At 40.8% G+C, this 71,762-nt stretch overlaps 4 protein-coding genes and 1 non-coding gene across 6 annotated transcripts in view; 4 read left to right on the top strand and 1 right to left on the bottom strand.

Moving 5' to 3' along the window:
- The window catches only part of RatNP-3b (defensin RatNP-3 precursor), a 2,167-nt gene extending 2,066 nt beyond the window's left edge, over positions 1 to 101 (top strand). Inside the window, 1 exon segment of the mRNA NM_001079898.3 lies at positions 1 to 101. This exon segment is cut by the window's left edge and continues 213 nt beyond it. The gene's annotated coding sequence lies outside the window, so the exon portion shown is untranslated.
- Positions 102 to 8,870: 8,769 nt separating this feature from the next.
- Defa11 (defensin alpha 11) lies at positions 8,871 to 11,027 on the top strand. The gene is made up of 3 exons (NM_001033078.2): positions 8,871 to 8,928; positions 10,100 to 10,275; positions 10,793 to 11,027. The coding sequence occupies exons 2-3, from the start codon at positions 10,113 to 10,115 to the stop codon at positions 10,942 to 10,944; spliced, it is 315 nt and encodes a 104-aa protein (NP_001028250.1). The 5' UTR covers positions 8,871 to 8,928; positions 10,100 to 10,112; the 3' UTR covers positions 10,945 to 11,027.
- Positions 11,028 to 28,226: 17,199 nt separating this feature from the next.
- Defa10 (defensin alpha 10) lies at positions 28,227 to 30,566 on the top strand. The gene is given in 3 exon segments (NR_172011.2): positions 28,227 to 28,301; positions 29,424 to 29,607; positions 30,110 to 30,566. It is a non-coding gene; the product is annotated as a defensin alpha 10, transcript variant 1, non-coding (transcript).
- Positions 30,567 to 47,198: 16,632 nt separating this feature from the next.
- Positions 47,199 to 49,851, top strand: Np4 (defensin NP-4 precursor). Of its 2 annotated transcripts, none has more exons than XM_006253366.4 (3): positions 47,199 to 47,348; positions 48,894 to 49,075; positions 49,592 to 49,851. In XM_006253366.4, exons 1-3 carry the CDS (start codon positions 47,263 to 47,265, stop codon positions 49,702 to 49,704), a joined length of 381 nt encoding a protein of 126 aa, XP_006253428.1. In that variant the 5' UTR covers positions 47,199 to 47,262; the 3' UTR covers positions 49,705 to 49,851. The 2 variants fall into 2 exon arrangements, with proteins under 2 accessions (XP_006253428.1, NP_775421.1); NM_173299.3 differs by having other exon boundaries at positions 47,270 to 47,344; positions 49,592 to 49,847.
- An 11,802-nt stretch (positions 49,852 to 61,653) lies between these two features.
- On the bottom strand, positions 61,654 to 62,644 carry Defa9 (defensin alpha 9). Its single transcript, NM_001025763.2, has 2 exons — positions 62,465 to 62,644; positions 61,654 to 61,879 (listed from the first exon to the last, which is right to left on the bottom strand). The coding sequence occupies exons 1-2, from the start codon at positions 62,634 to 62,636 to the stop codon at positions 61,740 to 61,742; spliced, it is 312 nt and encodes a 103-aa protein (NP_001020934.1). The 5' UTR covers positions 62,637 to 62,644; the 3' UTR covers positions 61,654 to 61,739.
- Between the last annotated feature and the right edge of the window lie 9,118 nt (positions 62,645 to 71,762).

Below are 71,762 nucleotides of genomic sequence, written 5' to 3'. Positions count from 1 at the left end.
TCCATTTGTCATATGACTTGAAGGAGACTGTTATTTGTAGTATGTTGTGTCCTAGACCTTTCTCTTTCTTTATATCCAAATAAACTTCTTACAGCAAGTTATTTCTGTGTGTGCTTGATTAATATCTCCTAGCAAGACTCTGAGAACCAAGTAACAGAATGATAGAACGAAATTCTTATCTTGGGTCTGTAGGAGTGTCCAGGTTATCATGCATTCTTCTGATGAATAATAAGAAAGGTCAATGCTGTTGTTGTCATCCTAATCTCTCGTCTCATAACTCCACCTCATTCATATCAGAGCCACTCTCAAATTCATTGGCCATATAGGACATAGACATCATGGTTATCTTCATTTTTAAGTTGTCCCAATTACCCAACTTTTCAAGGAAATCAACCTCCTCATTAAAAATGTAAGAATTTGAACCAGCAGGCCAAGGTCCTGTATCTGCCAAAGAAGCCATAACTGGGTGTCAGTTCTACAGATACAACTGTAAGCAGCATTAAGCAGGAAAGACACTAAATAAGAAGTGTGAGGGATTATATGTCCTCAGCGTAGTTAGTGGCACTTTTAGAAGGGGCTCTGTTGCAATAGGTGTGGCCTTGTTGGAGTAGGTGGGTCACTGTTATTTTGGGCATTAAGAATCTTACCCTACCTGCCTGGATGTCAGTGTTCTGTTAGCAGCCTTTGATGAGGCTACAGAACTCTGAGCTCCTCCTCTACCATGCCTGTCTGGATGGTGCCCTGTTCTTGCCTTGATGATAATGGATTGGACATCTGATTCTGTAAACCAGCCCCAATTTAAGTGTAGTCCTTATAAGATTTTCCTAAGTAGTGGTGTCTGTTGACAAAAGTAAAACTCTAACTAAGACAAGAAGCAACACAGGAAATCACACCCAGACCTACTCAACACCTGAAGAATCTGTATATCTGAGGAGGATGGATTTGTAGGCCTTAGTTTAAACACACACACACACACACACACACACACACACACACACACACACACACACACATTCATACCCTCACACCATGTGCTCAGGTCTTCAGCTATACCTTAATGTATCTATGTGTACATTTCTTAAGATACCTTTCTCTATACTTCTCAATAGGTACTAAGTTATTGGAAAATGTGACTAATGTCCTTTCACAAGATATCCTGTGACACACAAAGATACAGCAGAAGAGATCAGGTCCCAGAGAACAGTATCCTCAGTCACTACAGCACATACAGGTACCTGGATCATGAACCACACATCATGATCACAAAGGGAACTGGAGACCATATAACTCCAGTTCTTCACAACCACCCACCAAATATAAAAAGAATATTTGTGGATGTTTCCAAATTTATCCCTAACCCCCTTAAGTCACATGAAGATACTAGTTTATCTCTAGTAAAATAAATGGAGATTCCCAAGCTTTTCAAACTGCAAAAGTGCTTTCAAGGGTTCGTGGTGCCTTTCTTGAACTCACATTTTCATTGATTCCCAGAAGATCTTTTCAGTCATAGATTCCAGCCTATTTTACAGGGTCTCCTTACTTTTCTTGGAATGACTGATTTGGGGCTAATGTGGTAATGTTTAGAGCTCAGTAGACTGGAGCTCAATGCTGGAGCTCATTTTCAAAAATAACACTGAAAAAATACATGTATTCCAGGCCTTCTAACTGTGAGGAAAAAAGTAGGAAGTACTTGCATGAACAATGGAAATAGATGTTTGTCCTTTTGTTGAATTAAGAGTCAAATGAGAGACAAGGAGAAAGAAAATATTTGTGAGCAATGTCAAGGACAGAAATTGTGGAGGTGGTGAGATGGCTGAGCAGGAGGCCAGACCTGAGGCCAGCTGCTGCTCCTACATGGCTTCTGGGCCTCTCTTTAGGGTGTATCTGCAAATTCCCTCCTTTTTGTCTCACAGCCTCTCTTTAGGACATCTCTGTTAATTCCTTCCTTTGGGTTTAACTGCATCCCCTTAAAGTATATGTGCAAATTCTCTCTCTTGCTGTTTGCTGTGAATTCAGTGGAACCTGACTTTTATGTTCACCCTAGAAATAGGTAAAATAATACTTCTTATCATATAACAGCACCAACAACCCAAATGTAATATTTTTGAGTTTTATTTCTTTCAATTTAAATCTGTAAAACTCATTCCTGTGTCTTTTAGTGGCATTAGAAAAATTCCTACCACATCCTGTGTATGTAACAGAGTTATCTTTCTTTCTTTTTTTTTTTTTCAGAGTTGGGAACCGAACCCAGGGCCTTACGCTTGCTAGGCAATCGCTCTACCACTGAGCTAAATCTCCAACCCCCTCAGAGCTATCTTTCTTACCTTCCCCTTCTCAACTGAGGACTTCTGATCTCTAATAGAGGGCGTTCAGGATCTTTAATATTTGACATATGCTATCACATGGGAAGGCCCAAGAATAGGAGAGGAAATTTGGTGGACTGGGTAGGCCAGAGACATCAAAGTGATGTTGAGAAATTGAAGGAGTGCTTTGTAGTTTCTCCTTGTACTAAATCTTGTAAAGGCATCATCATATCTTCAACATGGGCTCCAAAGAAAGGAAGTTAACATCCAATGGCCTCTAAAACCTCAGATCTTGCACAGGATCCATTTGTGCACAAGGGAGGTCTAGGCCTTTTCCTTCCTCACAGGGGCTAGAACTCTGCTGACCCCCCAGGAGTTGTTTTTTAAGATGGGTAACAGCTTGAGAACTTTTTTCCCTATGTCCTCCTGCACTGCATTGTGAACCCTAAGACAGGTGGGGTGATCACTTTGGCACTTGTTTTGCATCACAAGCCAGCATGCAAAACTCAAAAGAACTTCCAGGAATCCTTAATAATCCACTCTATTTCTTAGCAGTGATCTTACATGTGAGTTATTACTTGTGAAACTGGCCAAACAATCTTTTCTTCAGATATTTCTAGAGAATACCTGTTATTTATTTGTGGCCTCACACCAAATCCCAGAGGAGGGAATCAGTAGAAGTAGAGATTAAGAAGTTAGAGATACTGTCTGCCAACAGATGTCTTCCAACCTTTATCTTCTACAAGGTTCTTAAAAAGGAAAACAAATATTCCAATAAATGACAGGAGGTAGCAGTCTAAAACACAGAAGTTAAAGTTGCATGTGGGGTAGTGGTAAAATCCAATAGATTTGGCCACAGCCCTGTTGCCTGACATTTTGTGTCTCTGATTAAGGCAATAACCTCTTCCAAGTTCCATTAAAAACCCACAACATATTGGCCAATAAAAGTGACTACATTATTTGGTTATGGTGAAAACCTCTGGGAGGAGGAGAAAATAAATCTTAGCAATTAGTCAGTATAAGGTAATATAATACGCTGTACAAGTTTTCTACGGGAGAATGCTACCTGGCTTATCACACCTTTCAAATCATCATGGTTTCTACACAGGACCCAAAGTTGCCCCAAATTTGCAATAAATGAAAATTTAGTATCCTTACTTTACATTAGAAGTTGTCAATTTCAATAACATTTAAATGTTTTCTCCAATAGCAAATGACTGTATTTGTTAAACTATTGGGGGGGTGTATCTTCAAGTTTCAAAAACCTCAAAAACATTATGGCATTAATCTCCTTGTTAAAGAGACACCACCAAAAAAAAGCAGTGTTCCAAATTTCAGCCAAAGATGCTATGTATAGCATCTTTAATAAATAGATAAATGAGCAAGGACAGCAGAGAAGACAAGACAACCTTGTGCTCTCGGGCCACTGATGCTGAGTGCTGATGACCACTCCTCTTTTATCTCCAATAAATTGCTTGAACTGTGCTTCCCGTGTGTTTGCATTCTTTTGATGTTCTCCACAAGGTTCAGTCAAGACTCTGGATATATAGTTTCAGTACCTTCAAGGTAACCTTTGCAGATGAACAAATAATTTAGTTTTTACTTGCAAAATACAGATTCCAAATACTAACGATTTAAGGATGACTCCAGGTTGACACACAAATGTAAAGAAAGCTCAGAATTCTCCTGATGCTGCCACATGCCTCTCTTGACTTTTCACTCTTCCTTCCTGTAGACGTCACTCACTCTCAAAGACATTGCCTATATGTTAAGAAAAACAACCACTTTGGGCCTCTGTTTTATACAGTTCTAAAATCTTATTATTATTTTTTAGAGGCCTACTACATCCTTTTCTTTTTTTCTTTTTTTTTTTCCGGAGCTGGGGACCGAACCCAGGGCCTTGTGCTTGCTAGGCAAGCGCTCTACCACTGAACTAAATCCCCAACCCCATCTACTACATCCTTTAAAGGTGTTGAAGTTTCAGTGAACCAGGCATGTATTATGTCTCTGGCTTGTATGTGGTGGGTTATTTTTGCTCTGTGGAGACTTTTAGCAATATTAGAGAAAGTTAGACAGAGATAGAATGGGTAGGATGAAAAGCAGAGCATCCCACACTGTGATGTGCATGTTATGTCAGTGTCTATACTTGTATAGGACAAAATAGAGTTTCTATACAGAAAAGGTCATCATGTACAGAAAGTGGGCGTGCCTATTGACTGCAGTGTGCTCTACAAGGTACATTCAAGTGAATTACCTTATAGCTTTGGAGAGCTTAATGCACCTTGGAAGAGATATCCAAGATGAGTAAAGAAGTCGTTAGACAGTTCCCCTTGCAGCCTGATTCTCCAGTAATGCTACAGGGTGCTAAGTGTCAGACTCTAAATCATCACACACTCCTTCAGGACAAACGATGCACTGATCAAAGGACAGCAGTGCTGGTGACCTTGTAGATTGCAACTTCTAGTAGCACAGATGTAGTGCGTTCCCAGCAGGCATTCATGTGGGCATTCAATAGGGAAGGAACCATTCTAGAAGAATTGAATGTCCCCATCACACTTTGGGGAAGGAAGGATGCTAGAAGCATCTTACTTGGTAGTTAATGGTAACCATGACATATGCCAGCTCTAGTGACTGAGCTAGTAGATTAAGTCTAACTCTAGCCAGTATAATCCTTTTACTCTCAAATATTACAGAATACTCATTATGCAAACATAATAGGCAGATACGAAGTTCCCACAAGAATTTAAATAGGTTACTTGTGACCTGGGGAAAATGAATTTAACAATTAAGTCAAATGTGGGGTCATCCTTCTGAAATGTAATAGTCTAAAGTTCTCCAAGGTCTCTCCACTAGCTGACAGAGCTAAAAGCCTCTCTTGTCTTTGTCTCCAGAGAGATTATTCCACCATCTCTCCCTGTTGCAAATTCCTCACCCTGGATGCAATAAGCTCATGTGTTCTTCCTTACCCCTTGTCAGTTTAGGGTGAAATTTTCTTGTCAAATGCAAGAGTTCACTCTTTTTAAAATGACCTATTGCAGTGATGAAAATACTAAGTGCCTAACGGTAAGTGTTTATGTATGTATGTGCACATTGTGAAATGGTTAACTTGGGGAATTAGCACATCTGTCACCTCAAGATATGCATAATTTTGTTATGGTGAAACATTAAAATTCTACTGTACTAAATGTTTTGAAATACATAATACGTTATTATTTACAACCATGTTTTTGTTCCGTAGTCCACCAGAACTCAATGTTCCTACCTAAATGTAATTCTGTACCCATTGACCAACCTCCTGTCAGCAACCCTGGACCTTGCCAGCCTCTAGTAGCAAGTAATCCATTCTCACCTGCCATTGAATTGCTTCTTATTTTGGATATATGTGAACATGCTTTCCTTCACTTTGTGTATCTGGATATTACACAGTAAGTGTCCTTCAGAGTCATCTCAGTTATGAAAATTCCATCTTTTTATGGTTGAGTACCATTTCACTATGTACACACAGATACACACACACACACACACAGAGAGAGAGAGAGAGAGAGAGAGAGAGAGAGAGAGAGAGACTCACACAGACTGTTTATACATGTGTACCAATTTTCTTTATGTACTCACCTTCTGAGGGATATCTTTTCTTGGCAATAATGTACAGTAAACAAAGCTACAATACTCAACAATACCTCTCAACATAAGTATTTCATTTTGATTTGAAAGTTTGGTTTTCTGAGCTCTTTCTCCAACCAGAAACAGAATAAAAGGGATTAAGAGATCATATTTTTGTCTGTGCTTTACCAACTTTCTTCAGCCACTAAAAGTTCCACTGATCATTTAAGACACTCGAGGCTAGAGGAAAAGACTCTTCAGCCTAATGTGACCTAGATGGTCACCTTCTCAACTTCTTAATTCTTGTCCCCTTAGGTGACAGTGACCTACTCCTCTCTCTCTTAAGCTCTCTAGCCAGTGACCACATGCCTGACACATGTGATTGCCTAGATTCTTCCCCATTTGGGTGTTAATCTAAAACTCCAGGTTTGTAACCTATTCCTCTGCCTTCCTGTCCCCTCAGGGGGATGAACTATTTCTTTGATAGTGTTCCTCAATAAAGCTTTCCTTGAGAGTCAGCTGGGAACTCTGATGCCCACTGTGTACTCAGAACACCTGGAACCAGCTCTTTCATGTCAGATGTTCTGTGTTAGGAATGATCATGTTTCCCACATGTGTCAATTTGGAGTCTTGGATTCACTGTTACAGAACAACCCCACCTCAGTCTTTTCACTCAAATTCTTAAGAACCATAAGAGATTAGGAAAACTGGTTGGTTCAGGAAATAAAACTGTTGCCCTGGCCTTTCTTTCTCTTTCTGATGGTTTTCATATACTGGCAGAGAGAATGAAGAGCAGATCTAGGAAAGCTTTGTCATTTGAAATGCTAGGAAAAAAAGCATTTGCTAGCTTTTCTCATGTTCTAGTAATCACCAAAGCCATAATGCACACCCCACTATCAAAACATCTCAAGCAGTTCAAGACTGTATGCCACTTATCTAGGATGTGTATCTGGATCATTCTTAGATATTAGGTTCTTAGGTGAAAAGATGAAGTCCCCACTTTGTCAATGCATTGACAAAGCAAAGGTTGACATTCAAAGTGATCATCAAGAGTCCAACCTTCTTTCACTGAGTATGTACTTGAACATGCCCTGCTCTCCTACTGCTGTGTAAGATATCATTACAAGAAGAAATGAATTTCAAACAACACACACATGGGTTCTACCTCATATATATATCCTTTGGACATTGGTCAGTGCCGAGGGCTCAGAGATGAGTGGTTCTCTAGGATGTGGAGAGTTAAGTGGAGAAAAGCACTCCAGCATACTTGGCAAGTTGGTATTGGTGTCAGAAGGAAGGTTGATATGGGCTGGGAACTGAGAGTAAATGTTAAGTGTAAAACCACCCATCCAGGCTCAGGACAGCAGGATCATTATCTACCTGTCTAAAGCAGCATGGGTTTTGATGATGGATATTTTTAAACATTATGAACCAAAATATTTTTCTCCTATGAAAGCCGCACATGAATAGTTCTGGTCTACCATTATGAGAGGCCTCTTTTCTTCCCTGTGGTTCCCCCAACAAGACTCAGAGTTCCTCTAAGTATGGGAGATGGGTTGCAGGGTGAACATCTGGCTTAGTTCATTTTGTCTTCTATAACAAAATGTCACACACCAAGTCATATAATAATCATATTATACACAAAGATGGTAGCATTTCCTGTAGTTCTGAGGGCTATGAAGTCTCAGGTAAAAGTGTGAAAAGATTTGCTCTTGGTGATATCCAATTTTCTAGCTTATAAATGACATTTTCAGACAATATTAGCACTTTGTCAAAGGGCTGAGCTTCTTTTGTAAAAGAACTACCCTACCACTGGGAGCTCATCTTTTTTAACCCAATCCCGTACCAGCAGACTCCACTTGTTAATGTCATAACCTTTGAGAGTATAATTTCCATCCATTAATTTTAGCATGACTTAAGGAAGAGTACGCATCAGTAAATAGAAAATGAAATATTAACACTTCACATCTTGGAGAAAAATACAGCATCTTGACATGTGTGAGTTTTTGCTATTGGACTAGAAATTAAAAAGTTTATGCTTAAGAGGAGCTAGGACAAGCCTGCATTTCAATAGCACTGTCAGAGGAATTGAAGCCATGTCAAAGCACTGTTTCCCTCGTAGGAAAGTCAATGCATCTCCAACATGGGATGTCCATTCTGATCATCTGGGTCTAACATTGTCTTTATACATGGCCAGTACTGGTTTAGGCATAATGCCTCTGATCACACATCAGTTGATAAGACTAGCTAGCTCCATTCTCTCTGCCATCTGTCCAGCCATTGGGACATTCAGAAGACATTCTGTTTCAAGGAACAAGAACATGAATGTTTTGCCCATATGGTTCTAGAGAACTGTTTAACCTTATTAGTGGCCAAGGAAGTTTGCATGCTGTTCTTTCAGAGAACGACTTGATATATATACTTCAGTCATATGGGAGAGTCCTTTAGAACCTGCAGGGGAACTAATGTACAATCTCACTATAGTGTACAGTCCTTACTCTGCTTAAAGGCCCAACTAGATCCAACAGTTGTAACTTAGGTCTTGAAGAGGTTCACTGAGAACTACTTTTCAAAGCCTTCCCTTTGTGCTCATTGAATATGTATTCTAGTCATCTCCAGAAAGCAAAAGCCCTCAGTTGCAGGCCACAAATTTTCTGTGTGCTCTCTCATACTTTCTGATACCAGTGATTAAACTTCACCCACAGAGCTATGCAGCACAAGCTACTTGGAGTGAATAGTGATGGACAAATGGGTGTTATCTTCTGTTGGACTAGATAAATAAGAAGTCCTTCTGGGAAGCCCTGCTTTGCCCACAGCTTTTCAAAATTGCTTAACTGGCCTTGCACCACAGGTGTTTCAGGTATCCAATAGAAATTAACCATAAAAAAAGTTAAGACATCACAAGTGACCCTTAAATAGGGGAAGTCTGTCCAAAATGTTTCAGCTGCTCCTCTATCCCAAGGTCTGGAAAAAAAGAGCTCTGTGTCTCTTGCTCTGCTCTCCGTGATTAACCAAAAGGACTGTAAGTAATGAATATAATTTTCAAAGTATGGATATGTCACTGAGGCCTAGCTGCAAGGGACTCTCTAAAGGCAAGGGTGCCATGTCATCAGACCTCTTTAGAATATTCTTCTATCTGGGTCACTGGTATGTGTAAAGGACAGTATTTATGGGTTAAGGAGAAACTCACAAAACTTTTCCCAAAACACAAATGTTGTTCTTGTCATTCCAGTAGGGATGATAATATAATCTTTAAAATTTCTTTCTACTGTAACAAATATCTCATGTTAGTGGTTGGCTTTGGCTATTTAGTTTCACACATTGTCTATATATTTTGGGTATTAGTTTATTTTCAAATGTATGCTTTGCTAACTTTTTCCACTATGCTCTAGTTTGCTATCTCACCATGATGCTTATTTCCTCACCTGTGCAAAGGCTGCAAAAATCTGCAAAGCCCAGTACAATCCCACAATCCCCCTTGCACCTTGTTCTCAGAACCTTTGGTTTCATGTAAGACATCACTTTCCAGACACAGTTTTGAATTTTATTCTTGTAGTTTCATGCTTTTACTTCTTATGTCCAGGTCTTCACTTTATTTGAGATAAATCAATGTGGTCAACAAACATTGACTCTCTACATCATCAGGATTCAGGTGTCACCCAAGTGTCACCTTCAGATATCAGATAAGAATACATCTTCGGAGACTTAGAGGCATTGGTCCTTAGACTTAATACATGAAAATGCTCTTTTTTTCTTCTTTTTAACATTAAAATGTAAGCACTCATTCAAGTATAAGTTCATAATCCAGAAGGTAACAGGAAACCATAGCAGGGTCCTCCTCATCCTCACCAGCTTAAGCCAAAGGGAGCCACCAAACACTGGACCATTTGTCATGAGGGAAGCTATGAGATCAAAAGTATCAAGAAGTCCTTGAGGACAAATCCCTTTCCTTATTAGTGTAGACACTATCTACCTGTAGGGCCTCTCTGATTCTGCTCTTCACATATACTCCCATATGCACAGAAACACACACACACACACACACACACAGACACACAGACACACACACACACACACACACACACACACACAGAGAGAGAGAGAGAGAGAGATACACAGACACATAAACAGGGACACACACACACACACACACACACACACACACCGTTCCTGATGTCTTTTTCATCCCTTAGGAAACCCACAGCCATGGGGACACTCACTCTGCTCACCACCCTTCTCCTGCTGGCCCTCCACACCCAGGCAGAATCTCCCCAAGGATGCACTGAGGATCAGAAGCTGCTGATCATGGAGGACCAGGATATTTCCATATCCTTCACAGGGGATAAAGGCACTGCTCTTCAAGATGCAGGTGAGAGACATCATCACATTAGAAATGTGAAGTAGAGAGAAAGGGTGGGGGTATGCTCTGAATTTGGGTCACCCAGTCAACTTTATTACTTCTTTATTTTCCTCGATGAACAGCAAAAGCCAAATAGATCAATTTCTTTCTGCAAAAATTTGTTTGTTCATATCACAGAGCTTAATAAATAAAGAAACATAGTGACTAGAATTTTCATGTAGATCTAAATGTCTAGACTTGGTCTATTTTACTGTGAATATTGTATTTTAGATATTGGAGATGTGTGTTTATATATTTATGTAATGGCAGGAACATATAAAATTACAAAAAACTTAAGACAGATGGGGATTCGTCTATAGTTTGGTGCTTACCATGTATATTTATTCATATTGATCATGATTGCTCGTCCGGCTGTCACTAGTGACCAAGGCAGAGAGCCCACTTCATCCAGCACATATATTGCCCAAGATTCTTCTGCCCTGCTGATTCAGGCACTAAGTACCTCCTATGATGTCTATTTCCCCAGATGTGAAGTCAGGCGTGATCTGCAATTGCAGGCCCAGGGGCTGTAGTTTTAAAGAACGAGTCTATGGGGAATGCGGTTACAATGGCCACATTTTGCGACTCTGTTGCCAACCACTGAACACTATGAACAAGAAGAGTCCATCTGTCATATGACTTGAGATCTTGACTGTTACTTCGCCTATATTATGTCCTTGACTTTCCTCTTCCTTTATAGCCAAAGAAAGTTCTTACAACAAGTTCTCTGTGTGTGTGCTTAATTATTGTCTCTAAGCAAGACTCTGCAAACCAAGTACCAGAATGATAGAAAGAAATTCTTGGCTTGGGTCCATAGGAGTGTCAAGGTTATCATGCATTTTTCTGATGAATAATAAGAAAGGACAATGCTGTTGTTGGCATCCTAATCTCTGATCTCATAACCACCCCATTTAGATCAGAGCCACTCTCAAATCCATTGGCTATGTGGGAGGTAGACCACAAGGTTATCTTTATTTTTTACATTGTCCCAATTACCTAACTTTCAAAAAAATCAACCTCCTCATTCCAAATGTTAGGATTTGTATAAGCAGACCAAGGTCCTGTATTTGCCAAAGAAGCCCTAACTGTGTGTCAGTTCTACAGACACAACTGTAAGTAGAATTAAGCAGGAAAGACACTAAATAGAAGTGAGAAGGCTTATATCTATTCAGTCTAGTTAGTGGCACTTTTAAAAGGGGCCCTGTTGGAGTAGGTGTGGCATTGTTGGAGTAGGTGTGTCACTGGGGGTATGGGATTTGAGACCCTCACTCTACTTGCCTGGATGTCAGTGTTCTGTTAGCAGCCTTAGATGAAGCTACAGATTTCTGAGCTCCTCCTTTACCATGCCTGCCTGGTTGTTGCCTGTTCCTGCCTTGATGATAACGGTCTGAACCTCTGAACTTATAAGCTAGCCCCAATTTAAATGTTGTCTTATAAGATTTGCCTTGCTGGTGGTGTCTATTGACAACAATAAAATTCTTAACTAAGACAAGAAGCAATGCAGGAAATCACACCCAGAACTACTAAACACCTAAACTATATCTGATGGATATCTGATGAAGATGGATTTGTAGGCCTTATTTTAAACACACACACACACACACACACACACACACACACACACACAGATACATTCATACACTCATATCATGTGCTCAGGTCTTCAGCTATACCTTAAGATATCTAGGTGTAGTTTTCTTAAAATACCTTTCTCTATACTTCTCAATAGGTACTAAGTTATTGGAAAATGTGACTAATGTCCCTTCTATCACAAGATATCTTGTGACACACAGAGATACAGCAGAAGAGATCAAGTCCCAGGGAACAGTATCCTCAGTCACTACAGCACATTCATGTACCTGGATCATGAACCAAACATCATGGATCACAGAGGGAACTGGATACCCTATACCTCCAGTTCTTCACAACTACCCACCAGATTTAAGAGGCATATATGAGGATGTTTCCAAATTTATTCCTCACCCCCTTAAGTCACATAAAGTTACTAGTTTAACTCTAGTAAAATTAAAGGAGATTCTCAAGCTTTCCAAACCGCAAAAGTGCTAACAGGAGGTTTTGGTGGCTTTTGTGAACTCACATTCTCATTGATGCCCAGAAGATCCCTTCATTATAGATTCCAGCCTCTTTTACAGGATCTCTTTTGCTTTTCTTGGAGTGACTACTTTGGAGCTAATGCGGTAATGTTTAGAGCTCAGTAGACTAGAGCTTGATTCCCAACTCTCCTGCACTGAGAATCCTCTAAAACTCTGGGAAAAGAAGAACCTTTAGGGTAGCCATGACACCTGATGGCCAGTGCCAGGATTTCTGTCCCTTTTCTCTATGTAACTTTCCTGGAACACTCTGGACTTCTGGTCAGAGTCTCATGCAGAAAGGCCTTTTAATGTGGAAGAACACGATAGCTTTTGAGAAAAACTCACAAACAGGCCTGGGTTTCAACAGACTGCATTTCAGTGCATGCTCCTAGGTCTTTACCCATCAAATAGGATAGACTGTGGGTATAAAGATGGGGTGAAGAGAGAAAGACAAATCAGAGGAATATGGCCCTCAGGACTGAATATGATCCTGGGATGCAGGAGCCTTCTCCTAGGAGGCAGGAGAGTGTTGGGCCCTACCTGGGGGGTGTTTCCCTTCCCATTCCCTGACCCTTTTAGCCTGCTATAGCAAGAAGTTGTTTACACCCTTGGCAGCTGTTCTTAGCCCCTGATTTGGGGCGGGTACTTTCCATGACACCCTTCCCCCCCACAGAGCCTTCCAGCTTGTTGTTGCTAAGAGACCACACTTATAAAAGAATTTAGGGCAATGTCTCTTTTTATGAATTAAAGCCTGCACCATCGTTCGTTCATATGCAAGAAATGGCAGTCAAACTTTGGAGCATGGGGAATGGACTTGGTGTTTGGAGAGACTGGATTTTGGAGTATAGATGGTTTGTTGGAGGTTGTTTTGCTTTTCAAAGTTAGGGTTGTGCTCTAGTGTTACAAGGGGAACTTAAAGATTGTGGTTAATGATTGCCAATGTCGCATTGGCCACAGTTTACAGTTCAAGCACAGACAGGCTCAGGATTCTAACTCACACATATTTGTAATTAAAAAAAGTCAAAGAGATGGGTTGGGGATTTAGCTCAGTGGTAGAGCGCTTGCCTAGGAAGCGCAAGGCCCTGGGTTCAGTCCCCAGCTCCGAAAAAAAAAAAAAAAAAAAAAAAAACCAAAAAAAAAAAAGTCAAAGAGGTGGAGATTGTTACAGGACTTATGAAAGGTTGATGAGGCTATGGAACTTATAAGAGCATTATAGCCTATTTGCTCACTCCAACTGCTATTTCAAGAAATACATATACAATTATTATAGATTTATAAGATTGTTTTCATGCTCTTTCATTGCATCCTGGCAATTGTGATTTCATTTAGTGAGTTTGCTTATAATTTTGGAGAACCCATGAAGTGATACCATTGGAAAGTTTTGCCTTGAGGAATCACTTTTGGCCCTACATTATGTAAACATTTTTTGTCACTGCTTTAATACAAGAAGCTAAGACTTTGAATTTTCAGTGGAGAAAAGATCAAAGATGTGAAAAGCCATTGTTTACAAGCCTTTGCCTTTATGAATGTTCCTAGGTAAATAAAAACTGATAATGGACCAGCATATACCAGCAAAACATTTCAACAATTTTGTGATTATTTCGATATTCTTCATAAAACCAGTATCCCTTACAATTCTCAAGGTCAAAAATTGTAGAGTGAGCCCATTTGACCATAAAAAAACCAACTTGAAAGAATAAAAGAGGGAGAGTATACAGTCCCTCCTACTAAATTATCAACTACTCTTTATATCTTAAATTTTTTAATTGTGGATAAGGCTGGTCTCTCAGCAGCTGACAGGCACTGGAGGAAGGACAGAGCACATAATGGTTTAGTTAAATGGAAATATCTGGCCTCGGGAGCCTGGAAGCAACCTGACCCCATAATAGTCAGGGTGAGAGGATCAGTTCGCATATTTCCCAAGGATGCTGAGGCCCCAGTTTGGGTCCCTGAGCATTGTGTGCGTCCTGTGGACTACAGTCTACCCTGAGATATACTAAAACTTTGTGAAGAATTCCCTGACCCTGATGCCAGTGGGAATACATAGCACGGCACAGCCTACTGTTATTACAACAAACCACGCAACAGGTAAAATGGCAGCTCACACAAAGGTAGAACAAAAGAGTCTTAACCTAACTTTTCATCTTAAAAGATGGTCTATGTCTTGTTAAGGTTTTTATAAAGCCTCATTAAATAGCTCCCTTTTTCATTCATGTTTACTTTTAGTAATGTTTACATAGCTGATTTAAGTATTTAAGTATTACTGTTACCAATGCTAGTGTTAATAGGATGGAGAGATATTTTGTACCCCTTTAGTCTTGTTAGAAATGATAGTTATCTGCCTCCTAGACCAGCAGTTAGGTGCTGGCCTGAACCTCTAAGTATTGCCTCTTGAAGTATATCTGATATTTTTGAAACCTCCCTACATTTTTGCCCAAATAAGAAGAGTAACATTTTCTGAAATCTGTGCCATGTGTGTTGGCACCCTTTTTCCTTTTTGGTTCAGAATGGCACTAAGGCAGTGTCAAGGGAGGAGATTCTCAATTGTTCTTCCAGGTCCTATCCTACTGACCAGTTGCTGAGAGCAGGAAGATTCTGCATGGATTGTTCAAGTTCCTGGTGTGATCCCCATACCATTTCAGCCACTGCTGCTACAGTGACCAGTGTGGCCATATCTCAATTGGCAGCTGTTGTTGGGACTGTGGGACTATGGTAAATTCTGGAGAAGTCGCCACAGCATTGACTGTGCAGAATAGCGTTAATATTTAGATTCCGTTGGTCATTCTTAATCTCAACCAACAAACTGCTCTCAATTGGACTTTGTCTGGGAAATCCATGTTATATCTTGTTCTACCTTTTATCATTCTATGTGTGTAACCCTGTTAAGGTCCTTAATAGCAACAAGGCTGTTGGGGATTTAAATGCGTATCTTGATTGCTTACTCTTAGCAGCTGCCCTTGGGCTGTTTTAACGTCCCAACAGATGCAGTCTCAGGCTGAAAACAGGTTTGGTTTTCATTGGCCAGGAATAATCCATCAGCCCAAATTGGGCTCAGTTTGTACGACAAGTAGTTAGCCAAAGACAGGCAACTTTCTGGGACCATATTTGCCTAAGACAGAAATTCTGAGGCTGGTAGGGTTTTCAGAGATGGGAAAGAGTTTTGGAACCCCAGATTGATCCTAAGACAGGCGCTACTTAAGAAGAAATAAAAGAGGGGGAATTGCTGGGCCATACCTTGGTGTATTTCCCTTCCCCCTCGCTGAGCCTTTTAACCTGCTATAGCAAGAAGTTGTTTATACCCTTGGCAGCTGCTCTTAGCCCCTGATTTGGGGCAGGAACCTTCCATGGCACCCTTCCTCCCCACCCAGCCTTCCTGCTTGTTGTTGTAAGAAGTTGTTTATGCCCCTGATTGGGCCCGGGACTTTCCACCACACAGACTTTTCCTGTTTTCCTGGTTGGGGATTTTCTCCTGCCTTGTTGTTTTCCACGGCTTTTGCCTCAGGTATATAAGGAGATCTCAGTAAAGCCTTGATGGCACTCTCTGCAAACGGGTGACCTGTGTATGTGTTTTCTTTCAATCCCACAGACCTACGCCCATTATTCACACACTGGTGGCACCTGTGCCTCAGGAGAGATACCTATCTTGTTTGTTAATGGTCACTTAAAGATGGATCACAGAAATATGAGCTCTTTGAACTAGAGTAATATTTTAAGTGTTTGCATATCTGTAAGGGGAAAGGAAGGACGTGGAAATATGGACGAGTCGCACAAAGTTTCCTCATTCTCCCTGAATCATTTGGTGCTTCTCTGATCTGTGATTTCTACGTATACCATATGCCGTAGCCATTTGATGGCTGACTACGGCTACTTCATGAACAATGACAAAGTAAACAATAAGCTTCCTGGATCCGCAGCTGTTTAAGTAGTTATCAACAGTCATGTGGATTGCTCTTAGTGTAATCTCTTGCTTTTATAATGCACCTTGAACATCCATAAATGTTCAGAATACAACTCACACTTCCATTAATATATATCCCTGTAATTTATAGGAATGGCTACAGAGTCTGAAAATGTTTTCACTCTGCTGGAACTCAAGCCAAGGTCTTCGAGAAACACCTTCTAGAGCCTGTGCAGAAGAAGCTTCTGTCTTGAATATTTGTGACACAGTGTTTTCTGGCTCAAAACATGTCTCATTGACCCTTGCCAATCTTGGTGGCATATACCTATAATTCCAGCACTAGACAGAAGCCAGCAACTGGACAGCATTCACAATACCAGCTGGGCGATATACTGACAACCTGTCTTATGGGGAACAGAAATGCACACCACAATGGCTGAGATCACTCCACTGACTTTCTTCTAAGTGTCCTTCAAAGCTTTTTAAACATTAATTAATTAATTTACATCCCAAACATTGCACACACGCCCTCACACTCCTGGTCCTTTCTCACAGAGTCCTTCACCTTCCCCTCTCCTGCGAGAGAGTGGACTACTCTCATGGGTATTCCCCCAACATGGTGCATCAAGTCTTAGCTGAATTGGGAACATCGTCTTCCACTGAGGCCAGACAAGGCTGCCATGAATGTAGGATTATATCATTTTGCAGCAAGGTAGGCATAGGATAAGGCAAAGCCACCATTGAATGAAAAAGAAGGGTAGGCAGAGCAAACGTCTAGGAAGGAGAGAGGAGGAGGAGAAGATAGAGACCAAGATGGAGTCCATGGAGGAGAATGGTTTGGTTTTAGGTGAACTGAAGCGATTTTATCTTATCTTGGTAGGCGGTTTATATCTTTATCAAATGGCAGTGAATTTTCTGTGGGGATGAATTGTGGATTAAGAATTTAACATGTAAATCTAATTGCTAAATTACAAGTTCCTGGGACTTTGATTATATTAGGCTAAAGAGGACAGTGTGTGAAAGAAATGGCTGAGAGGCAGTTGGAGCTTGCTGATCTGGTTATGTTGCTGTGTAGATTGAGAATGCACAAGGGCCAGCAGAACAACGTGTGTGTGTGTGTGTGTGTGTGTGTGTGTGTGCGCGCGCGCGTGTGCGTGTGTGTGTCATACCTGGTAACTACTGTCTTGGGGACCATCTGAGGGGGAGACTAAAAGGGAGACAGTCAAGAGTGGAGGGCATGGTAGAGTAGCAGCCGGAGTGAGTGGATCCGGCTCCTGGGATCTGCTAGAAAATGTTCCTTTTTTATTTTTACCGCAACACAGAGATTGAGCTGCATGTCTGCCACAAATATGACCAGGGTCATAGCTTAGCCAGTGTTCACTCTTGAGTTGGTGGCTCGATCTCTGAGAGTTCCCAAGGGCTAGATTAGTTGACACTCTTGGTCTTCATTTTGGGTTCCCATTCACTTCAAGGCTTTCAATCCTTCCCCCAACACTTCCTTATGGGTTCCTAACTCCATACAATGTTTGCCTGTGAATATCTGAATATGTTTCAGTCACATGCTGGTTATAACTGCTCAGAGGACAGTTATGCTAGGCTCATGTCTGCAAACAAAGAAGAATGTCATTAGTAGTGTTAGGGACTTGTGCTTGCCCATGGGATGGGTTTCAAGTTGGGCTGGTTATTGTTTGGCTATGACTTCAGTCTCCGTTCCTTGTTTGTCCCTGCATTTCTTTTAGACAGGACAAGTTTTGGGTTGAAAGATTTGCTTGGCTATAAGAGGTAACCTCTTCAGATTCCGTGTCCCCACTGTTGGGCATCTTGGCTAAGATTACCTCAATTGACTCCTGGGAGCCTCACCCATCCCAGTTCTTTGGGACTTCCTGGAGATATCCCCCAATCCCCTGCCCTGAACCTCTAGCATTTGCACATTTCATTAATTCTCCTGACCTCTAGGCCTCTATAGTGTCTTTCCCACACCTTTTTCTGCCCCACCCCATCTTTCTCTTCCTCCCCTCTACTACCCACTTCCCTCCATCCCTTGCACTCTAATGACTATTTTGTTTCCCTTTCTAAGTGTGATTCAGGCATCCTAGTTTGGATCTTCCTTTCTTGTTTGGGTCTGTGTGTTTTGGCTAGATTCAAGTCAGTCTCTCTCTATTTCTCTCTCTCTCTCTCTCTCTCTCTCTCTCTCTCTCTCTCTCTCACACACACACACACACACACACACACACACAGAGTCAATAGTTTTTAATGGTTGCTTTGACCAGAAAAACAAATCTACTAAAAATTGTGATTCTTAAGTCTAAAATTCAATAGAGATAAAACTGTAAAATACTAATCTTGTAAGAGTTGCTAACTTGTCATAAACAACTTATATAAATAAGGATATAAACAAATATTATTATTGAGAGACTGCTCTAGCAGGAGTTGAGTCTATTGCTCCCAAGGAAGGAGGTCAGTGATTTAGCCAAGGAGAACAAAGAGAGAGTGAAGGGGAAAGAGGAAGAGAGACAGGCTGCATGCAGAAAGAGAGAGGTGGAGAGAGGAGAGAATGACTTGTCTGGAATAAAAAGGGTAGAGCCTCTGGGGAAATGCAGCCCTACATACTTAGTGTCAACCTGTACCTCAACAAGAATCAATGATTTGCTTCCAATGTCCATGAGATCTGAGAGCAACCAGAGATTAAGACAATACTAGGAATTCCAGGAATGCAAGAGACACCAGACGTTCTCTCACACCTGAACAAACACCAAGAAAGAGCACTGTGGTATTTGATAATTAAAGGGTCCTCCCCTTTTAGCTGGGCCTTAGTTCTAAAACAAACCATGGGAACTCAGGACAGGTGCAGCTTGAAATGGAAGTTCAGTTCATTACAATTTAAATTGAGTCTATGGACTTTCAGCGTTGTCTGAGTTTATAAAACTGGACACTAGGAATTTTTTTAATAAAATTTTGAAAAACTAAAATTCTTATTCTTGAATCTAAGTGTCTTCATAAAGGCAAATAACAAACGTTAGTTGAAAACAAGCTAATTCCTGAACAGATATACCTAGTCAGGACAGTTCCCGTGAAAGGGGTCCTTTATTGAAAGGGGGAAGAAATGAGGAAGAGAAAGATGGGTCACAGTCTTTGTCTTTTATCTGGGATTAATGTAAGTGACCCAGGTAATGACACACCCTTGTCCTTGAGACTGAATGAGGAGTCTTAATGTTTTATTGTTGAAGTAAAGCTGATTATCAGGCATTGTGAGTCATAATTTGCAAATATGACCATCATTTAGTAAATGGACATGGTCTGACCAGGAAATGGTGGCTGGAGTTCTGCTGACTTCCACCCTGGTCTGTGGCACAAAACAAGGACAGGAACAATGGGTTCATCCAAGACTCTGGGATGCAGAGAGTTAGGAGAAGACAAAGTATTGAAACTGAGTCCTGACTTGTGGCTCAGGACTGCGCATGCGGTGGAAGCCCAAAAGCCTATGTCCAGTAGGCCATGACCTCTGACCCTACCAATAAGCAACAAGCTTGCTGGAGTCCAATTTTCTTTATTCCCCACACTGACACTCAGTCTCTCCCACTCACAGGAGATGTGGAGCAAGAAGGAGAAAGAAAAAGCCTTAAGTGACCATGAAGTTGTGCATTAAAATATAAAATAAATTTTAGCCATTAGGGAGGGAATAATCCTGATTTTCAAAAATAACACTGAAAAATATACATGTACTCCAGGCATTTAATTATGAGGAAATAAGTAAGAAATACTTGTAGGGACAATGGAAACAGATGTTTGTCTTTTGTTGAAATAAGAATAGAATGAGAGACAAGGAGAAAGGAAATATTTGTGAGCAATATCAAGGAAAGAAATTGTGAAGGTGGTGAGATGGCTGAGCAGGAGGCCAGACCTGAGGGCCTACTACAGGACAGGGCTTCTGGGCCTCTCTTTAGGGTGTATCTTCAAATTCTCTCCTTCTGGTCACAGAGCGTCTCCTTAGGATATCTCTGTTAATTCCTTCCTTTGGGTTTAACTGCAAATTCTCTCTTCTTGTGTTTGCTGTGAAGTCACTGGAACTTGACTTTTTTGTACACTCTAGAAATAGGTAAAATAATGCTTCTTACCATATAACAGCATCAGTAACCCAATTGTCCTGTGAAAGTTGAGCAAAGAAAATTCTTCCTTAAGAAATATTCATGTTACCTAACTCAAAGGTGTTTTTGGAGATATTTTTGTTTCCTATAACCTTGTTTGGCAATTCATGGGAGAGAGATTGAAAGAGGATTACTCTGTGTGGCCCTGACTGTCCTGAAACTCACATTGTAGACCAAGAAACTGACCTCACACTTACAGCCTCCCCCTCTCAGCTATCAGTATTAAGGACTATATCACAAGCACCAGATCTGGCTTTTTTCTTTAACCTTACTATTCTTCTGCTTACATAAATAGTTTCCAATTTCGTGGGTTTTATCCGTATTGTGCATTTATGTGTCTGCATGTGTACCAGTGTCTCCTGCCCATTTTTTGTTTTTGTTTATTGGTTTTGTTTACCTGCTGCTTGAGGGGGGGCATGGCTTTAGAGTTGTGAGCAAGGTTTTAGAGAAGATGTGTGCAGGGAAACAGTAATCAGAATACTTTGTATGAAAAGTAATATTTTCAATAAAAAACTAGAAAAAAAAGGAAGAAATGTTTGTGGGCATATTCATGGTGAGTGAGAAAAGAAAGAAGCACTGAAGGCTATGGTCCCATCGTGGGGTCAGGCACTGTGTGAGGGTACAGTCTGAAGAGTACAGAAGCAGAGAAAAAAGTTGGCACACAAGTCAGTCAGGCTCAAGGTTAGAGGTAAGGGTTCAGGATCAACGCTGGGTCTTCCGTTACAATACGAGCGTTGTCTGAGGATGGAAGGAACATCCCCTTCAGAAGGGCAGAAGGAGAAAAGGAAGAATAGCACAGGAAAAATATCCTCAGTGTCAACAAAGTCACTTGGCTGTCTGTGACTCAGTGTCACCACCTGCTTCCTGCTTCCTGTGTACTTGCAGGGCAAATGTCCTAAGGGTTATGTCACAATGACAAGGGTCATGAGAACCATGCTTGGACAGAAAGACCTTGACTCAGGCACTGGTAATAGATGGCATGTGTTTATACCAGGAAATCGCTAACACAGAAATCCCAAGGTTTACAAGACAGTGGGAATGTAAGAGAACTTATAAACTATGGAGGCAATGACACTGACTACTATAAGCTTTTGAAAATATTGTAAAACATGGGCAACAGTGCTAACTTATTATATTTATGAAGAGCAACGTACTATCTTGTCTGAAATTATAATTGTTACATGAATATATACATGCACATATGCATGGTGGGCCAGAGACACTAAAGTGATGTTGGAAAAATGAAGGAGTGCTTTGTAGTTCATTGTTATTTCTCCTTGTATTAATCTTGTAAAAGCATCATCATATATTCAACATGGGCTCCAAAGAAGGGAAGTTAACATCCAATCTGAAACCTCAGATCTTGCACAGGATCCATTTGTGCACAAGGGAGGGCTAGCCCTTTTCCTTCTTCACAGGGTTAGAACTCCGCTGACCCACAGGAGGTGCTGGGTAAGATGGGTAACAGCTTGAGAACCTGTTTTTCTTATGTCCTCCTGCACTGCATTGTGAACCCTAAGACAGGTGGGATGATCACTTTTGCACTTGTTTTGCCTGACAAGCCTGGATGCAAAAACTCAAAAGAACTCTCAGCTACTATTAACAATGGGCTCTATTTCTGAGCAGTGATCTGACATGTGAGTTAGTACTTGTGAAAACTGGCCAAACAATCTTTTCTTCAGATATTTCTAGAGAATACATGTTATTTATTGGTGGTCTCATAAGGAATTGCAGAGGAGTGAATCAGTAGAACTAGAACTTACAGAGAAGATGTAGAGACCACTTGCCAACAGATGTCATTAAACCTTGATCCCCTATCAGGTTCTAAACAAGGAAAAAAATAATCTCACTAAATGGTAAAAGGTATCTCTGTAAAACACAGAAGTTAACTTGGAATGTGGGGCAGTGGTAAAGTACAATAGATTTGGCCACATCCATTGCCTAACATTTATCGTCTATGAGTAAGGCAATTGACCTCTTCCAAGTCCCATTACAACCCACAACCCATTGGTCAATAAAGTGGCTACATTATTGGGTTATTGTGAAAACCTCTGATAGCAGGAGAAAAAGATCTTAGCAATTAGTCAGTATAAGGGAATATGTTGTGCTGTACATGTTACCTGCCTGAAGAATGCTACCTGGTTTATCATGCATTTCAAAATGTCATGGTTTCTATGAAGTTATGACTCCAAGCTGCCCCAACTCTGCAATAAATGAAAATTTAGTAATATTTCATTACATAAGAAGTGGTCAATTTCAATAGCATGTAACTATTTTCTCCAATAGTCAATGCTTATATTTGTTAAACTAATGGGGAATGTATCTCCGAGTTCCACATACCTCAAAAATTTTATGACATTAATCTCCTTGTTAAAGAGACGCCACCGAAAAAAGTAGTGTCCCAAATTTTGGTCAAAGGTGTTACGTATTAGGATAAATGAGCAAGGACACCAAAGAAGACAAGATAACGTTGTGCTCTCGGGCCACTGGTGCTGAGTGCTGATGACCACTCCATTGCTTCTCTTTTATCTCCAATAAATTGCTTGCACTATGCTTCCTGTGTGTTTGCATTCTTTTGATGTTCTCCACAAGGCTCAGTCAAGACTCTGGATATATAGTCTCAGTACCTTCAAGGTAACCTTTTGCAGATGAACAAATAATTTAGCTTTTACTTGCAAAATACAGGCTCCAAATACTAACAATTTAAGGATGACTCTGGGTTGAGACACAAATGTAAAGAAAGCTCAGAATGCTTCTGATCCTGCCACATGCCTCTCCTGACTTCTCACTCTTCCTTCCTGTAGTTTGACTCATTCTCAAAGACATTGATTTTATGTTAAGAAAAGCAACCACTTTGGGCCTCAGGTTTATAAAGTTCTAAAATCTAATTTTTTAGAGAACTAATATATTCTTTAAACGTGTTGAAGTTTCAATGAACCATGCCTGTATTAAGCTGTGGATTGTTATGGCTCTGTGGAGACAACTTTACCAATATTAGAGAAGGTTAGTCAGAGATAGAATGGGTACAATGAAAACAAAGGCATCCCACTTTGTGATGTGCATGTTATCTGCAGTGTCAACACTTGTATAGACAAAATATATTTTCTATACAGAAAACTTCATGTACAGAAAGTGGGCCTGTCTAATGAGTCCAGTGCTCTCTGCAAGGTATACTCAAGTGAGTTACCTTATAGCTTTGGAGAGCTTAATGCAACTTGGAAGAGAAAGCCAAGAAAAATAAAAAAAAATGTCTGTGGACAGTTTTCCTTTCATCCTGATTCTCCAGTGATTCTGCAGGGTGCTAAGTGTTAGACTCTAAATCATCACCCACTCCTTAAGGGAAAACCATGTATGGATGAAAGGACAGCAGTGATGGTGACCTTGTACGTTGCAGCTTCTAGTAGCACAGATGGTGTGAGTTCCCAGCAGTCATTCATGTGGGCATTCAATACGAACAGAACCATACTGGGAGAATTGAATGCCCTCCTCACACTTTGGGGAAGGCAGAATTCGAGAAGCATCTTACTTGGTAGTCTATGGTAACCATGGCATATGCCAGCTCTAGTGACTGAGCTAGTAGATTAAGTCTAACTCTAGCCAGTGTAATCCTTTTACCCTCAAATATTACAGAGTACTCACTATGCAAACATAATACGCAGATACCACATTCCCATAAGACTTTAAACAAGGCACTTGTGACCTGGTCCAAATGAATTTAACAATTCAGACTAATGTGGAGTCAACCTTCTGAAATGTAATAGTCTAAAGTTCTCTGAGGCCTCTCCACTAGCTGACAGAACTAAAAGCCTCTCTTGTCTTTATCTCCAGAGAGATTATTCCAACATCTCTGCCTGTTGCAAATTCTTCTCCCTGGATGCAATAAGCTCATGTAGTCTTCCTTCCCCTTTTGCAGTTTAGGGTGAAATTGTCTTGTAAAATGAGAGCGTTCATGTCTTTTAAACTGACCTACTGCAGTGGTAAAAATACTGGATTCATAATGATAAGTGTTTATGCCAGTATGTGCATATTGTGAAATGATAAAGTGTGGCATTAGCATATCTGTCACCTCAGGTATTTATAATTCTGTTATGGTGAAACACTAAAATTCTACTGTACTATACAGAGTGTTTTGAAATGCATAATCCGTTATTATTTCCGACCATGCTATTATGTAAGAGTCCACCACAACTCATTGCTTCTATGTATATGTAATTCTGTACCTGATGACCAACCTACTGTCATCGACCTTGACCTCGTCAGCCTCTAGTTGCAAGTATTCTATTCTGACATCCCATTAAATTGCTTCTTACTATGGATATATGTGAACGTGATATTCTTCACTGTGTGTGTGTCTGGATATTACACAGTAAGTGTCCTCCAGAGCCATCTCAGTTATAAAAATTCCATCTTTTTATGGTTGAGTACTGTTTCACTATGTACATACACAAACTCTCTCTCTCTCTCTCTCTCTCTCTCTCTCTCTCTCTCTCTCTCTCTCTTTCTCCCTCAACTTCCTACACACAAACAGACTCACACAGAGTGTTTACACACATGTATCATTTCTTTTTATCCACCAACATACTGAGAGATATCTCCTGGCAATAATGTACAATATACAGAGCTACAGTACATAAAGCATAGTATATTTCGCTTTTTGAAAGTTTGAAAGTTTGAAAGTTCGGTCTTCTGAACTCTTTCTAAATTCAGAAACAGAATATAAGGGATTAAGACATCATATTTTCCTGTCCTTCACAACTTTCCTTTGCCACTCAAAGTTCCACAGATCATTTAAGAAATTTTCAGATTAAGGAATAGACTCTCTAATGTGGCCCAGATGTTCACCTTCCCAGCTTCTTAATACTTGGACCCCTTAGGTGACAGTGACCTTCTCCTCATTCTCTTCAGCCCTCTAGCCAATGACCACATGCCTACACACATGCCATTGTCTAGTTCTCTGCCGTTTGGGTGTTAACCTAAACTCTAGGTTTGTAACCTATTCCTCTGCCTTCCTGCCCCCTCAGGTGGATGACCCTGCTTCTTTGATAATGTTCCTTATTAAAGTCGTCCTTGAGAGTCAGCTCAGAACTCTGATGCCCAGTGTGTACACAGAACAATTGTACATGTCAGACGTTCTCTGTTAGGAAAGATCATACTTCCTACATGTATTAATTTGGAGTCTTAGATTCGCAGTTCATGAACAACTCCCACCTCAGAATTTTCACTCAGTTTCTTGAGAACCATAAGAGGTTAGAAAAACTGGTTGGTTCAGGAAATAAAAGTGTTGCCCTGGCCTTTCTTTCTCTTTCTGTTCCTGATGGCGCTAATATGAAGGCAAAGAGTATGAAGGGAAGATCTAGGAAAGGTTTTGTAGTTTGAAATCCTAGGAAAAGAACACTTGCTAGTTTTTCTCTTATTCTAGAAATCACCAAAGACATAAAGCACACCCCTCTATATCCCTCTTCAAGGACACAGACCTGAAACCCACTTGGGTTGCAACCTGTTCCCACAGCCCCATAGTAGAAATCTGGATAAACAGTGAATAGCAAGTAGTTCATCAAAACATCTCAAGCAGTTCAAGACCGTTTGCCACTTATCTAGGATGTGTATCTGGGTCATTCTTAGATACTAGATTCTTACGTGAAAAGATGAAGTCCCCACTTTGTCAATGTATTGACAAAGCAAAGGTCGACATTCAAAGTGATCATCGAAAGTCCAACCTTCTTTCACTGAGTATGTACTTGAACATGCCCTGCTCTCCTACTGCTGTGTAAGATATCATTACAAGAAGAAATGGATTTCAAACAACACACACATGGGTTCTACCTCATATTTATCATTTGGACATTGGTCAGTGCCGAGGGCTCAGAGATGAGTGGTTCTCTAGGATTTGGAGGTGAAAGTGGAGAAAAGCACTCCAGCATGGCAAGCTGGTACTGGTGTGAGAAGGAAGAGTGAGATGGGCTGTGAGCTGAGAGCAAATGTTAAGTGTAAAACCACCCATCCAGGCTCAGTACAACAGAATATCAACCTTTCTGAAGAAGAGGGGCATTTCATGATGGATATTTTTAAACATTATGAACCAAAAATTTTTCCCAAGAAAGTGGCACAAAAATAGTTCTGGTCTACCACTGTAAGAGCCCTCAATTCTTCCCCTGTGCCTCCCCCAACAACCATAAAGTATGGGAAATGGCTTCCCGTGTAAACATCTGCCTTAGTCCATTGGTCTTTGATAATAAGATACCACATACCAAGTCATATAATCATCATACTATACACAGAGGTGGTACCATTTCCTACAGTACTGGGTGATATGAAGTCTCAAATAAAAGTGACAAAAGATTTGCTCTTGGCAATAGCCAATTTCCTGACTTATAAATGACATTTTCAGACAATATCAGCACTTTCTCAAAGGGCAAGTTGGTTCCCTGAGCTTCTTTTATAAAAGAACTACCCTACCCTGGGGCCTCTTCTTTTTTAATCAAATCCCCTAACAGAAGACTCCACTTGACAATGTCATAACCTTTGGGAGTATGACTTCCATACGTCAATCTTACTAAGACTTGGACTGGAGAGATGACTCAGTGGTTAAGAGTACTGAGTGCTCTTCCAGAGGTCCTGAATTCAATTCCCAGCAACCACATGGTGGCTCACAACCATCTATAAATATAAAATAAATAAATCTTTAGAAAACATTTTTACTAAGACTTATGCATTCTGGCCACATCTAGTAAAGAAAAAAATGACATATTAACACTTAAATCTTGGAGAAAAATGCAGCATGTGGACCTGTGTGAGTTTTTGCTACTCGACAGAAATTACAATGTTTATGCTCAAGAGGAGCTGAGACAAGCCTGCATTCCAACAGCAGTGTCAGAGGATTTGAGGCCATGTCAAAGCACTATTTTTCTCTTATAGACGGTATGGTGCAAAGTCAATGCATCTCCAACATGGAGGTCCATTCTGATCATGCTGGGTCTAACATAGTCTTTCTACATGGCCAGTACTGGTTTAGGCATAATGCCTCTGATCACATACCACTTGGTAAGAGGAGCTAGCTCCATTCTCTCTGCCATATGTCCAGCCAGTGGGACATTCAGAAGACATTATATCTCAAGGAACAAGGGCACGAATGTTTTGCCCCTATGGCTCTGGAGAACTCTTTAGCCTTATTAGTGGCCAAGACTTGTTGCATGCTGTTCTTTCAGAGTATGACTTAAAATAGATACTTCAATCACATGGGTGACTCCATTAGAACCTGCAGGAGAACTTATATATAATCTCAATATAGTATAGTGTCCTTGCTCTGCTGAAAGGCTTAACTAGTTCCAACAGTTAAACTTAGGTCCTAGGTAGGTTCACTGAGAACTAGTTTTCAATTCCTTCTCTTTGTGCTCATTGAATATGTATTCTAGTCATCTCCACAAAGCCTAAATCCTCATTTGCAAGCCACACATTTCCTGTGCACTCTCTCACACTTTCTGATACCAGAGTTTAAACTTCTGCCACAGAGCTATGCAGCGCAAACTCCTTGGAGTGTTGGGCAAATGGATGTTATATAGTGTTGGACTAGATAAATAAGACTCTTTTTTTTTTTTTGGTTCTTTTTTTTTTCGGAGCTGGGGACATAAGACTCCTTTTTGTAAGCCCTGCTTTGCCCACAGCTTTTCTAAATTGCCTAACTGCCCTTGCACCACAGGTGTTTGAGGTATCCAATAGAAATTAACCACAAAAAATTAAGACATCACAAGTGACACTTAAATAGGAGAAGTCTGTCCAAGATGTTTCAGCTGCTCCTGTATCCCAAGGCCTGGAAAGAAGAGCACTGTGTCTCTTGCTCTGCTCTCCTTGCATATGCCAAAGGTCTGCAAGTAATGAATGTAATTTTGAAAGTATGGGTATGTCACTGAGGCCTAGGTGCAAGGGACTCCCTAAAGGCAAGGGTGCTCTGAAGGAGGCCATGTCATGAGACCCCCTTCTAGTGTTCTTCTATCTGGGGCTCTGGTATCTGAAAAGGACAGTAATTACTGGTTAAGGGGAAACTCAAAAAGCTTTCACAAAACACAAATGTCACCCTTGTCATTGCAGTAGGGATAACAATATAATCCTTAAAATGTCTGTGTAGTAAAAGAAATATCTCTTATTTTGCTTTGCTTTGGCTACTGAGTTGCACACATTGTCTATATATTTTGGGTATTAGTTTCTTTCCAAATGTACTCTTTGCTAATTTTTACCCCCATGTTCTAGCTTGCTACCTCACCATGATGTTTATTTCCTCACCTGTGCAAAGACTCTAAGGGCTGCAAAGCCCAGTGGTATCCCATAATCCCCCTTGGCCACCTGCCTCGTTCCCAAAACTTTTGGTTTCCTGCAAGACATCACTTTACAGACCTAGTTCTGAGTTGTATTCTACTAGCTTTATGCTTTTACTTCTTATCTCCAGGTCTTTGCTTTACTTGAGATAAGGTCAATGTGGTCAATAAGCATTGACTCTCTACATCATCTGGATTCAGGTGTTACCCCTGAATGTCACCTTCAGTCATAAGATAAGAATACACCTTCAGAGATTTAGAGGAATTGGTCCTTAGACTTAATGCATGAAAGTGCTGTTCCTTTTCTCCTTTTTAACATTAAAATATAAATACTCATTCAAATATAAGTACATAATCCAAACGGTAACAGGAAACCATAGCAGGGTCCTCCTCAGCCTCACCAGGTTAAGTCAAAAGTAGCCACCAAACACTGGACCATATTTTGTTATGAGGGATGCTGTGAGATCAAATGTATCAAGAAGTTTTTGAGAACAAATCCCTTTCCTTATCAATGTAGACACTTTCTACCTGCAGGGTCTATCTCAAATTCTTCTCTTTACATCCACCCCCATATACACAGAAAGCCACACACACAAACACACACACACACACACACACACACACACACACACACACACACACGCACGATTCCTGACATTTTTTCATCCCTTAGGAAACCCACAGCCATGAGGACACTCACTCTGCTCACTGCCCTTCTCCTGCTGGCCTCCACACCCAGGCAGAATCTCCCCAAGGAAGCCCTAAGGAAGCTCCAGATCAGGAGCAGCTGGACATGGAGGACCAGGATATTTCCGTATTCTTTGGAGGAGATAAAGGCACTGCTCTCCAAGATGCAGGTGAGAGACGTCATCATACTAGAGACATGGAGGAGAGAGAAGGTGTGGGGTATGCTCTGAATTTTGGTCACCCATTTAACTTCTTCTTTATGTTCCTCATTTCACAGCAAGAGACAAATAGGTCAATTTATTGCTGCAAAATTTGTTTGTGAATATCATGGGGTTTAATATATAAGAAGACTCAGTGACTGTTTTTTTCTAGATCTAAATGACTAGACTTGCATTTTATTTTGTCTATTACATTGTAAAAGTTGGAGATGTGTGTGTAAGTATTTATGTAATAGCAGGCACGCATAAAATGATAACAAAATTAAGACAAAAGGGCATCGGTCTTTAGTTTTGTGATTACTATTTGTATTTATTCCTATTGATCATGATTGTTCATGCTGCTGTCACTAACAATCAAGGCAGCGAGCCCACTTCACACAGCACGAATGTTGCCCAAGATTCTTCCTCCCTGTTGTCAGGCACTAAGTACTTCCTATGATGTCTGTTTCCCCAGCAGGCTCGACCTGCTCTTGCAGAATCGGAACCTGTGTTTCTGGAGAATGGCTCTCTTGGGTGTGTCGAATCAATGGCCGGATCTACCGTCTCTGTTGCCGCTGAGCACGAAGAAGAAGAAGAAGGAGGGGGAGGAGGAGGAGGAGGAGGAGGAGGAGGAGGAGGAGGAGGAGGAGGAGGAGGAGGAGGAGGAGGAGAAGGAGAAGGAGAAGGAGAAGGAGAAGGAGAAGGAGAAGGAGAAGGAGAAGGAGAAGGAGAAGGAGAAGAAGAAGAAGAAGAAGAAGAAGAAGAAGAAGAAGAAGAAGAAGAAGAAGAAGAAGAAGAAGAAGAAGAAGAAGAAGAAGAAAAGAAGAAGAAGAGAATCCATTTGTCATATTACTTGAAGGAGACTGTTACTTATAGTATGTTGTGTCCTAGACTTTTCTCTTTCTTTATATCCAAAAAAAGTCCTTATATCATGTTATTCCTGTGTGTGCTTGATTATTTTCTCCAAGCAAGACTCTGAGAACCAAGTACCAGAACACTAGAAAGAAATTCTTGTCTTGGATCTGTAAGAGTGCCTAGGTTATCACACATTCTTCTGATGAATAATAAGAAAGGTCAGTTCTGTTGTTGGCATCCTAAACTCTCGTCTCATAACTCCCCCATATTTATATCAGAGCCACTCTCAAATTCATTGGCATGTGGGACATAGACAACATGGTTATCTTCCTTTTTATATTGTCCCAATTACCTAACTTTTCAAAGAAATCAACATCCTCATCCCAAATATTAGAATTTGAACCAGCAGGCCAAGGTCCTGTATCTGCCAAGGAAGCCATAACTGGGCGTCAGTTCTACAGACACAACTGTAAGCAGCATTAAGGAGGAAAGACAGTAAATGAGAAGTGTGAGGGCTTATATATCCTCAGCCTATTAGTGGCACTTTTAGAAGGGGCTCTGTTGCAATAGGTGTGGCCTTGTTGGAGTAGGTGGGGTACTGTTGGTTTGGGCATTAAGAACCTTACCCTACCTGCCTGGATGTTAGTGTTCTTTTACCCTTAGATGAGGCTACAGAAATCTGAGCTCCTCCTGTACCATGCCTGCCTGTATGGTGCCCTATTCTTGCCTTGACGATAATGGATTGGACATCTGATTCTGAAAACCAGCCCCAATTTAAATGTAGTCCTTATAAGATTTTCCTAAGTAGTGGTGTCTGTTGACAAAAGTAAAACTCTAACTAAGACAAGAAGCAACACAGGAAATCACACCCAGATCTACTCAATACCTGAAGAATCTGTATCTCTGAGGAGGATGGATTTGTAGGCCTTAGTTTAAACTCTCTCTCTCTCTCACACACACACACACGCACACACACACACACACACACACACAAACACACACACACACAAACACATATAGCTCAGGTCTTCACCTATACCTTAAGCTATCTAGGTGTAGGTTTCTTAAGAAACTTTTCTTTCTGCTTCTAATAGGTACTAAGTTATTGGAAAATGTGACTAATGTCCCTTCCATCACTAGATATCCTGTGACACACAGTGATACAGCAGAAAGAATCAAGTCCCAGAGAACAGTATCCTCAGTCACTACAGCACATACAGGTACCTAGATCATGAACCACACATCATGGATCACAGAGGGAACTGGAGTTCCTATTCCTCAAGTTCTTAACCACCACCCACCAAATTTAAGAAGCATATAGGCAAATGTTTCCAAATTTATCCCTCAGCCCCTTAAGTCATGTGAAGATTCTAGTTTAACTCTAGTAAAATAAAAGGAGATTCCCAAGCTTTCTAAACTGCAAAAGTGCTAACAAGGGTTCGTGGTGGTTTTCCTGAACTCACATTCTCATTGATGCCCAGAAGATCCGTTCAGTCATAGACTCCAGCCTATTTTTTTTTATCCCTAAAGTCTTAAATTTATTTAAGTGTTTAGTTAGGCGGAAGATGATAGTATTTTCATCAAGTACAACAGCATTTCTTAAGGATCCCCAAAGTGTGTTCTTTCCATCTCCCAGATATACCCTAAGCTAATTTTAAGTGAAGACGAAGAACTTGTAGCCATGAAAGGCAACTCCAAAATTCTTATTGGTCTTCAATAATTCCTGTGAGATGCCAAGGTTTGGCTCTCGGAACAAGTTTATAGAATACATTGTTCAGTAAAAGACAGTATGCTTCCTTTTCATTAAGAGTTGTCAAGTGACAACAGTCTCCCCAAGAGGATATGTGTGATGTCAAATACCAGCCTTAATAATAAAAACAATCGACAGGACACAAACCAACTGCCCAGGGACAAAAATCTAACTCATCTCCATATGGACCATTAAAAATAAAAGATATTTGTTGAAAATGAAAATAAAGACCTTGTCTTGGATAGTTGAGCAAAGCTGATGTTTACAAAGATATTGGAGTTTTCCAACAAAATCATCTGGGGTTTTGTAAACCCCATCAAAATTGAATATTTAACAAGAATCCTAACAACTTTTGCTTTGAACATTTGGTTTTCAAACATTTCATATCCTGCCTAAATCTTCCCTGGCTTGACTTGACTCCAGCCTATTTTACAGGGTCTCCTTACTTTTCTTGGAATGACTGCTTTGGAGCTAATGTGGTAATTAATGTTTAGAGCTCAGTAGACTGGAGCTCGATGCCCATTTCTTCTGCACTTAGAGTCCACTGAAGACTCAAGGGAAAAAGAAGAACCTTTAGGGCAGCCAAGATACCTAATGAATTCTTGGTCGTATCATGAAGAAAGGACTTTTAAATGGAAGAACACAATAGATTTTTGGAAAAACTTACACACAGGACTCTGTCTCAACAGACCACATTTCAGTGCATGCTCCTAGGTATTCACCCATCAAATAGGATGAATGTGGGTGTAAACATGGGGTGAGGAGAGAAAGACAGATCAGAAAAATATGCCCTTAAGACTGAGTGTGATCTTTGAGTTCCTTCTCAAAGGATGCAGGAGCCTTCTCTTAAGAAGCAGGAGAGATGCTCTTCTTGTCAATGGTCATTTAAAGATGGATCCGAGTAAAATGAACTCTTTGAATTAGGGTTAAAATTTAGGGTTTGCATATGTGTAAGGGGAAGGGAAGGACATGGAAATATGGACAGGCCACACAAAGTTCCTTCATGCTCCCCGAACCCTTTGGTGTTTCTCTGATCTGTAATTTCTATCTACACCATATGTTGCATCCATTTGATGGCTGGCTATGGCTGCTTCACAAGCAAAGAAAAAGTAAACAATAAGCTTCCTTGATCCCCAGCTGCTTAAATAGTTACCAACTGTCACATGGATTGCTCTCAGTGTAACCTATGGCTTTTATAATACACCTTGAAATTCATAAATGTCCAGAATACAACTCACACTTCCATTAATATACATCCCTGTAATTTATAGGAATGGATTCAGAGCTTGAAAATGATTTCACTCTGCTGGAACGTGACCTGATACCTTTGAGAAAAACCTTCTAAAGCCTGTACCAAAGAAGCTTCTGTCCTGAATCCTTGTGACACAGTGTTTTCTGGCTCTAAACATGTCTCATTGACTCATGCCAGGCTTCATGGCATATGCCTGTAACTCCAGCCCTGGGCTGAACCTGAAAACAGGACAGCATTCACCATGCCAGATTGGACTATTTACTGACACCCTATCTCATAGGAGCAGACATGCACACCACAATGGCTGAGATCACTCCACTGACTTTCTTCAACGTGTCCTTCAAGGCTTTTTAAACATTAATTAACTAATTTACATCCTAAATATTGCACACACTCCTACTCCTGGTCCTTTCTCCCAGAGTCCTTCACCTTCCCCTTCTCCTCTAAGAGCATGGGCTACTCTCCTGAGTGTTTCCCCAAACTAGTGTGTCAAGTCTTAGCTGAATTAGGAATTTCCACTGAGGCCAGAAAAGGTAGCCATGGATGTAGGATTATGCCATTTTGCAGCAAGGCAGTTCCAGGATAAGGCAAAGCCTGTTATTAGTTGAGAAAGAAGGGTAGGCAGAGAAAATGTCTAGGAAGGAGGGAGGAGGAGGAGAATGGAAAGATCAAAATGGAGTCTATGGAGGAGAATGGTTTGGTTTTAGGTGAACTAGATCGCTTTTTATCGTGTCTAGGTAGGTGATTTATATCAGTATCAATTGGTAGTGAATTTTTTGTGTGGATTGTGGATTGAGAATTTAACATGTAAATCTAATTGCTAAATTACAAGTTTCTGGGACTTTGATTCTACCAGGCTCAAGAGGACCGTGTGGGAAAGAAATGGCTGAGAGGTAGTTGAAGGTTGCTGATCTGGTTCTGTTGCCGCTTAGAGTGAGAATGCACAAGGGCCCAAAAACAAGCTGATTGTGTGTGTGTGTGTGTGTGTGTGTGTGTGTGTGTGTGTGTGTGTGTGTGCACGCGCGCCATACCTGGTTTCTACCACCGTGGGGACCAACCAGACAGGGAGGCTAAAACGGAGATAGCCAAGGGAAGGCAGCTTGTGTACTACATGGTAGAGTAGCAGCCAGAGTGAATGGATCTAGCTCCTGGGAAGTGTTAGAAAATGTTCCTTTTTGATTTTTACCACAACACAAAGAGATTGAGCTGTATGTCTGCCATACATGTGCCCAGGGCCATGGCTGAGCCTGTGTTCACTCTTGGGTTGGTGGCTCAATCTCTGAGAGCTCCCAGGGGCTAGATTAGTTGACTCTCTTGATCCTCCTGTTAGTTTCCCATCCCCTTCAGGGCTTTCAATGCTTCCCTCAACTCTTCCTTATGGGTTCCTGATCTCTGTCCAATGTCTGTGAATATCTGAATATGTTTCAGTCAGTTGCTCGGTAGAACCACTCAGAGGACAGTTATGCTAGGCTTATGTCTGCAAACAAAACAGAATATCACTAATAGTGTTAGGGATTGGTGCTTTCCCATGGGTCGCTATTCAAGTTGGGCTGGCTATTGTTTGGCCATGCCTTCAGTCTCTGCTCCACTTTTGTCCCTACATTTCTTTTAAACAGGATAAATTTTGGGTTGAAAGTTTTGCTTGATTATAGGAGGTAACCTCTTCAGATTCCTTGTCCCCACTCTTAGGCATCTTGGCTAAGATCCCTCCAATTGTGTCCTAGGAGCCTCACACATCCAAGTTCTTTGGGACTTCCTAGAGATATGCCACACCCCATGCTCTGAACCTCTAGCATTTGCAGAATTTCAATAATTCTCATGATCCTGTAGGTCTCTATCTTCTCTTTCCCACATGCTTTCCTGACCCCATCCTCCTCTTCCTCCCCCCTACTACCCACTTTCCTCCATCCCTCTGCCTCAAATGACCATTTTGTTTCCCTTTCTAAGTGTGATTGAGGCATCCTAGTTTGGGTCTTCCTTTCTTGTTTGACTACTTTGGGGTTGTGGGGTTTGGCTTGATTTAAAGCACATTGGAATACTAGAAACATTATCAGGGTTTGAAGGCTTTAGTCTGAGATTTTTTCTAATAGTAACTCACTTTGCTGAACTTACAGAGTTCTTAGGTGTAGTCTCCTTAACTGCCTATTTGAATTATGTCATGGAATCAGCCTAGCCTTCTCATGCAGTAACCTCCCTTCTCTCTTCTCAGTCTTTCTCTCCCGCCCACCCTCTCTCTCTCTCTCACACACACAGACACACAAATACAAACACATACAAAGTCAATAGTTTTTGCTTTGACCAGAAAAACAAATCTACTAATAATTGTGATTCGTAAGACTAAAATTTAATAGAGATAAAACTGTAACATACTAATCTTTAAAGCTGTGAACTTGTCATAAACAAGTTATATAAATAAATATATAAACAAATATTATTATTGAGAGACTGCTCTAGCAGGAGTTGAGTTTATTGCTCTGAAGGAAGAGGGCCAGCGATTTCGCCAAGGAGAACAAAGAGAAAGAGAAGGTAAAGAGAGAGACAGGCTGTATACAGAGAGAGAGAGAGAGAGAGAGAGAGAGAGACAGAGAGAGAGAGAGAGAGAGAGAGAGAGAGAGAGAGAAGGAGGAGGAGGAGGAGAGAGGAGAGAACAACTTGTCTGGAATACAAAGGAAAGAGACTCTGGGGAAAGGGCAGCCCTAGAGACTCAGTGTCAACCTGTACCTCAACAAGAATCAATGATGTTTTTCCAATGTTCAAGAGCTCTGAAAGCAACCAAAGATTAAGACAATACTAGGAATTCCAGGAATGGAAGAGACACCAGATGGTCCCTCACACCTGAAGAAACACCAAGAAAGAGCACAGGGGCCTCTGATAATTAACGGGTCCTCCCCTTTTAGTTGGGCCTCAGTTCTATATCCAAACATGGGTACTCAGAACAGGTGCAGATTGAAATGGAAGTTCGGGTAATTACAATTTAAATTGAGTCTATGGACTTTCCGTGTTGTCTGAGTTTATAACTCTGTGCATTAGGATATTTTTAATAACGTTTTGAAATAATAAGATTCTTATTCTTCATTAAACTAAATGGAGAGAAACTGGAAGCAATCCCACTAAAATCAGGGACTAGACAAGGCTGCCCACTCTCTCTCTACTTATTCAATATAGTTCTTGAAGTTCTAGCCAGAGCAATCAGACAACAAAAGGAGATCAAGGGGATACAGATCGGAAAAGAAGAGGTCAAAATATCACTATTTGCAGATGACATGATAGTATATTTAAGTGATCCCAAAAGTTCCACCAGAGAACTACTAAAGCTGATAAACAACTTCAGCAAAGTGGCTGGGTATAAAATTAACTCAAATAAATCAGTTGCCTTCCTCTATACAAAAGAGAAACAAGCCGAGAAAGAAATTAGGGAAACGACACCCTTCATAATAGACCCAAATAATATAAAGTACCTCGGTGTGACTTTAACCAAGCAAGTAAAAGATCTGTACAATAAGAACTTCAAGACACTGAGGAAAGAAATTGAAGAAGATCTCAGAAGATGGAAAGATCTCCCATGCTCATGGATTGGCAGGATTAATATAGTAAAAATGGCCATTTTACCAAAAGCAATCTACAGATTCAGTGCAATCCCCATCAAAATACCAATCCAATTCTTCAAAGAGTTAGACAGAACAATTTGCAAATTCATCTGGAATAACAAAAAACCCAGGATAGCTAAAGCTATCCTCAACAATAAAAGGACTTCAGGGGGAATCACTATCCCTGAACTCAAGCAGTATTACAGAGCAATAGTGATAAAAACTGCATGGTATTGGTACAGAGACAGACAGATAGACCAATGGAATAGAATTGAAGACCCAGAAATGAACCCACACACCTATGGTCACTTGATTTTTGACAAAGGAGCCAAAACCATCCAATGTAAAAAAGATAGCATTTTCAGCAAATGGTGCTGGTTCAACTGGAGGGCAACATGTAGAAGAATGCAGATCGATCCATGCTTATCACCCTGTACAAAGCTTAAGTCCAAGTGGATCAAGGACCTCCACATCAAACCAGACACACTCAAACTAATAGAAGAAAAACTAGGGAAGCATCTGGAACACATGGGCACTGGAAAAAATTTCCTGAACAAAACACCAATGGCTTATGCTCTAAGATCAAGAATCGACAAATGGGATCTCATAAAACTGCAAAGCTTCTGTAAGGCAAAGGACACTGTGGTTAGGACAAAACGGCAACCAACAGATTGGGAAAAGATCTTTACCAATCCTACAACAGATAGAGGCCTTATATCCAAAATATACAAAGAACTCAAGAAGTTAGACCGCAGGGAAACAAATAACCCTATTAAAAAATGGGGTTCAGAGCGAAACAAAGAATTCACAGCTGAGGAATGCCAAATGGCTGAGAAACACCTAAAGAAATGTTCAACATCTTTAGTCATAAGGGAAATGCAAATCAAAACAACCCTGAGATTTCACCTCACACCAGTGAGAATGGCTAAGATCAAAAACTCAGGTGACAGCAGATGCTGGCGAGGATGTGGAGAAAGAGGAACACTCCTCCATTGTTGGTGGGATTGCAGACTGGTAAAACCATTCTGGAAATCAGTCTGGAGGTTCCTCAGAAAATTGGACATTGAACTGCCTGAGGATCCAGCTATACCTCTCTTGGGCATATACCCAAAAGATGCCTCAACATATAAAAGAGACACGTGCTCCACTATGTTCATCGCAGCCTTATTTATAATAGCCAGAAACTGGAAAGAACCCAGATGCCCTTCAACAGAGGAATGGATACAGAAAATGTGGTACATCTACACAATGGAATATTACTCAGCTATCAAAAACAACGAGTCTATGAAATTCGTAGGCAAATGGTTGGAACTGGAAAATATCATCCTGAGTGAGCTAACCCAATCACAGAAAGACATACATGGTATGCACTCATTGATAAGTGGCTATTAGCCCAAATGCTTGAATTACCCTAGATGCCTAGAACAAATGAAACTCAAGACGGATGATCAAAATGTGAATGCTTCACTCCTTCTTTAAATGAGGAAAAAGAATACCCTTGGCAGGGAAGGGAGAGGCAAAGATTAAAACAGAGACTGAAGGAACACCCATTCAGAGCCTGCCCCACATGTGGCCCATACATATACAGCCACCCAATTAGACAAGATTGATGAAGCAAAGAAGTGAAGACCGACAGGAGCCGGATGTAGATCTCTCCTGAGAGACACAGCCAGAATACAGCAAATACAGAGGCGAATGCCAGCAGCAAACCACTGAACTGAGAATAGGTCCCCTATTGAAGGAATCAGAGAAAGAACTGGAAGAGCTTGAAGGGGCTCGAGACCCCAAAAGTACAACAATGCCAAGCAACCAGAGCTTCCAGGGACTAAGCCACTACCTAAAGACTATACATGGACTGACCCTGGACTCTGACCCCATAGGTAGCAATGAATATCCTAGTAAGAGCACCAGTGGAAGGGGAAGCCCTGGGTCCTGCTAAGACTGAACCCCCAGTGAACTAGTCTATGGGGGGAGGGCGGCAATGGGGGGAGGGTTGGGAGGGGAACACCCATAAGGAAGGGGAGGGGGGAGAGGGATGTTTGCCCGGAAACCGGGAAAGGGACTAACACTCGAAATGTATATAAGAAATACTCAAGTTAATAAAAAAAAAAATATCTGGCATAGTAAGAGCTGATAAAATAAAAAGATTCTTATTCTTGAATCTAAGTGTTTTCATAAAGGCATATACCAAATGTTAGTTGAAAACAAGCTAATTCCTAAACAGATACATGTAGTCAGGACAGTTCCTATGAGAGAGGTCCTTTATTGAAAGGGAGAAGAAGTGAGGAAGAGAAAGAGAAAGATGGGTCAGTCTTTGTCTTTTATCTGGAATTAATATAAGTGACCCATGTAATGACACATCCCTGTCTTTGAGACTGCATGAGGAGTCTTAATCTTTTATTGTTGAAGTAAAGCTGATTATCAAGCAGTATAAGTTACAATTTGCGAATATGACCACTATTTAGTAAATGGACGTAGTCTGACTAGGAAATGGTTGCTAGAGTTCTGCTGACTTCCACCATGATCTATGGCTCAAAACAAGAACAGGAACAATTAATTGTCTCATCTAAGACTCTGGGATGTAGAGAGTGTGAAGAAGACATAAAGTATTGAAACTGAGTCCTGACTTGTGGCTCAGGACTGCGCATGCGGTGGAAGCCCAAAAGCCTATGTCCAGTAGGCCATGCCCTCTGATCCTACAAATAAGCAACAAGCTTGTAGGAGTCCAATTTTCTTTATTCCCCACTCCGACACTCAGCCTCTCCCACTCACAGGAGATGTGGAGCAAGAAAGAGAAAGAAAAAGCCTTAACTGCCTATGAAGTTGCTCATTAAAAATATAGATTATGTTTTAGAACTTAGGGAGGGAATTATCCTGATTTTCAAAAATAACACTGAAAAAATACATATATCCCAGGTCTTCTAACTGTGAGGAAAAAAGTAGGAAGTACTTGCATGAACAATGGAAATAGATATTTGTCCATTTGTTGAATTAAGAGTCGAATGAGAGATGAGGAGAAAGGAAATATTTGTGAGCAATATCAAGGAAAGAAATTGTGGAGGTGGTGAGATGGCTGAGCAGGAGTCCAGACCTGAGGGCAGCTGTTGCTCCTACAGGGCTTCTGCTCCTCTCTTTAGGGTGTATCTGCAAATTCCCTCCTTTCTGTCTTACAGCCTCTCTTTGGAGTGTATTTGCAAATTCCCTCCTTTTTGTCTCACAGCCTCTCCTTAGGATATCTCTGTTAACTCCTTCCTTTGGGTTTAACTGCATCCCCTTAAAGTATATGTGCGAATTCTCTCTTCTGGTGTTTGCTCTGAATTCAGAGGAACCTGACTTTTATGTACACTCTAGAAATAGGTAAAACAATAATTCTTATTATATAACAGCACCAATAACCTGAATGTAATATTTCTGAGTTTTCTTTCTTTCAATTTAAATCTGTAAAACCCAAGCCTGTGTTTTGTTAATGGCATTAGAAAAATTCCTACCATGTCCTGTGTATGAGACACAGTTACCTTTCTTACCCATCCATTGACACAGCTGAGGACTTCCAACCTCTAATGGAGGGCGTTCATGATCTTTAATAACTGACATATGCTATCACATGGGAATGCCCAAGAAGACAAGAGGAAATTTGGTGGAGTGGGTGGGCCTGTGACACCAAAGTGATGTAGGACACATGAAGACGTACTTTGTAGTTCATTGCTATTTCTCCTTGTAGTAAAACTTGTAAAGGCATCATTATATATTCAACATGGGCTCCAAAGAATGGACGTTAGTATCCAGTGGCCTCTGATACCTTGCATCTTGCACAGGATCCATTTGTGCACCAGGGAAGGCTAGCCCTTTTCCTTCTTCACAGTGGTTAGAACTCCGCTGACTCACAGGAAGTGCTGGGTAAGATGGGTAACAGCTTGAGAACTTGTTTTTTTCTTATGACCTCCTGCACTGCATTGTGAACCCTAAGACAGTGGGGGTGATCACTTTTGCACTTGTTTTGCCTAACAAGCCTGGATGCAAAAACTCAAAAGAACTCCCAGCTACTCTTAACAATGAACTCTATTTCTTAACAGTGATCTTACATGTGAGTTATTACATGTGATTACTGGCCAAACAATCTTTTCTTCAGATATTTCTGGAGAGTACACGTTATTCATTGGTGGTCTTCCATCAAATCCCAGAGGTAGGAATTAGTAAAGGTACAGATGCATGAGAAGTTGTAGAGAGACCATCTGCCAACAGAGGTCTTTCAACCTTGATCTCCTATAAGGTTCTAAACAAGGAAACAAATAATCCCAATAAACGACAGGGGGTAGCAGTCTAGAATACAGAAGTTAAGGTTGAATGTGGGGTAGTTGTAAAGTCCAATAGATTTGGCCACAGCCCTGTTGCCTAACCTTTAGTGTCTCTGAGTAATGCAATTAACCTCTTCAAGTTCCATTCCAAACCCACAACACATTGGTCAATAAAGTGGCTACTTTATTGGGTTATTGTGAAAACCTCTGATAGGAGGAGAAAAAAAGATTTTAGCAATTAGTCAAATAAGCTAATATAATACGCTGTACAGGTTATCTACCTGGAGAATGCTAACTGACTTATCACATGTTTCAAAATGTCATAGTTTCTATGAAGTTAAGACCCAAACTGCCCTGACTCTGCAATAAATGAAAATTTAGTAATATTTCTTTTCCTAAGAAGTGGTTAATTTCAATAGCATTTAAATATTTTCTCCAATAGCCAATGCTTATATTTGTTAAACTAATGGGGAATGTATCTCCGAGTTTCCAATACCTCAAAAATTTAATGGCATTAATATCCTTGTTAAAGAGACATTGCCCAAAAATGCAGTATTCCAAATTTTGGTCAAAGATGCCATGTATAAGGATAAATGAGCAAGGACACCAGAGAAGACAAGACAACCTCATGCTCTCGGCCACTGCTGCTGAGTGCTGATGACCACTCCACTTAGCTTCTCTTTTATCTCCAATAAATTGCTTGCACTATGCTTCCTGTGTGTTTGCATTCTTTTGATGTTCTCTATAAGGCTCAGTCAAGACTATGCATATATAGTCTCAGTACCTTCAAGGAAACATTTGCAGATGAACAAATAATCTAGATTTTACTTGCAAAATACAGGCTCCAACGACTAACAATTTAAAAATGCCCCTGGGTTGAGACACAAATTTAAAGAAAGTTCAGAATGCTCTTGATCCTACCACATGCCTCCCCTGACTTTTTACTCTTCCTTCATGTAGACTTGCCTCACTCTATAAGACATTGCCTTTATGTTAAGGAAAGGAACCACTTTGGGCTTCAGGTTTATATGGTTCTAAAATCTCACTTCTAAGAGAGCTACCTGTATCCTTTAAAGGTGTAGAAGTTTTAATGAACCTGGCCTGTATTATGCCTCTGGCTTCTAAGCTGTGGGTTATTTATGGCTTTATGGAGACAACTTTTAGCAATGTTAGAGAATTTTAGTCATAGAATGGATAGGATGAAAAGCAGGACATCACACATTATGATGTGCACGTTATCTGCAGTGTCTGCACTTGTATAGGACAAAATATACTTTCTATACAGGAAACCTCTTCATATACAGAAAGTGGGCCTGTCTAGTGAGTCCAGTGCTCTCTACAAGGTACTCTCAAGTGAGTTCCTTATAGCTTTGGAGAGCTTAACGCAGCTTGCAGGAGATATTCAAGATAAATTCAAAAGTCCATAGACAGTTTTCCTTGCACCATGATTCTCCAGTAATGCTACAATGTGGTCAGTGTCAGGCTCTAAATCATCACACACTCCTTAAGGGAAAATCATGTATGGATGAAAGGACAGCAGTGGTGGTTACCTTGTAGATTGCAGCTTCCAGTAGCACAGATGGTGTGGGTTCCCAGTAAATATTCCTATGGGCATTCAATAGGGAAGGAACCATACTGGAAGATTTGAATGCCCTCCTCACATTTGGGGAAGGAAGGATGCGAGAAGCATCTTACTTGGAAGTTTATAGTAACGATGGCATATGTCATCTCTAGTGATTGAGAATGTAGATTAAATCTAACTCTAGCCAGTCTAATCCTTTTACCCTCAAATATTGCAGAATACTCATCATGCAAACATAATGGGCAGATACCAAATTCCCACAAGACTTTAAATAAGTCACTTGTGACCTGGGGAAAAAGAATTTAGCAATTAAGTCAAATGTGGCATCATCCTTCTGAAATGAAATAGTCTAAAGGTATAGGTTCTCAGTTAGTATAACAAAGTAAGTGTCCATCAACAAACACATGACACAGTCATATTCATCAAGCTCCCTACTAACGTTCTCCAAGGCCTCTCCACTATATCACAGAGCTAAAAGCCTCTCTTGCCTTTGTCTCCAGAGAGATCATTCCACCATCTCTCCCTGTTGAAAATTCTTCACCCTGGATGCAATAAGCTCATGTATTCTTCCTTCCCATTTTGCAGTTTAGGCTGAAATTTTCTTGTGATATGCAAGAGTTCATTATTTTTAAACTGACCTATTGCAGTGGTGAAATTACTAGGTGCATAATGGTAAGTGTTTATGCATGTATGTGCGTATTGTGAAATGATTAAGTTGTGGAATTAGCATATCTGTCACCTCATATATTTATAATTTTGTTATGGCAAAACACTCAAATTCTACTGTACTATACTAAGTGTTTTGAAATACATAATCCGTTATTATTTCTGACCATGCTATTATGTAATAGTCCACCACAAGTCATTTCTCTTATGTAAATGTAATTCTGTACCCATTGACCAACCTACTGCCAGCCACCCTTGACCTTGCCAGCCTCTAGTAGCAAGTATCCTATTCTCACCTGCCATTAAATTGCTTCTTATTTTGGATATATGTGAACATGTTGTTCTTCACTTTGTCTGTCTGGATATTACACAGTAAGTGTCCTCCAGAGCCATCTCAGTTATAAAAATTCCATCTTTTTATTGTTGAATACCATTTCACTATGTATACACACAATCTCTCTCTCTCCTCTCTCTTTATCTATCTCTCTGTCTCTCTCTGTCTCTCTGACTCTGTCTGTCTGTCTCTCTCTCTCTCTCTCTCTCACACACACACACACACACAGACTCACACAGAGTGTTTATACATGTGTACCAATTCTTTCTATCCACTCACCCACTGAGAGACATCTCTTGACAATAATGTACAATATACAAAGCTACAATCCACAAAGTTAGCTCTCAAGCACAAATAGTTTATTTTGATTTGAATGTTTGGTCTTCTGAACTCTTTCTCAAATCCGAAGCAGAATATAAGAGATTAAGAGATAGTTTCCTGTGCTTTACCAACTTTCCTTTGCCACTCAAAGTTCCACAGATCATTTAAGAAACTTGCAGATTAGAGGAAAAGACTCTCTAGTCTAATGTGGACCAGATGTTTACCTTCCCATCTTCTTAATACTTGGACCCCTTAGGAGGTCACTGTCTTTAGCCTGCTAGCCAATGACCACATGCCCACATACTTGCCATTGTCTATATTCTCACTCATTGTGTGTTAATCTAAAACTCCAGATTTGTAACCTATTCCTCTGCCTTCCTGTCCCCTCAGGGGGTGACCCTGCTTCTTTGATAGTGTTCCTCAATAAAGCAGTCTTTAGAGTAAGCTAGGAAGTCTGTTACCCAGTGTGTTCCCGGAACACCTGGACCCAGCTCTTTCACATCAGATGTTCTGTGTTAGGAATGATCATACTTCCCACGTGTGTTGATGTGCGACCTAGATTCACAGTTAAAGAACGACCCTCACATCAGAATTTTCACTCAAATTCTTTAGAACATTAAGAGATTAGAAAAAGTAGAAGGTTCAGGAAATAAAAGTATTGTCCTGGCCTTTCTTTTTCTGTTTCTGATGGCTCTCGTATGATAGCAGAGAGAGTGAAGGGCAGTTCTAGGAAATCTTTGTAGTTTGAAATCCTAGGAAAAGTACACATGCTCATTTTTCTCATGTTCTAGAAATCACCAAAGTCATAAAGCGCACCCCATTAAATCCCTCTCCAAGACAGAGACCTGAACTCCACTTGGGTTGCACCCTGTTCCTGCATCGCCATTTCAGAAATCTGGATAAACAGTATAGTTCATCAAAACATCTCAAGTAGTACAACATCATATGCTACTTCTCTAGGATGTGTAAGTGGGTCATTCTTAGATACTAGGTGAGAAGATGGAGTCCCCACTTTATCGATGCATTGACAAACCAAAGGTTGATATTCAAAATAACCATCACAAGTCCCACCTTCTCTCACCGTGTGTGTACATGAAAATGCCCTGCTCTCCTACTGCTGTGTTAGATATCATTACAAGAAGAAATGGATTCCAAACAATACACACATGGGTTCTGCTCATATGTATCATTTGGTCAGTGCCATGAACTTAGAGATCAGTGATTCTCTAGGATTTGGGGACTAAGTGCAGAAAAGCACTCGAGCATACTTGGCAAGTTGGTACTGGTGTCAGAAGGAGGTTGATATGGGCTGGGAACTGACAGCAGATGGTAAGTGTAAATCCACCCATCCAGGCTCAGGATGGGGGGGATCATCATCAACCTGTCTGAAGCCGAGTGGCCTTTGATGATGGATATTTTTAAACATTATGAACAAAAACGTTTTTCCTGAGAAAGCGGCGTATAAATAGTTCTGGTCTAACAGTTTAAGAGGCCTCATTTCTTCCCCTGTGGTTCCCCAAGCAAGACTCAGAATTTCTCAAACTATGGCAGATGACTTCCAGTGTGAACATCTGACTTAGTTCATTTTGTCTTCTATAACAAGATACCACATACAAAGTCATAAAATAATCATATTATACCCATAGATTTTACCATTTCCTACAGTTCTTGGTGCTCTGAAGTTTTAAATAAAAAAGATTTTTCTCTCTTGTGATAGCCCATTTCCTGGCTTATAAAAGACATTTTCAGAAAATATCAGCACCTTGTTGGAGGGATAAGGTGGTTCCCTGAGCCTCTTTTATAAAAGAAGCACACTATCCCTGGGGATCTTTCTTTTTAATCCAATACCTTACCAGAAAACTCCACTTGTCAATGTCATGACCTTTGTGGGTATGATTTCCATATATCAATTTTAGTAAGACTTAAACATTCTGACTACATCTAGTAAAGAAAAGAATGAGATATTAACACTTTAAATCTTGGAGAAAAATACAGCATGTTGACATGAGTGAGTTTTTGATACTGAACAAGAAATTACAAATGTTATGCTCAAGCAGAACTGGGATATGCCTATATTCCAATAGCAGTGTCAGAGGATTTGAGGCCATGTCAAAGCACTGTTTTCCCCTATAGACTGTATTGTGCAAAGTCAATTCATCTCCAACATGGGATATCCATTCTGACCATGCTGGGTCTAACATTGTTTTGATACATGGCCAGTACTGGTTTAGGCATAATGCCTCTGATCACATACCACTTGGTAAGAGGAGCTAGCTTCATTCTCTCTGCCGTGTGTCCAGCCAGTGGGACATTTTGAAGACATCATGTCTCAAGGAACTAGGACATGGATGTTTTGCCCATATGGCTCTAGAGAACTGTTTACCCTTATTAGTGGCCAAGAAAGCTTGCATGCTCTTCATTCAGAGAATGACTTGATATATATATACTTCAATCAAATGAGAGACTCCATTAGAATCTACAGGGGAACTAATGTGCACTCTCACTATAGCGTACTATCTGTGCTCTGCTGAAAGGCTTAACTAGTTCCCACAGTGGGAACTAGTTAACAACTAGTTCTCACAGTTGGGACTAGGTCCTGGAGAGGTTCACTAAGAACTACTTCTCAAATCCTTCTCTTTATGCTCATGAAATATGTATTCTAGTCATTTCCAGAGGCAAAAGCCCTCAGTTGCAGGCCACACATTTCCTGTGTGCTCTCTCATACTTTCTGATACAGGTGATTAAACTTCTGCCACAGAGCTATACAGCACAAGATCCTTGGAGTGAATAGTGATGGACAAATGGATGTTATCTTGTGTTGGACTCGATAAATAAGAAGTCGCTTTTGTAAGCCCCGCTTTGCTCCCAGCTTTTCCAAATTGCTTAACTGCCCTTGCACCACAGGTGTTTGAGGTATCCAATAGAAATTAACCACAAAAAGTTAAGACATCACAAGTGATCCTTAAATAGGGGAAGTCTATCCAAGATGTTTCAGCTGCTCCTGTATCCCAAGGCCTGGAAAGAAGAGTTCTGTGTCTCTTGCTCTGCTCTCCCTGCATACGCCAAAGGTCTGTAAGTAATGAATGTAATTTTCAAAGTATGGGTATGTCACTGAGGCCTAGGTACAAGGGACTCCCTAAAGGCAAGGGTGCTCTGGAGGAGGCCATGTCATTAGACCCCATTCTAGTGTTCTTCTAGCTGGGTCTCTGGTATCAGAAAAGGACAGTAAGTACTGGTTAAGGGGAAACTCACAAAACTTCCCAAAACATAAATGTTGCCCTTGTCATTGAAGTAGAGATAATAATATAATCTTTAACATGTCTGTCTAGTGTAAGAAATATCTCATGTTATTGGTACGCTTTGGCTACTGCACCCATATTCTATATATTTTGGATATTAATTTCTTTTCTTTTTTTTAAAATATTTTATTTATTTATTATATATATGAATACACTGTAGCTGTCTTCAGACACACCAGAAGAGGGCATTAGATCTCATTACAGATGGTTGTGAGCCACCATGTGGTTGCTGGGATTTGAACTCAGGACCTTGGGAAGAGCAGTCAGTGCTCTTAACCACTGAGCCATCTATCCAGCCCCCCCTTTTTTTTAAACATTTTTTTAGATCTATTTATTTATTACATACACAGTGTTCTGCATATATATGACAGACAAGGGCACCAGATCTTACTATAGATGGCTGTGAGCTACCATGTGGTTGCTGGGAATTGAACTCAGGACCTCTGGAAGAGTAGTCGGTGCTCTTAACCGCTGAGCCATCTCTCCAGCCCCTAGTTTCTTTTCAAATGTATCCTTTGCTAATGTTTTATGCCATGTTCTCACTTGCTACCTCACCATGATATTTATTTCCTTACCTGTGCAAAGGCTGAAAAGCCTAGTGCAACCCCACAATCCCCCTTGCCCACCTGCCTTGTTCCCAGATCCTTTGGTTTCATGCAAGACATCACTTTACAGACCCAGTTCTGAATTTTCTTCCAGTAGTTTTATGCTTTTACTTCTTAGTTCCAGGTCTTTACTTTACTTGAAATAAGGCCAATGTGGTCAGCAAGCATTGACTCTCTACACCATCAGGATTCAGGTGTCACCCCTGAGTGTCACCTTCAGATAGCAGATAAAAATACATCTTTAAAGATTTAGAGGAATTGGTCCTGAGACTTAATGCACGAGACTGCTGTTTCTTTTCTTCTTTTTAACATTAAAATGTAAACACTCATTCAAGTATAAGTTCATAATCCAAAAGGTTGTAACAGGAAACAATAGCAGGGTCCTCCTCAGCCTCACCAGCTTAAACCAAAGACAGCCACCGAACACTGGACCATTTGTCATGAGGGAAGCTGTGAGATCAAAAGTATCAAGAAGTCCTCAAGGAGAAATCCCTTTCCTTATCAATGTAGACACTGTCTCCCTGCAGGATCTATCTCAGATTCTTCTCTTCACATACACCCCCATATGCACAGAAAGACACACACATACACACACACACACACACGCACACTCACACACACACTCACAGACACACACACACACACACACACACACACACACGCACACACATACACACGTGTACACAGTTCCTGATGTTTTTTTCATCCCTTAGGAGACCCACAGCCATGAGGACACTCACTCTGCTCATCACCCTTCTCCTGCTGGCCCTCCACACCCAGGCAGAGTCTCCCCAAGAAAGAGCTAAGGCGGCTCCAGACCAGGATATGGTCATGGAGGACCAGGATATTTTCATATCCTTTGGAGGGTATAAAGGCACTGTTCTCCAAGATGCAGGTGAGAGACATAATCATACTCGAGACATGGGCTAGAGAGGAGGGGTAGAGGTAAGCTCTGAATTTGGGCCACTCATTCAACTTTATTACTTCTTTATTTTCCTCAGTGAACAGCAAGAGCCAAATAGATCAGTTTCTTGTTGCAAACACTTGTTTGTGAATATCATGGTTATAATACATAAAAAGACTCAGTGACTACTTGTTTTTTTTTTTCAAGATCTAAATGGCTACACTTACATTTTACTTTGTCTATTTTATTTTAAAAATTGGCATAGAGTTAGATATTTATGTAATGACAGGAGCACATAGAATGATAACAAAATTAAGACAAATGGGCATTAGTCTTTAGTTTTGTGATTATTTTTTGTATTTTTTTCCTACTGATTGTAATTGCTTATGCTGCTGTCACTAATATTCAAGGCAGAGAGCCCACTTAACCCAGCACAAATATTGCCCAAGATTCTTCCTCCCTGCTGAGTCAGGCACTAAGTACTTCCTATGATATCTGCTTCCCCAGTTGTGAAGGCAGGTCAAGCCTGCTATTGCAGAATCGGAGCCTGTGTTTCTGGAGAACGGCTCACTGGGGCATGTGGTCTCAATGGCCGCATCTACCGTCTCTGTTGCCGCTGAGCAAGAAGAAGGAGGAGGAGGAAGAGGAGGAGAAGGAGGAGAAGAAGCCATTTGTCATATGACTTGAAGGAGACTGTTACTTGTCCCATGTTATGTCCTTGAGTTTTCTCTTTCTTTATATCCAAATAAATTTCTTATAGCAAGTTCTCTCTGTGTGTGCTTGATTATTGTCTCCAAGCAAGACTCTGAGAACTGAGTACCAGAATGATAGAAAGAAATTCTTGGCCCAGGTCTATAAGAGTGTCAATGTTATCTCCTGATGGATAATAAGAAAGCTCAATGCCGTTGCTGGCAGCCTGATCTCTCGTCTCATAAATCCACTGCATTTGCCACTCTCAAATCCATTGTCCATGTGTGACAGACAACATGGTTATCTTCATTTTTATATTGTCCCAACTACCTAACTGTTCAAAGAAATCCACCTCCTCATTCTGAATTTGGACCAGGATTTGAACCAGCAGGCCAAGGTCCTGTATCTGCCAAAGAAGCCCTAACTGTGCGTCAGTTCTACAGACACAACTGTAAGCAGCATTAAGCAGGAAAGACACTAAATATGAAGTGTGAGGGCTTATATATCCTCAGCCTATTAGTGGCACTTTTAGAAGGGGCCCTATTGGAATAGGTGTGGCCTTGTTGGAGTAGGTTGGTCACTGCTGGTTTGGGCATTAAGAACCTTACCCTGCCTGCCTGGATGTCAATGTTCTTTTAGCAGCCTTTGATGAGGCTACAGAACTCTGAGTTCCCCCTCTACCATGCCTTCCTGGATGTTGCCCTATTCCTTCCTTGATAATAATGGACTGGACCTCTGAATCTGTAAACCAGCCCCAATTTAAATGTTGTCCTTATAAGATTTGCCTAGGTCATGGTGTCTGTTGACAACAGTAAAAGTATAAGACAAGAATCAACATAGAAAATTGCACCCAGATCTACTCAACACCTGAAGTATGTGTATATATCTGATGAAGCTGCATTTGTAGGCCTTACATTAAACACAGACACACACAGACACACACACACACATACTCACACATACACAATACACACAAACACATATGTGTAGGTATCTTAAGATACCTTTCTCTATACTTCTCAATAGGTACTAAGTTATTGGAAAATGTGACTAATGTCCCTTCCATCACAAGATATACAGTGATACACAGAGATACAGCAGAAGGGATCAGATCCCAGAGAACAGTATCCTCAGTTACTACAGCAGATACAGGTACCTGGATCATGAACCACACATCATGGACCACAGAGGGAACTGGAGACCATATACCTCAAGTTCTTAACAACCACCCACCAAATTTAAGAGGCATATAGGCGAATGTTTCCAAATTTATCCCTCACCCCCTTAAGTCACGTGAAGATTCTAGTTTAACTCTAGTAAAATAAGAGGAGATTCCCAAGCTTTCCAAACTGCAAAAGTGCTTTCAAGGGTTTGTGATGGTTTTCTTGAACTCATATTCTCATTGATGCCCAGAAGATCCGTTCAGTCATAGACTCCAGCCTATTTTACAGGGTCTCTTTTGCTTTCCTTGGAGTGACTGCTTTGGAGCTAATGTCGTAATGTTTAGCATTCAGAAGACTGGAGCTCGATGCCCATCTATCCTGCACTGAGTGTCTTCTGAAGACGCTCTGGGAAAAGAACATGTAGGGCAGCCATGACACCTGATGGCCAGTTCCAGGCCCTCTGTCCCCTTCTCTATGGAACATTCCTGGAACACTTAGATTCTTGGTCAGAGTCCCATGCAGAAAGACCTTTTAATATGGATGAACACTACAGCTTTTGAGAAAAACTTACAAACAGGCCTGGGTCTCAACAGCCCACATTTCAGTGTATGCTCCTTGGTGTCTACCCATCAAATTGATGGATGGTGGGTGTAATGATGGGGTGAAAAAAGAAAGTCAGATCAGAGAAATATGATCTGCAGGACTGAATGTGATCTTGGAGTTCCATCTCCCGCGATACAGGAGCTGTCTCCTAAGAAGCAGGAGAGATGCTTATCTTGTTTGTTTGTTAATGGTCACTTAAAGGTGGAACACAGAAAAATGAGATCTATGAAGTAGGGTTTGATTTTAGTGTTTGCATATCTGTAAGGGGAAGGGAAGAACATAGAAATATGGACGGGCCACACACAGTTCCCTCATTCTCCCTGTACACTTTGGTGTTTCTCTAATCTGCAATTTCTGTTTATACCACATGCTGCAACCATTTGATGTCTGACTATGGCTACTTCATGAGCAATGAAAAAGTAAACAATAAGCTTCCTTGATCCCCAGTTGCTTAAATAGTTATCAACAGTCACGTGGATTGCTCTCAGTGTATTCTGTGGCTTTTATAATGCACCTAGAACATTCATAAATGTTCAGAATACAACTCACACTTCCATTAACATGCATCCCTGTAATTTATAGGAATGGCTACAGAGTTGGAAAATGATTTCACTCTGCTGGAACGCAAGCTGATGCCTTTGAGAAACACCTTCTAGAGCCTGTGTAAAAGAAGCTTCTGTCCTGAAGCCATGTGACACAGTGTTTTCTGGCACAAAACAAGTCTCACTGACCTATGCCAGGCTTGGTGGCATATGCCTGTAACTTCAGCCCTGGGCTGAAGCCAACAACAGGATGGCATTTGCCATATCAGACGGGACTATTTACTGACACCCTGTCTAACAGGAACAGACATGCACACCACGATGGCTGAGATCGCTCCACTGACTTTCTTAAAGTGTCCTTCAAAGCTTCTTAAACATTCATTAATTAATTTACATCCCAAACATTTCACACACATGCTCTCCCACTCCAGGTTGTTTCTCCCAGAGTCCTTCACCTTCCCATTCTCCTCTGAGAGCACAGGCTACTTAAATGAGTATTCCCCAAACCTGGTGCATCAAGTCTTAGCTGAATTAGGAACATCGTCTTCCACTGAGTCCAGAAAAGGCAGCCATGGATGTAGGATTATGTCATTTTGCAGCAAGTTCCGTCCAGGGTAAGGCAAAGCTTACCATTGGTTCAGAAAGAAGGGTAAGAGGAGCAAATGTCTAGGAAGGAGTGAGGAGGAGGAGAATCGAGAGATCGAGATGGAGTCTATGGAGGAGAATGGTTTGGTTTTAGGTGAACTAGATAGATTATATCTTGTCTAGGTAGGTGATTTATATCGGTATCAATTGGCAGTGAATTTTTTGTGTGGAGGAATTGTGGATTGAGAATTTAACATGTAAATCTAATGCTAAAGTTTTAGTTTTGGGGCCTTTGATTCTACCAGGCTATAGAGGACCATGTGGGGAAAAAATGGCTGAGAGGCGGTTGCAGCTTGCTGATCTTGTACTGTGGCCGCTTAGAGTGAGAACGCACGAGGGCCTGCAGAACAAGATATTTGTGTGTGTGTGTGTGTGTGTGTGTGTATGTGTGTGTGTGTGTGTGTGTGTGTGTGTGTGTGTGTGTGTGTGTGTGTGTGTCTGCATGCCATACCTGGTAACTACTGCCTTGGGGACTATCAAGGAGCCTAAAAGGGAGACAGCCAAGAGAGGGCGGCTTTTGGATTACATTGTAGAGTAGCAGCCACAGTGAGTAGAACCAGCTCCTGGGAAGTGTTAGAAAATGTTCCTTTTTGATTTTTACCACAACACAAAGAGATTGAGCTGTATGTCTGCCACATATGTGCCCAGGGCCATGGCTCAGCCCTTGTTCACTCTTGGATTGGTAGCTCAATCTCTGAGATCTCCCAGGGGCTAGATAGTTGACTCTCTTGGTCCTCTTGTTGGCTTCCCATCCCCCGCAGGGCTTTTAATCCTTCCCCAAACTCTTCCTTTTGGGTTCCTGACCTCCACCCAATGTTGGCCTGTGAATATCTGAATATGTTTCAGTCAGCTGCTCAGTAGAACCGCTCAGAGGACAGTTATGCTTGGCTCCTGTCTGCAAACAAAACAGAATGTGATTAATAGTTTTACGGACTGATCCTTACCCATGAGATGGGTTTCAAGTTGGGCTGGTTATTGTTGGCCATGCCTTCAGTCTCTGCTCCATTTTTGTCCCTGCATTTCTTTTAGACAGGACAAATTTTGGGTTGAAAGATTTGCTTGGATATAGGAGGCAACCTCTTCAGAATCTGTGTCCCCCCTGTTAGGCATCTTGGCTAAGATCACCCCAAATGCCTCCTGGGAGCCTCACCCATCCCAGTTCCAGGACTTCCTAGAGATAGCCCCCAATCCCCTGCCTCTAGCATTTGCAGATTTCCATTAATTCTCTTGACCCCCTAGGCCTCTATCTTCTCTTCCCACACCTGATCCTGCCCCCAATCCTCCTCTTCCTTCCCTCTACTACCCAGTCCCCTCCATCCCTCTGCCTCTAATGGCTATTTTGTTTCCCTTTCGTAGTATGATTCAGGTATTCTAGTTTGGGTCTTCCTTTCTTGTTTAACTACTTTGGGTCTGTGGTTTTTGGAATTCAATGCACATTAACATTCTGGAACCATTATCAGGGCTTGAAGGATTTATTCTGGCATTTTTTTTTCTAATACTATCTTACTTGCCTGGACTTGCCCAGTTCTTAGGCCTAGTCTCCTTACCTGCCAATTTGAAGTTTTCTGTGGAATCACCCTAGCCTTCTCATGCAGCGACCTCCCTCCTCTCCTCTCAGTCTCTCTCTGTCTCTGTCTCTGTCTCTGTCTCTCTCTCTCTCTCTCTCTCTCTCACACACACACACACTCACACTCAGAGACACACAACCACACACACACACACACATATATATATATACACATATATATATATACACAGTGAATAATTTTTAATGGTTGCTTTGATCAGAAAAACAAATCTACTAAAAACTGTGATTCCTAAGACTGACACTTAATAGAGATAAAACAGTAACATACTAATATTATAAAAGCTGCTATCTTGTCATAAACAAGTTATATAAATAAGGATATAAACAAATATTGTTATTGAGAGACTGCTGGATTGTGAGTTGAGTTTATTGCTCCCAAGGAAGGAGGCCATGGAATTCACCAAGGAGAACAAAGAGAGAGGGAAGGGGAAAGAGAAAGAGAGAAAGGCTGCATCTAGCAGAGAGAGAGAGAGAGAGAGAGAGAGAGAGAGAGAGAGAGAGAGAGAGAGAGAGAGAGAAAGAAAACAGCTTGTCTGGAATAAAAGGGAAGAGACTCTGGGGAAAGGGCAGGCCTCCAGACTCAGTGTCAACCTGTACCTCAATAAGAATCAATGATTTGCTTCCAATGTTCAAGAGCTCTGAAAGCAACCAGAGATTAAGACAATACTAGGAGTTCCAGGAATGCAAGAGACCCCAGATGATCCCTTACACCTGAAGAAACACCAAGAAAGAGCACTGGGGTCTTTGATAATTAAAGGTCCCTGACCTTTTAGCTGGGCCTCAGTTCTAAATTCAACCATGGGTACTCAGGACAGGTATAGCTTGATATGGAAGTTTGGGTAATTACAATTTAAATTGAGTCTAGGGACTTTCGATGTTGTCTGAGTCCATAACAGTGGGCCCTCGGATTTTTTTTAACATGGTTTTGAAATAATAAGATTCTTATCCTTGAATCCAAGTGTCTTCATAAAGACATACCAAATGTTAGTTGAAAACAAGCTAATTCCTGTACAGATACATCTAGTCAGGACAATTCCCATGAAAGGGGTCTTTTATTGAGAGGGGAATGAAATGAGGAAGAGAAAGATGGGTCACAGTCTTTGTCTTTTATCTGAGATTAATGTAAGTGATCTAGGTAATGACACATCCCTGTCCTTGAGAGTGCAGGAGAAGTCTGAATCCTTTATTATTGAAGTAAAGCTGATTATCAGGCATTGTGAGTCATAATTTGCACATATGATCATCATTTAGTAAATGGACCAGGAAATGGTTGCTAGAGTTCTGTTGAATTCGACCCTGGTCTATGGACAGGAACAATTGTCTCATCCAAGACTCTGGGATGCAGAGAGTTAGGAGAAGACAAAGTATTGAAACTGAGTCCTGACTTGTGGCTCAGGACTGTGCAGGCTGTGGAAGCACAAAAGCCTATGTCCAGTAGGCCATGCCCTCTGACCCTACAAATAAGCAACAAGCTTGGAGGACTCCAATTTTCTTTATCCCCACACCAACACTCAGCCTCTCCCAATCACAGGAGATATGGAGCAAGAAAGAGAAAGAAAAAGCCTTATGTGACCATGAAGTTGTGCATTAAAATATAAAATAAATTTTAGCCATTAGGGAGGGAATGATCCTGATTCTCAAAAATAACACTGAAAAATATACATGTACTCAAGGCATTCTAATTATGAAGAAATAAGTAAGAAATACTTGCAGGAACAATGGAAATAGAATGTTTGTCTATTTGTTGAATTAAGAATCGAATGAAAGACAAAGAGAGAGGAAATATTTGTGAGCAATATCAAGGAAAGGAATTGTGGAGGTGGTGAGATGGCTGAGCAGGAGGCCAGACCTGAGGGCAGCTGCTGCTTCTACAGGGTTTCTGAGCCTCTCTTTAGGGTGTATCTGTAAATTCTCTCCTTTTTGTCTCACAGCCTGTTCTTAGGGTATCTCTGTTAATTCCTTCCTTTAGGTTTAACTGCATCCCCTGAAAGTATATATGCAAATTCTCTCTTCAGGAGTCGCTGTGAAGTCAGTGGAAACTGACTTTTATGTACTCTCTAGAATTAGGTAAAATAATACTTCTTACCATATAAAAGCACCAGTAACCCGATTGTCCTGTGAAAGTTGAGCAAGCAAGATTCTACCTTAAGAAATGTGGATGTACAAAGACTATACATGGACTGACACTGGGCTCCAACCTCATAGGTAGCAATGAATAACCTAGTAAGAGCACCAGTGAAAGGGGAAGCCCTTGGTCCTGCCAAGACTGAACCCCCAGTGAAAGTGATTGTTGGGCAGAGGGAGGATGGGGAGGGGAACACCCATAGAGAAGGGGAGGGGGAGGGGCTAGGGGGATGTTGGCCTGGAAACCTGGAAGGGGAATAACAATCCAAATGTAAATAAGAAATACACAAGTTAATAAAGATGGAGAAAAAAAAAGAAATGCGGATGGAACCTAACTCAAAGGTGTTTTTGGAGATATTTTGTTATTTCCTATTACTTGCTTGGGCAATTCATGGGAGAGAGGTTGGGACAGGCTTTCTCTGTGTAGCCCTCACTGTCCTAGAACTCACATCATAGACAGAGCAAGCTGACCTCAAGTGTGCAGCCTCCATTTCTCAACTGCTGGGATTAAGGATTGTGCCACCACTGCCGGACTTGGCATTTTCTCTTTGACCTTACTGTTCTTCTGCTTCCATAAATAGTTTCCAATCTTGTGGGTTTTGTGGGTATTGTGTGTTTGTGTGTCTGCATGTGTACCAGTGTCTCCTGCCCTTTTTTGTTGTGGTGGTTGTTTCTGTTTGGTGGTTTTGTTTTCTACCTTCTTTGAGAGTGGGAGTGGGGGTGGAGGGTGGGGCATGGTGAGTTAATGGGTTTCCTACTACAATAGGAGTGTTGTGTGAGGAACATCGCCTTCAGCAGGGCAGAAGGAGAAAAGGAAGAATAGCACAGGAAAAATGTCCTAGGTGTCAACAAAGTCACTTGGCTCTCTCTGACTCAGTGTCGCCCTCTGCTGTCCTACTTCCTGTGCACTTGCAGGGCAAATGTAGTGTTATGTCAGAATGACAAGGGTCAAGAGAACCATGCTTGGACAGAAAGACCTTGACTCAGCCACCTGTAACAGATGGCATGTATTTATGCCAGTAAATCGCTTACACCAAAAGTCCAAGGTTTACAAAAGACAGTGGGAATAAAGAAGACTTATAAACTATGGAGTTAATGACAGAAAATTATAAGCTTTCAAAAATATTGTAGAACATAGGCAACAGTGCTAACTTACTATATTTATGAAGAGCAATGTACTATCCCATCTTAAATTATAATTGTTCCATGTATAACAGCATGCACATATTTTTTTCTTTTACTGGATTTTTTAAAATTATTTACGTTTCAAATGTCATTCCCTTTATCGGTTTCCCATGGAAAATCCCACTATCTATCTTCCCTCCCTCTTCTTCTATGAGGGTGTTCCCCTTCTCCAACCACCCACCCCTTCCAGCCTCACTTCCCTGACATTCCTTTACACTGTGGGGGTGTAGGGGGGGATCGAGCCATTGCAAGACTAAGGGATTCTCCTCCCATTGGTGCCCAACAAGGCCATCCTCTGCTCCATATGCAATTGGAGCCATGGGTCTGTCCATGTGTACACTTGGATGGGGGTTTCGTCCCTGGGAGCTCTGGTTGGGTGGCATTGTTGTTCTTATGGGGTTGTTACATCCTTCAGCTCCTTCAATCCTTATTCTAACTCCTCCTATGGGCACCGCATTCTCAGTTCAATGGTTGGTGGCTAGCATTCGCCTCTGTATTTGTCATGCTCTAGCTGAGCATCTCAGGAAGCAGTTATATCAGGCTCCTGTCAGCATGCACCTCTTGGCATCCAAAATAGTGACTGGATTTGTTGGCTGTATGTACATGAGCTGGATCCCCAGGTGGTGCAGGCTCTGAATGGCCATTCCATCAGTCTCTACTCCAAACTTTGACTCCATATCTCCTCCTATAAATATTTTTGTTCCCCCTTGTAAGGAGGACTGAATTATCTCCATTTTGGTCATCCTTTTTCTTAAGCTTCATGTGGTCTGTGGATTGTACCTTGGGTAATTCAAGCTTTTGGGCTAATAGCCACTTATCCATGAGTGCATATCATGTGTGTCTTTTTATTTATTTATTTATTTATTTATTTATTTATTTATTTATTTATTTGTCATTGGGTTACCACACTCAGGATGATATTTTCTAGTTCTATCCATTTGCCTATGAAATTCATGAAGTCATTGTTTTTGATAGCTGAATAGTACTTCATTGTGTAGATGTACCACATTTTTTGTATCCATTCTTCTCTTGAAAGACATCTGAGTTCTTTCCAGATTCTGGCTATTATAAATCAGGCTGTATGACCATAGTGGAGCATGTGTCCTTGTTACATGATTCTTCATATTTTGGGTATATGCCCTGGAGTGGTATAGCTGGGTGCTCAGATTGTACTAAGTCCAACTTTCTGAGGAAACTCCAGAATGATTTCCAGAGTGGTTGCCATAGGGTGCAATCCCACCAACAATGGAAGAGTATTCCTCTTTTTCCACATCCTCACCAGCATCTACTGTTACATGAGTTTTTGATTTTAGCCATTCTGATCTATGTGAGGTGGAATCTCAGAGTTGTTTTAATTCATATTTCCCTGATGACTAAGGATGTTGAATATTTCTTTAGGTGCTTCTCAACCATTTGATATTCCTTAGTTGAGAATTCTTGTTTAACTATGTACCCAATTTTAATAGGGTTATTTGATTCTCTGGTGTCTAACTTCTTGAGATATCTATATATATTGGATATTAGCCCTCTATTGGATGTAGGATTAGGAAATACCTTTCCCTATATGTTGGTTGCCATTTTGTCTTAATAACAGTGTCTTTACCTTACAGAAGCTTTGCAGTTTTATGAGGTCCCATTTTTGATTTTCAATCTGAAAGCATAAGCCATTTGTGTTTTGTGCAGGGAATTTTCCCCAGTGCCCATTTGATTAACAATCTTCTTCTTCTTCTTCTTCTTCTTCTTCTTCTTCTTCTTCTTCTTCTTCTTCTTCTTCTTCTTCTTCTTCTTCTTCTTCTTCTTCTTCTTCTTCTTCCTCCACCTCTTCTTCTCCTCCTCCTCCTCCTCCCCCCTCCTCCTCCTCCCCCTCCTCCTCCTCCCCCCTCCTCCTCCTCCCCCCCCTCCTCCTCCCTCCTCCTCCCCCCTCCTCCTCCTCCTCCTCCTCCTCTTCCTCCTCCTCCTCCCCTCCTCCTCCTCCTCCTCCTTCTTCTTCTTCCTCTTCTTCTTCTTCTTCTTCTTCTTCTTCTTCTTCTTCTTCTTCTTCTTCTTCTTCTTCTTCTTCTTCTTCTTCTTCTTCTTCTTTCTTCTAATGGTTTGAGGGTGCCTGGTTGATGTGGAGGTCCTTGATTCATTTGGACTTGAGCTTTGTATAGGGTGATAAGAATGGATCGATTTGCATTCTTCTACATACTGACCTCCAGTTGAACAAGCACCATTCGTTGAAAATGGTATCTTTTTTTTTCTGGATGGTTTTAGCTTCTTTGTCAAAGATCAAGTGACCATAGGTGTGTGGTCTACTAGCCTGTTGCTGTACCAATACCATACAAATTTTATCATGATTGCTCTGTAATACAGCTTGAGGACAGGGATGGTAATTTCCCCAAGAAGTTATTTTACTGTTGCTGATATTTTTCACTAACTTGGGTTTATTTTTATTCCAAATGAATGTGCAAATTGATCTTTCTAACTATGAAAAATTGAATTAAAAGTTTGAGGGGGATTGCATTGAATCTGTAGATTGCTTTTGGCAAGATGGCCATATTTACAATATTAATACTGCCAATTCATGAGCCTGGCAGACATTTCCATCTTCTGAGATATTCTTCAATTTCCTTCTTCAGAGACATGAAGTTCTTGTCCTACAGATCTTTCCCTTGCTTGGTTAGAGTCACAGTGAGGAATTTAATATTATCTGTGACTATTGTGAAGGGTATCATTTTCCCAATTTCTTTCTCAATCTGTTTATCCCTTGAGTAGAGGTAGGCAACTGATTTGTTGGAGTTATTTTTATGTTTAGCCACTTTGCTGAAGTTGTTTATTACACGTTTTTTGGTGGAATTTTTTGGGGTCACTTATGTATACTATCACATCATCTACAAATAGTGATATTTTACTTCTTCTTTTCCAAGTTGTGTCCCTTTGACCTCCTTTAGTTTTCTGATTGCTCTGGCTAGGACTTAGAGTACTACATTGAGTAGATAGAGAGAGACTGGGCAGCCTTGTCTAATCCCTGATTTTGGTGAGATTGTTTTAAGTTTCACTCCATTTAGTTTGATGCTGGTTACTGATTTGCTCCATATTGCTTTTACTATGTTTAAGTATGAGCCTTGAATTGCTGATCTTTCCAAGACTTTTAACATGAAGGGGTGTTGAATTTTGTCAAATGCTATCTCAGAACCTATTGGGATGATCGTGTGGTGTTTTTCTTTGAGTTTGTTTATATAGTGGATTACATTGATGCATTCCCATACACTGAACAGACCCTGCATTTCTGGGATGAAGACTGCTTAATCATAATGAATGATCATTTTGATGCATTCTTGGATTTGGTTTTTGAGAATTTTATTTAGTAATTTTGTGTCAATATTCATAAGGGAAATTGACCTGAGGTTCTCTTTCTTCATTGGATCTTTGTCAGGTTTAGGTATAAGACTGATTGTGGCTTCAGAGAAGGAATTGGGTTTGGGTAGTGTACCTTCTGTTTCCATTTTGTTGAATAGTTTCGATGGTATTGGAAATATATTTTCTATGAAGGTCTGATAAAATTCTCACATGGTGGAGCTTGTGTTCTTGTTATATGTTGATAGAGGTATAATTATGCTTGTGTGACTTTTGTCTCTTGGGTTTGTTGCAAGGAGATTACTTTCTTGCTTTTTCTAGGATGTAGTTTATTGCCTCAGAGTTCACAATAGCTACAGTAGGGAAACAATGTAATCTCCTTCAAAAAAAAAGGGAATAACACTCGAAATGTATATAAGAAATACTCAAGTTAATAAAAAAATAGAACATGAAAAGGTGGGACTAATTTTTGAGGGTGACTCTAATCTGAAGGACAGAAGACTTGATAGTCAAGAAGCAGCTGGAGCAGAGCATCTTGTCTCTTTGGATCTAACCTCCTGCTCATCCTTGATATGACTGTTGAAATGTGACCAAGACTTCTTTTACAAAGGATTCACTGAAGATTCTGCTACATGGCTCAGGAGAGCCCTGTCTAAGCCACATAGAAAGCATCAAAAAAACATAAACAGGTTATTTGTCTGCAAGGAGTTTATTGGAGAAGGAAAAGAAGTTGAGGCCAAGCACAATGATGACAGATTGTGAGGTCCCAGAGCACGTGGTTATTTCATCCTTGGGGGCCATGTTTCTAGGCAGCAGAATTTGTGTTGTTTAAATAGACCTTGAGCACAGAACGAAGTGGCATTTTCATAAGGTCTGCAGAAACTTCTGCAATGGCACCTCTTCCATGGCCATCTGATCTCTGAGGAAACGAGAAAGCATCAGGCATGAAGTAAGGAGGCCAGCAGTGTGTGACAGTGAACTACCCTATGAAGATGTCCTGTGCATGGTAGAAAGTAGGTTTGCTGTGTGGGTGACATCACAGCCAGCACCATGATCAACCCCAAACACATGGAGATAGGACAATTTAACAAGTGTTAATCGCATATAGGAATTGTCATCTACACCACATTCTATCAGCATTATTGTGTTTTCCTGACCCAACACCTTAATACACTGGCATTTAGGTACCAAATCTAATTTTTAAAGTAGAACAGTTATTTCTTCCTATAACAAAATTATCAATCAGGTTTAAAAGAACTAATCAATATGTTTTATATTTTAAAGGTTTTTCACAGATAAATTGTTAGACCAAAATCTTAAAAGGAAAAAGTCAAGCCCAATGGCTTGTCTCTCACTGTTATTTCTATGAATAAGACAGGGAAGTTCTGAAAGGATCAATAGACAGCTACCTGAACCAGACTGTCCTTGACAGGACTCCAGGGCTAATCTACAACCCTCCATCAGGAGACTCCAAGCCTCCATCATTCTGTGCACAAGCACGCACCTAAATTTTGAAGAGCAGAGGGTTCTGGGCCTTCAAAGGAGACAGACACATCCTGGTCCTCATCTGCTGGCTGCTCCTCAGTTTTAGTCTCTTCTTCTGCCTCTTGAATGGGATCAGCCTGGATCTGGAATGCCAGCAGGACAAGGGCAGAGAGGAGGACAAGAGTCTTCATGGCTGGAAGTCACCTGGAGGATTGGTGAGCTGGAGACCAGTGTGTGGAGAGAGGAGCCAGCCTGCATTTATGTGGCAGAGAAAGGCCCCACACTTAGAGACGGCGCTCACTGATGCCAACTGCTCCCAGCTGTTGTCCTCAGGATCCCTTTGATGTTCCTCTGTCCTCAAGGCTTCCTTCCTGATGCTCTGTGTGTTCACTGACACCCCTCCCCTCACGCACACTCCCACTGATAATGATGAACAGGCTTTGCTGTCCTCCCCTGTTTCCCATCTGCTTGAGTATTTACCTCTCAGTGGTCAGGAAAGAAAATAGCTTAACACTGCCTAATTTAATGAGCACATAGAACAGGGGGGGGGGGTTGTGTTTTGAAGTTGGAGCCTTCTTTTCTCAGAAACTGTGGATCCAGGACCAGTCCTTGACCAGGTTGACTGGACACTCAATTTTTTTTGCAAGTTTTGGGGTATTAGCAATGGTCCTCATCAAGGCAAACTTTGTGAATCCCCTCCTTTGGGGCCATTTTAGAGAAAGTAAGATGGCTTTATTGTGCCCTCCAGTGAATTGAGTTCAAGTTTCTAAGATTTGTCAGAGTGAAGCTGTAGTGGGTGGTTCTGAAGAAGCCAAAGTCATGGAACACATCTGCCAAGAGTGAGCTCCAGGTGGCTCTTCACCTGCGGGACCCTCAAGCCATGGGGTGTTTCCCAGGTCTGAGATGCTGCAATGCTTTTACTTTTAGACAATGAGACCTGACCTACAGGAAAGGACATCCACAATGTAGAGAGGCTCAGAAGCTGCTACCCGGTCTCGAGAAGTGCCGCCATGTCATACACTTCAGTCTGTGTTTATCCCATGTCTCTCACCACACACACAGCAAAAGGTCTAGAGCATCCTGTTGTTTACAGTCACTGTATGGAGTCCCACTGTCAGAGGTGCCAGCTCCTATTTACATGTTAATAAATACTATTCATTGGCTACAATGTTCTTATTTACAGCTCTGTGCAAAAGTAAGTGAAGCTACAAGAATACTATTTTACAGACATATTGAACATATGTACACATACACACACATACACACACAGACACACAGACACACAGACACACAGACACACAGACACAGACACACACACACACACACATATATATATATACATATATATATATATATATATATATAACATATATACTATTGTTCAATGGGACAAGACCACTTGAATCTCTCTGTAGGGTTAGATCTATCAGTCAAGAAGCAAACCTTACATTTAAGACACATAATTGTCTTTTCTGATTATCACAGAGTTGGTCTCAGAAACACTAAAATTTGCACGCTTAAAAGGATTCAGGCCCATATGAAGGTTTTCTATTTCTGTGTTTTCTCTTTCTGTCCTTCCTAACAGTGTCCAGTACAGAACTGGTCATGAAAGTCCAAAGCATGCAGAACCAGCACAATATGTCCATCCAGAAGAAAGATCTTCTGAGGACAGCAATCAAGTTTTCTTTTACGCCATCATTTTCATTTTCTTACTGATTTATGTTCTCTTCTTCCTCTCTTCACCAACCCTGGTGACATCAGCTGTCTCTCTTGGGGAAAGGCACCAAGTTGTGGACACCAGAGACGGTAAAGACCAGAGTCCTCTGTCTGTGAACTTGACCCAGTCATTTAGAGACTTTGTGTTTATTAGGCCTTGGGGGAAAAACAGTTTTTTTCTTTTGAACATCTATTTACTTAATCCATGCTTCTGAATACACTGCAGATGTGTTCAGAGACCAGCAGAGGGCACTGGAACCCCATTACAGATGATTGTAAGTCAGCATATGGTTCCTGGGAATTGAAATCAGGATCTCTGAAAGAGCAGCCAGTATCCTTAACTCGTACTATAATATTTTTCCTATAGTCCTAGTCCCAATCTGATAGGTCAAATTAAGATTTCAGTATTAGTAGTACATTTTTCTCATAAGTTGCCAAGATAAGTGCACAAGTGGGCTAATTCCTCTGGTACTGGAGTTCCAGAAGGCTATGAGCTGCTATGTGGGTTCTAGAACTGAATCTGGGTCCTCTGCAACACTATCAAGCCATCCCTTCAGCCCCTCATTTTCTTTAATTCATCCTTAGCTGCCATTCATAAGTCCCAGAAATATTCTATTTGTAGTAAATGTTACAAATTTCTATAAATATTGTTTTGCTTTTCCAGTTTCATTTCCTCTTACAAACAACCTAGTAGTTAATTTCCTTCAATGATATTTCTTCCTTTAATTAAATATGTAAAACTCAAACCTGTGTGTTTTAGTGGCATTAGAAAAATTCCTACCACCTCCTGGGTTTGAGACAGCGTTATCTTTCTGACCCTCTCACTTCCACAACTGAGGAATTTCGACTTTTTCATGGAGGGTGTTCAGGATTTTTAGTAGTCCAACATATGATATCACATGTGAATGCACAACAAGACATTAGGAAGTAGGGCTGTGGATGGAACAGGTGGACAAGAGACACGAAAGTGATGTTGGAAAAATGGAGTTCTTTGTAGTTCACTGCTAATACTCCTTTTACTAAATCTTGTCCAACCTTCATCATATATTCAATCATGGTCTCCAATCTATGGAAGCGGCCCTGAAATAGCCTCTGAAACCTCCAATCTTGCACAGGACCCACTGGGAGAGTCTAGCTGTCTTCCTTCCTCACTGGGATTAAAACTCTGCTGGGTGAGATGGGTCACAGCTTGAGAACTTGTTTCTTCTCATGACCTCTTGCACTGCAACCTGGACTCTAAGACAGGTGAGGTGATCTCTTTTGTACTTGTTTTGAGTCACAAGTTTGCATGCAAAATCTCAACAGGACACCGTTCTCCTTAATAATTGAATCTCTTTCTTACGCCCTATTCTTACATGTGTGTTAGTTCTTGTTATATCTGCCAAAAAAAAACCATTTCTTAGGATGTATCCACAGAATACAAGTTATTTATTGGTTGCCTCATATCGAATCACAGAGTTGGGAATTAGCATGGGTAGAGACTGAGGAGAGGTTGTAGAAAGACCGTCTGTCAACAGATGTCTTTCAACCTTGATCTCCTAACAGGTTCTAGCAAGGAAAACAACTAATCCCAATGAATGACAGGATGTATCATTAGAAACGCAGAAGGTAGGTTGGAAGGTGGTGTGGCGGTAAAAACAGGAGACTTGGCCACAGCCCTATTGCCTAACCTTTAGTGTCTCTGAGTAAAGCAATTAACCTCTTGCACCTTCCATTACAAACCCACAACACATTGGTCAATAGAGTGGCTACTTTATTGGGTTATTGTGAAAACCTCAGATAGGAGGAGAAAAAAGACCTTATCAATTAGTATGTATAAGCTAATATAATGTGCTGTACATGTTATCTATGTGGAGAATGCTGCCTGGCTTATCATGTGTTTCAAAATGTTATGGTTTCTATGACGTTATGACACAAGGCTGCCCTGGCTCTACAATACATGAAAATTTACTATTCTTACTTTACATAAGAGGTTGTCAGGATCAATAGCATTCAAATGTTTTCTCCAATAGCGAATGTTTATATATGTTAAACTAATGGGGAATGTATCTCCTAGTTTCAAATACCTCAAGAACTTTATGGCATTAATCATCTCCTTGTTAAAGAGACATCACAGAAAATAGGCAGTTTCCCAAACTAGGGTAAAAGGCATTCAATATAAAGATGAATGAGACTTGGGAGAGCTGAGAACTGATATAGCACCTTCCAGATATTAAAGATGATGGGAAGAAGAAAAATAGTAAATGTCGGACAGAGTAATGAGTGGGTATTTCTGACCAGAAGACTATGATATAAAAGTGGTTGATGGGAAATGGGTGAGCTTCATATTGGGCTGAGGAATGTCCTAAGACCATGGAGACAACCCTCCTTATTTTAAAGATGCATGTTTAGTCACTAGTGATGTCTAGTGAAATTCTAATTATGAAGTCAGTATAGGTCTTTTGATTCCAGTCCCAATGTACACACCTTTTCTCTGTGTTTCTATGCTCTCCTCAGAGTGTCCAGGGTCACACTCAGAAGCTGTAACATGGACGTGTCTTAGAGTTGGCTGGAATGAGCCAAAAGCATGTGTTGCTCATTTGATGTTTCTATGGTCAATGGAATATTTAGAAAGATCTTGGTTATCTACAGGGTATTTTTTTTTCATGCAATCATAGGTTGTTTACCGAAATTTCATCGCTGTTCTCTGTAGTGCTAAGTGATGGCCTCTGGCCCATGAGGTGGAGCATGTTGACAACACCATGGTGATGGAGAGGATGTGAGTTCACTAGAGACATCTTCTGAGCACTGCAACCTACAGCGATTCTCAGTTCTTATACGACCTGGCCGTTCCTCAATGCTTGTCCAAGGGAAATGAACTGTTTGAGATTCTTTGGGATTAGGCTAAACTAGGGGAGTTTTTTTTTTTTTAAAGAAAAAGATGCTTTCTGTAACTAATCCTTGGGAAGTCTGTCTTTTAAAGATTATCGTTTACTTAACATTTGTTTTATATTTAATTACTAATTGTATGTATTGGGAGACTCATGTGCCACAGAGCTCAGGTGGAGCTCAGAGGGCAGCTAATGGCAATCTGCTTGCTGGTGCCACTGTGTGGTTCCTGGGACTTGAACGCAGATCACCAGGTATAGTGACAGTGTGTCTTCCAATAGGCCTTCTTTGCTCTTCCTTCTTATGTTTAAGTTACTAATTGGCTTTCTTTGTGCACAGTTCGTTGTTGTTGTTCTTGTTTTGATATTTTGTCTCTTGAGTAGCCATTCTCTGATTTTTTACTCTATTTCTCATTACATGGACTCATTGCTTTTCCTTCTCATTCTCTGAATGAGACTGCTTCAGAAGAATATATAACCTTATCATGGGAGAGATGCATTTGTGAATGCGCCCATCTAAATTAGGAGGAAAAAATAAGAGTGTAGACCAGGGCAGCAACATCATTTGAGCTTCTTCGTTTTCATTTTTATCTGAAAACTGTGTTCATCTTTGCAATTGCTACTATCTGAAGTCAGGGTTTTGTTTAAGACAGTTTCATTTAAGTGTCTGACACTGTCATTCCAAAGACTCTTGCCTAAGCCTCACCTCATCAGGGTAAAGGCCAAGTAACTTTCAGGTCTCAAGGTGAGAAGTAATTTTAATTTTTCTTCATTCTTGGTGCACTGAATGAGCAACATGTATCACTTCTGACATATAACCAAAAGACTTGAGTCAGTCAAGTGAACTGTAAGACTATTCCCACAATGGCCTGACAAGTCTTGGCTATGCCTGGAGATGCACAGTGGGCATATGACATTGAATAAAGGGATCACAGTGAGTAACATCTAGGAATGAAACTGAGGAATCAAGGGTGTTTGCCATACTGGTTTGATGACAGTCAGCCACATGATCAACTGTCACAAGTACACTGTTTCAAATTATTTCCAAAGAAAAGCAAGATCTCTGTTGCTTTTAATTTCTATGTGATTTTATATGTATTTTATGCCTGTGTCCATATAATGATAAACACTGATGTTTTCCTACTTATTAGAAAAGAGCAAAAATCAATAAATTCTACCAATTTGAAAAGGACTTCAATTTTTTAAAAATAGACTCAGAGATTGCAAATACGAAGAATAATTTAAAGGAAGAGAAAAATTTGCTATGGTTGTTCATTTTTCATTAATTTATATCACCTAAAAGTAAAAAGTACATGATCTCATACAAGAGCCACAGCACAGCACTGGAAATTTCCCAAGTGTGATGTATTCTGTCACAATGGCTTCTTCAGAACAACCCACTCTAGCTTCACTCTGAAAACCTGTCTCCTGAACTCAATTCACTGGAGACATGGAAAGGTGATTTTACTTCCTAAGCCCCAAAGGAAAAGATTCATATGGACTTCCTTCATGAGGGTATTTGATAATACTCAGAATGATGCGAAGAATTGACTGTCAAGTCCACCTGAATTTCTATCTGTTCCAGGGACCGCACTTCAGAGAAGAGCAGGCTCCTAGTTCCAAACACAAAGACCCTTTGTTCCATGAGATTGTTGAATTAGGCAGTGTTTAGCCATTTTCTTTCTTGACCACTGAGAGGTAAATACTCAACCAGATGGGAAACAGGGGAAGGTAGCAAGGCCCTGTCATCATTATCAGTGGGGGACGGGTGTCACTGAGCACACAGAGCAACATCAGGATGGCAGCCTTGAGGACAGAGGAACAGCAAAGGGGTCCCGAGGACAATGGCCTCTCCCAGTCCCCATCAGTGAGAGCCTTGTCTAAGTGAGGGGCCTGTCTCTGCCCCATTAATGCTGGCTGCCTCCTCACTCTCCATACATCGAGCTCAGGATCAGCAGTTCTCCAGGTGACTCCTGGCCATGAAGACACTTCTCTTCCTCTCTGCCCTTGTCCTGCTGGCCTTCCAGGTCCAGGCTGATCCTACCCAAGAGGCAGATGAAGAGACTAAAACGGAGAAGAAGCCAGGGAAAGAGGACCCAGATGTGGCAGTCTCTTTTGGAGGCCCACAAGGCTCTGCTTTTCAAGATGCAGATAAGTGCTGGTGTTGGAGGCTTAGAGTCTCCTGAGGGAGCATTGACCATGACCTCCAGAAACTTGTGGGGTGTAATATGGCTCCCTTGGTAACTCTATTTTAATTCATTTTATTTCCTTTTCATAGCGGTGACAGTGAGGGTGACGTACTCTAGTAGAATTTCTTTCTCATAAGGCTTTTACTATAAAAAGTACACATAAGAAGGTCACCAGAATACAGAGGAATCCAATGTACTGAGTTGATGAGTATAGAACAGAAGGAGCAATCTTTGATAATAGGAGAAAATTTACATTTGTGTAAAGAACTTTGAATCCATTGTCTTGTGAATGGGGCAAGTGTCTGCATGGTGACAAAAGGAACACAAAAATTAAACACACACTGGAATGGCTCTCAAGTGCATAGCGAACACCCCTAGAGTACATTATTTGTTGAGATGACCATGCTAATGGTTGTAATGTGGCCAACACTGCACACTTATGTTGTATCACACATCCTCATAGGATTACCTACTATTCCATTCTGCCTGAGTCTTTTTGTGTCTCTTGTCTCAAGAAATCAGAAATGCTACTACACAGCAAGATCCTACAGAAACAGAGAAGGCATTATGGGGACCTGAACCAAAAGACACGAAAGCCTTATCCTCTGTTGCCGCTGAGCATGGAGAACAGAGATAGCAAACTGCTATGTGCTCTGAGGGCACTGATGCTGATGTCCACTCTGCTTGAACTTCTTTGTCTTCCATAAATTGTTTGCACTACGCTTCGCGTTAGAACCTTTAAGGAAATCTTTGCAGTTGAAAAGAATAACTTAGTGTTTGCTTGCAAAATACTTGCTCCAAAAACTAACAACTTAAGGATGACTCTGGGTTCAGACACAAGAAGTAAAGAAAGCCCATCATGCAAATGATCCTGCCACATGCCTCTTCTAACTTGACTCTGTCTTCCTGTAGACTTGACTCACTCAGAAAGACATTGCCTTTATGTTAAGAAAAACTACCACACTGTGCTTCAGGTTTATGCACTTCTAAAATTTATTTCGTTAGGGAACTACTGTATTCTTAAAAAGTGTTGATGTTTCAATGAAGCAGGCCTGTATTATGCCTCTGGCTTCTAAGTTGTGAGTTATTTTTGGCTCTGTGGAAACACCTTTTAGCAATATTAGAGAAAGTCAGAGAGAAAATGAGTACCATGAGAAGCAGGGCATCCCACACTAGGATATACACATTATCTGCAGTGTCTACAGTCATATGAGACAAAATATATTATCTATACAGAAATCTTCTTCATATACAGGAAGTGGGCATGTCCAATGGCTGCAGTGTGCTCTACAAGTATGCTTCAGTGAGTTTATAGCTTTGGAGAGCTGAATACAGCTTGGAAGAGATAACCAGGATAAATAGGAAGTCAGAGAGTTCCCCTTACAGCCTGATTCTCTGGTAACTCTACAGGGTGCTAAGAGTCAGACTCTAAATCATCACCCACTCCTTAAGGGAAAATCATGTAGGGATGAAAGGACAGCAGTGGTGGCGACCTTGTAGATTGCAGCTTCCAGTAGCACAGATGGTGTGGGCTCCCAGCAGACATTCTTGTGAATGGGGCATTCACTCAATATGGATGGGACCATGCAGTTAGAATTGAATATGCCCATCACACTGTGAGGAAGAAACGATGCTAGAAGCAACTTACATGATAGTTAGCAACTTTGACAGATACCAACTCCACTGAATGAGCCAGTAAAAAAGTCTAACTCTAGTGAGTATAACCCTTTCAGCTTCAAGTATTACAGAATACTGATGAGTGGATTGCAAGCATGATAGGCGGCTTCCACATTCCTTCAGGACATTTCAGTGTTTAAATTTGTCCTTTTTGAAAAACATTTAATAATTAAGTCAAATGTGGGCCTCCTTCTGAAATATAATTATCTAATGGCATAGATTCTCAGTTTCCAGGAACAGATAGAATAACTCCGGAAAATGTCAATCAGCAAACACATGATACAATCACATTGATCAACCTCCCTACTAATGTTCTCCAAGGCCCGTCCACTATCTCACAAAGATAACAGCCTCTCTTGTCTTTGTCTCCAGAGAGATTATCTCTGGATTATCTCACCATCTCTCCCTGTTGCAAATTCTTCTCCCTGGATGCAATAAGCTCATGTAGTCTTCCTTCCCTCTTTTGCAGTTTAGGGTAAAATTTTCTTGTAAAATGCAAGAGTTCATTCTTTTTAAATTGACATATTCTAGTGGTAAACTTCTAGGTGCATAACGGTAATTTATCATTCATGTATGAGCACACTGTGAAGTGATTCAGTTGGGGAATTAGCATATCTGTCACCTCAGGTATTTATAATTTTGTCATGGTGAAACACTAAAATTCTACTGTACTGTTTTGTAATACATGATCCGTTATTATTCACAACCATACTCTTATGTAATAGTCCACCATAACTCATTGCTCCTATGTAAATGTAATTCTGTACCCACTGATCAACCTACTCCCAGCATCTCTTGCCCTTTACAGTCTCTAATAGCAAGTATTCTATTCTCAGCTGCCATTACATTGCTCTTTATCTTGGCTATG

Source organism: Rattus norvegicus, chromosome 16, assembly GCF_036323735.1.
Source record: "Rattus norvegicus strain BN/NHsdMcwi chromosome 16, GRCr8, whole genome shotgun sequence".
Lineage (NCBI taxonomy): Eukaryota > Metazoa > Chordata > Mammalia > Rodentia > Muridae > Rattus > Rattus norvegicus.
This window is presented reverse-complemented; position numbering and strand designations above follow the sequence as displayed.

Excerpts from the sequence above, each read along its gene's own strand:
- Defa11 (NM_001033078.2), top strand. The coding sequence starts at position 10,113 with ATGGGGACACTCACTCTGCTCACCACCCTTCTCCTGCTGGCCCTCCAC. Across the intron at positions 10,276-10,792 it reads CACTGCTCTTCAAGATGCAG|ATGTGAAGTCAGGCGTGATC; the intron begins GTGAGAGACATC and ends CTATTTCCCCAG.
- Np4 (XM_006253366.4), top strand. The coding sequence starts at position 47,263 with ATGTTTCAGCTGCTCCTGTATCCCAAGGCCTGGAAAGAAGAGTTCTGT. Across the intron at positions 47,349-48,893 it reads CCTGCATACGCCAAAGGTCT|GAGACCCACAGCCATGAGGA; the intron begins GTAAGTAATGAA and ends TTCATCCCTTAG. Across the intron at positions 49,076-49,591 it reads CACTGTTCTCCAAGATGCAG|TTGTGAAGGCAGGTCAAGCC; the intron begins GTGAGAGACATA and ends CTGCTTCCCCAG.
- Defa9 (NM_001025763.2), bottom strand. The coding sequence starts at position 62,636 with ATGAAGACTCTTGTCCTCCTCTCTGCCCTTGTCCTGCTGGCATTCCAG. Across the intron at positions 61,880-62,464 it reads CTCTGCTCTTCAAAATTTAG|AGATCAGATGGCCATGGAAG; the intron begins GTGCGTGCTTGT and ends TCGTTTCCTCAG.